We start from the raw sequence: 72,089 nt of genomic DNA, 5'->3' as shown, positions 1-72,089 counted from the left end.
GCCAGTGGATGTGGTGTACCTTGACTTCCAGAAAGCCTTCGATAAGGTTCCACACAAAAGATTATCATGCAAAATTAAGGCTCATGGGATTGGGGGCAAAGTATTAACGTGGATAGAGAACTGGCTGGCGGATAGAAAACAGAGAGTTGGAATAAATGGCTCGTTTTCGGAGTGGCAGGCAGTGACCAGCGGGGTGCCGCAAGGATCTGTCCTGGGACCCCAGCTGTTCACAATATATATAAATGATCTGGATCAGGGAATTGGATGCAATATTTCCAAATTCGCTGACGACACTAAACTAGGAGGAGGGGTGGGCTCTGATGAGGATGTCAGGAGGCTACAGTGCGATTTGGACAGGTTGGGGGAATGGGCGGATACGTGGCAGATGCACTATAATGTGGATAAATGCGAGGTTATCCACTTTGGGGGTAAAAACAGGAGGGTAGATTATTATCTAAATGGCAATAGATTGGGAGATGGGGAAGTGCAGAGGGACCTGGGTGTTCTTGTGCACCAGTCACTGAAGGAGAGCATGCAGGTGCAACAGGCGATTAAGAAGGCAAATGGTATGTTGGCCTTCATATCAAGGGGGTTCGAGTATAGGAATAGGGATACCTTACTACAGCTGTACAAGGTGCTGGTGAGACCGCATCTGGAGTATTGTGTACAGTTTTGGTCGCCCCATCTGCGGAAGGATGTTCTTGCCATGGAAAGAGTGCAGCGGCGATTCACCAGGCTGATACCTGGAATGGCGGGAATGACCTACGAGGAGAGATTGAATAGTTTGGGCTTGTACTCACTGGAGTTTAGAAGATTGAGAGGGGATCTCATCGAAACATATAAAATTATGGCAGGCCTGGACAGGCTGAATTCAGAGAGAATGTTTCCAATGGCAGGGGAGCACAGAACCAGGGGCCACAGTCTAAAAATAGCGGGCAAATCATTTAAAACAGAGATGAGGAAGAATTTCTTCACTCAAAGAGTGGTGAGCCTGTGGAATTCCCTGCCACAGAGGGCTGTGAAGGCTAATTCAATAAATATTTTCAAGAGAGAATTGGATATATTTCTGAAGGCTAAGGGGATTAAGGGTTACGGAGAAAAGGCGGGGACGGGGTACTGAACTGGTAAGATCAGCTAAGATCTCAGATGAAGATCAGCCATGATCTCATTGAATGGCGGAGCAGGCTCGAAGGGCCGAATGGCCTACTCCTGTTCCTATCTCTATGTTTCTATGTTTCTATGTTACCCACCAGTGCTGTACCCCAGTGTTATACAGTGACAGTCCTGTACCCACCAGAAGTGTACCCCAGTTTTAAACAGTGACAGACCTGTACCCACCAGTACTGTACCCCCGTGTTATACAGTCATAGAGTTATACAGCACAGAAAGAGGCCCTTCGGCCCATCGTGTCCGCGCCGGCCATCAAGCCCTGTCGATTCTAATCCCATTTTCCAGCACTTGGTCCATAGCCTTGTATGCTATGGCATTTCAAGTGCTCATCTAAATGCTTCTTGAAAGTTGTGAGGGTTCCTGCCTCTACCACCCTTTCAGGGAGTGAGTTCCAGATTCCAACCACCCTCTGGGTGAAAAAGTTTTTCCTCAAATCCCCTCTAAACCTCCTGCCCCTTACCTTGAATCTATGCCCCTTGTTATTGACCCCTCTACTAAGGGGAAAAGTTCCTTTCTATCCACCCTATCTATGCCCCTCATAATTTTGTATACCTCAATCAGGTCCCCCCTCAGCCTTCTCTGCTCCAATGAAAACAGCCCCAGCCTGTCCAGTCTTTCTCCATAGCTGAAGCGCTCCAGCCCAGGTAACATCCTGGTAAATCTCCTCTGCACCCTCTCCAAAGCAATCACATCCTTCCTATAGTGTGGCGACCAGAACTGCACACAGTACTCCAGCTGTGGCCTTACCAGCGTTTTGTACAGCTCCATCATAACCTCCCTGCTCTTATATTCTATGCCTCGGCTAATGAAGGCAAGTATCCCATATGCCTTTTTAACCACCTTATCCACCTGTTCTGCTGCCTTCAGGGATCTATGTACATGCTCACCAAGGTCCCTCTGATCCTCTGGCTTTCCTGGGGTCTTACCATTCATTGTGCATTCACTTGCCTTGTTAGTCCTCCCAAAATGCATCAACTCACACTTTTCAGGGTTAAATTCCATTTGCCACTGTTCCGCCCATCTGACCAACCCATCTATATTGTCCTGTAGCCTGAGGCTTCCCGCCTCGCTATTTACCACCCCACCAATTTTCATGTCACCTGCGAACTTACTGATCATACCTTTCACATTCACATCCAAATCATTAATGTAGACCACAAACAGCAAGGGACCCAGCACCGATCCCTGCGGTACCCCACTGGACACAGGCTTCCAGTCACAAAAACAACCTTCCACCATCACCCTCTGCCTTCTGCCACTAAGCCAGTTTTGGATCCAATGTGCCAAGGCACCCTGGATCCCATGGGCTCTTACCTTCTTGACCAGTCTCCTATGTGGGACTTTATCAAAAGCCTTACTGAAATCCATATAAACCACATCCACTGCACTACCCTCATCCACACACCTAGTCACCCCCTCGAAAAATTCAATCAAATTGGTCCCCCCTCAGCCTTCTCTGCTCGAAGGAAAACAACCCCAGCCTGTCCAGCCTCTTCATAGCTGAAGCGCTCCAGCACGGGTAACATCCTGGTGAATCTCCTCTGCACCCCCTCCAATGCAATCACATCCCTCCTTTACTGTGGTGACCAGAACTGCACACAGTATTCCAGCTGTGGCCTACCTAAAGTTTTGTACAGCTCCATCATAACCTCCCTGCTCTTATATTCTAAGCCTCGGCTAATGAAGGCAAGTATCCCATATGCCTTTTTAACCACCTTATCCACGTGTCCTGCTGCCTTCAGGGATCTATGTACATGCACACCAAGGTTGCTCTGTACAGTATCCCAGTGTTATACTGTGACAGGCCTGTACCCACCAGTACTGTACCTGAGTGTTATACAGTGACAGACCTGTATCCACCAGTACTGTAACCCAGTGTTATACAGTGACAGACCTGTACCCACCAGTACTGTACCTCAGTGTTATAGAGTGACAGACCTGTACCCACCAGTATTGTACCCCAGTGTTATACAGTGACAGTCCTGTATCCACCAGAAGTGTACCCCAGTTTTAAACAGTGACAGACCTGTACCCACCAGTGCTGTAGCCCTGTGCCAAACAGTGGCAAACCTGAACCACCAATACTGCACCCCAGTGTTATACAGTGACAGGCCTGTACCCACCAGTACTGTACCCCAGTGTTATACAGCGACAGACCTGTACCCACCAGTACTGTACCCCCGTGTTATACAGTCACAGAGTTATACAGCACAGAAAGAGGCCCTTCGGCCCATCGTGTCCGCGCCGGCCATCAAGCCCTGTCTATTCTAATCCCATTTTCCAGCATTTGGTCCGTAGCCTTGTATGCAATGGCATTTCAAGTGCTCATCCAAATGCTTCTTGAATGTTGTGAGGGTTCCTGCCTCTACCACCCTTTCAGGCAGTGAGTTCCAGATTCCAACCACCCTCTGGGTGAAAAAGTTTTTCCTCAAATCCCCTCTAAACCTCCTGCCCCTTACCTTGAATCTATGCCCCCTTGTTATTGACCCCTCTACTAAGGGGAAAAGTTCCTTTCTATCCACCCTATCTATGCCCCTCATAATTTTGTATACCTCAATCAGGTCCCCCCTCAGCCTTCTCTGCTCCAAGGAAAACAACCCCAGCCTGTCCAGTCTGTCTTCATAGCTGCAGCGCTCCATCCCAGGTAACATCCTGGTAAATCTCCTCTGCACCCTCTCCAAGGCAATCACATCCTTCCTATAGTGTGGCGACCAGAACTGCACACAGTACTCCAGCTGTGGCCTTACCAGCATTTTGTACAGCTCCATCATAACCTCCCTGCTCTTATATTCTATGCCTCGGCTAATGAAGGCAAGTATCCCATATGCCTTTTTAACCACCTTATCCACCTGTTCTGCTGCCTTCAGGGATCTATGTACATGCTCACCAAGGTCCCTCTGATCCTCTGTCTTTCCTAGGGTCTTACCATTCATTGTGCATTCCCTTGCCTTGCTAGTCCTCCCAAAATGCATCACCTCACACTTTTCAGGGTTAAATTCCATTTGCCACTCTTCCGCCCATCTGACCAACCCATCTATATTGTCCTGTAGCCTGAGGCTTCCCGCCTCGCTATTTACCACCCCAACAATTTTTGTGTCATCTGCGAACTTACTGATCATACCTTTTACATTCACATCCAAATCATTAATGTAGACCACAAACAGCAAGGGACCCAGCACCGATCCCTGCGGTACCCCACTGGACACAGGCTTCCAGTCACAAAAACAACCTTCCACCATCACCCTCTGCCTTCTGCCACTAAGCCAGTTTTGGATCCAATGTGCCAAGGCACCCTGGATCCCATGGGCTCTTACCTTCTTGACCAGTCTCCTATGTGGGACTTTAACAAAAGCCTTACTGAAATCCATATAAACCGCATCCACTGCACTACCCTCATCCACACACCTAGTCACCCCCTCGAAAAATTCAATCAAATTGGTCCCCCCTCAGCCTTCTCTGCTCGAAGGAAAACAATCCCAGCCTGTCCAGCCTCTTCATAGCTGAAGCGCTCCTGCATGGGTAACATCCTGGTGAATCTCCTCTGCACCCCCTCCAATGCAATCACATCCCTCCTTTAGTGTGGTGACCAGAACTGCACACAGTATTCCAGCTGTGGCCTACCTAAAGTTTTGTACAGCTCCATCATAACCTCCCTGCTCTTATATTCTAAGCCTCGGCTAATGAAGGCAAGTATCCCATATGCCTTTTTAACCAACTTATCCACCTGTCCTGCTGCCTTCAGGGATCTATGTACATGTACACCAAGGTTGCTCTGTACAGTATCCCAGTGTTATACTGTGACAGACCTGTACCCACCAGTACAGTACCCCAGTGTTATACAGTGACAGACCTGTACCCACCAGTACTGTACCCCAGTGTTATACAGTGACAGACCTGTACCCACCAGTACTGTACCCCAGTGTTATACAGTGACAGACCTGTACCCACCAGTACTGTACCCCAGTGTTATACAGTGACAGTCCTTTACCCACCAGGACTTAACCCAATGTTGCACAATGACAGACATGTAGCCACCAGTACTGTACCCCAGTGTTACACAGTGACAGACCTGTACCCACCAGTACTGTACCCCAGTGTTACACAGTGACAGACCTGTACCCACCAGTACTGTGCCCCAATGTTATACAGTGACAGACCTGTACCCACCAGTACTGTACCCCAGTGTTATACAGTGACAGACCTGTACCCACCAGTACTGTACCCCAGTGTTATACAGTGACAGACCTGTACCCACCAGTACTGTACCCCCGTGTTATACAGCGACAGTTCTGTACCCCCAGTACTGTACCACAGTGTTATACACTGACAGACCTGTATCCACAGAACTGTACACCAGCGTTATACAGCGACAGACCTGTACCCGCCAGTACTGTGCCCAGTGTTATACAGTGACAGACCTGTACCCCCAGTACTGTACCCCAGTGTTGTAGAGTGACAGACCTGTCCCCACCAGTACTGTACCCCAGCTGTTATACAGTGACAGACCTGTACCCACCAGTACTGTACCCCAGTGTTATACAGCGACAGACCTGTACCCACCAGTACTGTACCCCAGTATTACACTGACAGACCTGTACCCACCAGTATTGTACCCCAGTGTTATACAGCGGCAGACCTGTACCCACCTATATGGTACCCAGCGTTACACTGACAGACCTGTACCCACCAGTACTGTACCCTAGTCTTATACTGTGACAAACCTGTACCCACCAGTACTGTACCCCAGTGTTATACAGCGACAGTCCCGTACTCACCACTGCTTACCCAAGTGTTAAACAGTGACAGGCTCGTACCCACCAGTACTGTACCCCAGTGTTATACAGTCATAGAGTTATACAGCACAGAAAGAGGCCCTTCAGCCCATCGTGTCCGCGCCGGCCATCAAGCCCTGTCAATTCTAATCCCATTTTCCAGCACTTGGTCCATAGCCTTGTATGCTATGGCATTTCAAGTGCTCATCAAAATGCTTCTTGAATGCTGTGAGGGTTCATAGAAACATAGAGATAGGAACAGGAGTAGGCCATTCGGCCCTTTGAGCCTGCTCCGCCATTGAATGAGATCATGGCTGATCTTCGTCTGAGATCATAGCTGATCTTACCAGTTCAGTACCCCGTCCCCGCCTTTTCTCCGTAACCCTTAATCCCCTTAGCCTTCAGAAATATATCCAATTCTCTCTTGAAAATATTTATTGAATTAGCCTTCACAGCCCTCTGTGGCAGGGAATTCCACAGGCTCACCACTCTTTGAGTGAAGAAATTCTTCCTCATCTCTGTTTTAAATGATTTGCCCGCTATTTTTAGACTGTGGCCCCTGGTTCTGTGCTCCCCGGCCATTGGAAACATTCTCTCTGAATTCAGCCTGTCCAGGCCTGCCATAATTTTATATGTTTCGATGAGATCCCCTCTCAATCTTCTAAACTCCAGTGAGTACAAGCCCAAACTATTTAATCTCTCTTCGTAGGTCATTCCCGCCATTCCAGGTATCAGCCTGGTGAATCGCCGTTGCACTCTTTCCATGGCAAGAACATCCTTCCGCAGATGGGGCGACCAAAACTGTACACAATACTCCAGATGCGGTCTCACCAGCACCTTGTACAGCTGTAGTAAGGTATCCCTATTCCTATACTCGAACCCCCTTGATATGAAGGCCAACATACCATTTGCCTTCTTAATCGCCTGTTCCACCTGCATGCTCTCCTTCAGTGACTGGTGCACAAGAACACCCAGGTCCCTCTGCACTTCCCCATCTCCCAATCTATTGCCATTTAGATAATAATCTACCCTCCTGTTTTTACCCCCAAAGTGGATAACCTCGCATTTATCCACATTATAGTGCATCTGCCACGTATCCGCCCATTCCCCCAACCTGTCCAAATCGCACTGTAGCCTCCTGACATCCTCATCAGAGCCCACCCCTCCTCCTAGTTTAGTGTCGTCAGCGAATTTGGAAATATTGCATCCAATTCCCTGATCCAGATCATTTATATCCTGCCTCTACCACCCTTTCAGGCAGTGAGTTCCAGATTCCAACCACCCTCTGGGTAAAAAAGTTTTTCCTCAAATCCCCTCTAAACCTCCTGCCCCTTACCTTGAATCTATGCCCCCTTGTTATTGACCCCTCTACTAAGGGGAAAAGTTCCTTTCTATCTACCCTATCTATGCCCCTCATAATTTTGTATACCTCAATCAGGTCCCCCCTCAGCCTTCTCTGCTCCAAGGAAAACAGCCCCAGCCTGTCCAGTCTTTCTTCATAGCTGAAGCGCTCCAGCCCAGGTAACATCCTTGTGAATCTCCTCTGCACCCTCTCCAAGGCAATCACATCCTTCCTATAGTGTGGCGACCAGAACTGCACACAGTACTCCAGCTGTGGCCTTACCAGCGTTTTGTACAGCTCCATCATAACCTCCCTGCTCTTATATTCTATGCCTCGGCTAATGAAGGCAAGTATCCCATATGCCTTTTTAACCACCTTATCCACCTGTTCTGCTGCCTTCAGGGACCTATGTACATGCTCACGAAGGTCCCTCTGATCCTCTGTCTTTCCTGGGGTCTTACCATTCATTGTGCATTCCCTTGCCTTGTTAGTCCTCCCAAAATGCATCAACTCACACTTTTCAGGGTTAAATTCCATTTGCCACTCTTCCGCCCATCTGACCAACCCATCTATATTGTCCTGTAGCCTGAGGCTTCCCGCCTCGCTATTTACCACCCCACCAATTTTCATGTCACCTGCGAACTTACTGATCATACCTTTTACATTCACATCCAAATCATTAATGTGGACCACAAACAGCAAGGGACCCAGCACCGATCCCTGCGGTACCCCACTGGACACAGGCTTCCAGTCACAAAAACAACCTTCCACCATCACCCTCTGCCTTCTGCCACTAAGCCAGTTTTGGATCCAATGTGCCAAGGCACCCTGGATCCCATGGGCTCTTACCTTCTTGACCAGTCTCCTATGCGGGACTTTATCAAAAGCCTTACTGAAATCCATATAAACCACATCCACTGCACTACCCTCATCCACACACCTAGTCACCCCCTCGAAAAATTCAATCAAATTGGTCCCCCCTCAGCCTTCTCTGCTCGAAGGAAAACAATCCCAGCCTGTCCAGCCTCTTCATAGCTGAAGCGCTCCTGCATGGGTAACATCCTGGTGAATCTCCTCTGCACCCCCTCCAATGCAATCACATCCCTCCTTTAGTGTGGTGACCAGAACTGCACACAGTATTTCAGCTGTGGCCAACCTAAAGTTTTGTACAGCTCCATCATAACCTCCCTGCTCTTATATTCTAAGCCTCGGCTAATGAAGGCAAGTATCCCATATGCCTTTTTAACCAACTTATCCACCTGTCCTGCTGCCTTCAGGGATCTATGTACATGTACACCAAGGTTGCTCTGTACAGTATCCCAGTGTTATACTGTGACAGGCCTGTACCCACCAGTACTGTACCCCAGTGTTATACAGTGACAGACCTGTACCCACCAGTACTGTACCCCAGTGTTATACAGTGACAGACCTGTACCCACCAGTACTGTACCTGAGTGTTATACAGTGACAGACCTGTATCCACCAGTACTGTAACCCAGTGTTATACTGTGACAGACCTGTATCCACCAGTACCTTATCCCAGTGTTATACAGTGACAGACCTGTACCCACCAGTACTGTACCCCAGTGTTATACAGTGACAGACCTGTACCCACCAGTACTGTACCCCAGTGTTATACAGTGACAGACCTGTACCCACCAGTACTGTACCTGAGTGTTATACAGTGACAGACCTGTATCCACCAGTACTGTAACCCAGTGTTATACTGTGACAGACCTGTATCCACCAGTACCTTACCCCAGTGTTATACAGTGACAGACCTGTACCCACCAGTACTGTACCCCAGTGTTATACAGTGAGAGACCTGTACCCACCAGTACTGTACTCCAGTGTTATACAGCGACAGACCTGTATCCACCAGTACCTTAACCCAGTGTTATACAGTGACAGACCTGTACCCACCAGTACTGTACCCCAGTGTTATACAGTGACAGACCTCTTCCCACCAGTACTGTACCCCAGTGTTTACAGTGACAGACCTGTACCCACCAGTACCTTACCCCAGTGTTATACAGTGACAGACCTTTACCCACCAGTACTGTACCTCAGTGTTATACAGTGACAGACCTGTATCCACCAGTACTGTAACCCAGTGTTATACAGTGACAGACCTGTACCCACCAGTACTGTACCTCAGTGTTATAGAGTGACAGACCTGTATCCACCAGTACTGTAACCCAGTGTTATATAGTGACAGACCTGTACCCCCAGTACTGTACTCCAGTTTTATACAGTGACAGACCTGTGCCCAACAGTACTGTGCCCCAGTGTTATACAGTGACAGACCTGTACCCACCAGTGCTGTACCCCAGTGTTATACAGTGACAGACCTGTACCCACCAGTACTGTACCCCAGCGTTACACAGTGACAGACCTGTACCCACTGGTACTGTACCCCAGTGTTATACAGTGACAGACCTGTACCCACCAGTACTGTACCCCAGTTTTATATAGTGACAGACCTCTACCCACCAGTGCTGTACCCCAGTGTTACTGTGACAGACCTGTACCCACCAATACGATACCCCAGTGTTATACAGTGACAGACCTGTACCCACCAGAACTGTACCCCACTGTTATACAGTGACAGAGTTGTGCCCACCTGTACTGTACCCCAGTGTTACTGCGACAGACCTGTACCCACCTGTACTGTACCCCAGTGTTATACAGTGACAGTCCTGTACCCACCAGTACTGTACCCCAGTGTTATACAGTGACAGACCTGTACCCACCAGTGCTGTACCCCAGTGTTATACAGTGACAGTCCTGTACCCACCAGTACAGTACCAGAGTGTTATACAGCGACAGACCTGTACCCACCAGTGCTGTACCCCAGTGTTATACAGTGACAGACCTGTGCCCACCAATACTGTACCCCAGTGTTATAGAGCCATAGAGTTATACAGCACAGAAAGAGGCCCTTCGGCCCATCGTGTCCGTGCCGGCCATCAAGCCCTGTCTATTCTAATCCCATTTTCCAACACTTGGTCCGTAGCCTTGTATGCTATGGCGTTTCAAGTGCTCATCTAAATGCTTCTTGAATGTTGTGAGGGTTCCTGCCTCTACCACCCTTTCAGGCAGTGAGTTCCAGATTCCAACCACCCTCTGGGTGAAAAAGTTTTTCTTCAAATCCCCTCTCAACCTCCTGCCCCTTACCTTGAAACTCTGCCCCCTGGTTATTGACCCCTCTACTAAGGGGAAAAGTTCCTTTCTATCTACCCTATCTATGCCCCTCATAATTTTGTACACCTCAATCAGGTCCCCCCTCAGCATTCTCTGCTCCAAGGAAAACAACCCCAGCCTGTCCAGTCTCTCATCATAGCTTAAGCGCTCCAGCCCAGGTAACATCCTGGTGAATCTCCTCTGCACCCTCTCCAATCCAATCACATCCCTCCTATATTGTGGTGACCAGAACTGCACACAATATTCCAGCTGTGGCCTAACTAATGTTTTGTACAGCTCCATCATAACCTCCCTGCTCTTATATTCTAAGTCTCGGCTAATGAAGGCAAATGTCCCATATGCCTTTTTAACCACTTATCTACCTGTCCTGCTGCCTTCAAGGATCTATGTACATGCACACCAAGGTTCCTCTGTACAGTACCCCACTGTTATACAGTGACATTCCTGTTCCCCAGTGTTATACAGTGACAGACCTGTACCCAACAGTACTGTATCCGTGTTATACAGTGACAGACCTGTACCCACCAGCACTGTACCCCACTGTTATACAGTGACAGACCTATACCCAACAGTACTGTACCCCAGTGTTATACACTGTCAGACCTGTATCCACCAGCACTGTACCACAGTGTTATTCAGTGACAGACCTGTCCCCATCATTACTGTACCCCAGTGTTTTACAGTGACAGACCTGTACCCAACAGTACTGTATCCGTGTTATACAGTGACAGACCTGTACCCACCAGCACTGTACCCTAGTTTTATACTGTGACAGACCTGTCCCCACCAGTGCTGTACCCCAGTGTTATACAGTGACAGACCTGTACCCACCATTACTATACCCCAGTGTTCTACAGTGACGGACCTGTACCCACCAGTACTGTACCCCAGTGGTATACAGTGACAGTCCTGTATCCACCAGTACTGTACCCCAGTGTTCTACAGTGACAGACCTGTACCTACCAGTACTGTACCCCAGTGTTATACAGTGACAGACCTGTACCCACCAGTACTGTACCCCAGTGTTATACAGTGAAGCCTTTTATGGTGTAACATACCCCTGCCCTAGTGGGAGAGATCATTCTGAAACTCTCCTCTGCATAACCTCCCTTTTTTGAAAAAGAGATTTTTGACCACAATATGACCCCTGTCCCTTCAGTGATTCACCCTGACTCATGCTCCTCACTGCAACACCCAGCACAATGTCGCATAGGCGGAAAAAGCCAGTGGCTCTCGGGAGACCAACCCTGTTTGACAGGAGGTGTTTGTTAGAACTAGTGTCCCTCAGAGCAAGGAGGTGGATGGGGAGGGATGAGTGGAAAGGGGGTAAGAGATGGAGAGGGATGTGAGGGCGATGGGTCGGGATGGTAGGGGGATGGGTGGAGAGGCAGTGGGTTTGGAAGGATAGGAGGAGAGGGAATGGGATGTAAGGAGAGGGGGTAGAGGTTAGGGGAGTTGTAGGAGTGGGAGTAGGGAATGGGTGGGATGGGAGGAGAGAGAGTAGGGAATGGGCGGGATGGGAGGAGAGGGAGTAGGGAATGGGCAGGATGGTAGGAGAGGGTTAGGGGATTGGCGGAATGGGAGGAGAGGGAGTAGGGAATGGGCGGGATGGGAGGAGAGGGGATGGGAGTGGGATCTGAGAAGAGGGGATGGAAGGAAGGGCTAGGTGATAGGAGGGGGACGGGAGGAGAGGGAGCAGGGAATGGGCAGGATGGGAGGAGAGGGGGTGGGGGAATGGGAGGAGAGGGGATAGGGGTTGTGTGAGGAGATTGGATAGGGGTTGGGAGGAGAAGGGATAGGGGTTGGGAGGAGAGGGGATAGGGGTTGGGAGGAGAGGGATAGGGGTTGGGAGGAGATTGGATAGGGTGATGGGAGGAGAGGGGATGGGGTTGGGAGGAGAGGGATAGGGGTTAGGAGGAGTGGGGATGGGGTTGGGAGGAGAGGGATAGGGGTTGGGAGGAGATTGGATGGGGTGATGGGAGGAGAGGGGATGGGGTTGGGAGGAGAGGGGATGGGGTTGGGAGGAGAGGGGATGGGGTTGGGAGGAGAGGGATAGGGGTTAGGAGGAGAGGGGATGGGGTTGGGAGGAGAGGGATAGGGGTTGGGAGGAGATTGGATGGGGTGATGGGAGGAGAGGGGATGGGGTTGGGTGGAGAGGGGATAGGGTTGGGAGGAGAGGGGATAGGGGTTGGGAGGAGATTGGATGGGGTGATGGGAGGAGAGGGGATGGGGTTGGGAGGAGAGGGGGTAGGGGTTGGGTGTTTGGGCAAGCTATCGCTCCTTTAAAGAGAATGTAAAAGAGCAGTGTAACTGCAGTGAATCTATGCGGAGTGATTTCTAATGGAGAGAGGAGCTGGCAATGAGCTCGAAGCCGGCTGGGGCTGGGGCCGGAGCCGGAGGAAGCTCAGCACTCACCATCACAGAGCGTTCGTGCTGAACACTGACAGTCACACACCACACATTAACCTCAATCCTGAGAGAATTCGGAAATCTGGGAGAAATGTGGTTTAAGATGAGTGTGTCACTCGGGCCAAGAGATATAAATCCTGGTGAGGAAATCTTAGAGGCTCCACCCAGAGTCCGATAAAGTCAGCGATTATTGGAGAAGAAAGACTTGCATTTCTATAGCGTCTTTCACAACCACTGGACGTCGCAAAGCGTTTTACTGCCAATGAAGTACTTTTTGGAGTGTAGTCACTGTGGTAATGTGGGAAACACAGCAGCCAATTTGTGCACAGCAAGCTCCCACAAACAGTAATGACCAGATAATCTGTTTTTGTTATGTTGATTGAGGGATAAATATTGGCCAGGACACCAGGGATAACTCCACTGCTCTTGTTCGAACTAGTGCCATGGGATCTTTTACATCCACCTGAGAGAGCCAATGGGGCCTCAGTTTAACGTCTCATCCGAAAGACGGCACCTCCGACAGTGCGGCACTCCCTCAGTACTGCCACTCCGACAGTGCGGCGCTCCCTCAGTACTGCCCCTCCGACAGTGCGGTGCTCCCTCAGTACTGCCCCTCCGACAGTGTAGTGCTCCCTCAGTACTGCCCCTCCGACAGTGCGGCGCTCCCTCAGTACTGTCCCTCCAACAGTGTAGCGCTCCCTCAGTACTGCCCCTCCGACAGTGCGGTGCTCCCTCAGTACTGTCCCTCCGACAGTGCGGCGCTCCCTCAGTACTGCCCCTCTGACAGTGCGGCGCTCCCTCAGTACTGCCCCTCTGACAGTGCGGCGCTCCCTCAGTACTGCCCCTCTGACAGTGCGGCGCTCCCTCAGTACTGCCCCTCTGACAGTGCGGCGCTCCCTCAGTACTGCCCCTCTGACAGTGCGGCGCTCCCTCAGTACTGCCCCTCTGACAGTGCGGCGCTCCCTCAGTACTGCCCCTCTGACAGTGTGGCGCTCCCTCAGTACTGTCCCTCCGACAGTGCGGCGCTCCCTCAGTACTGCCCCTCTGACAGTGCGGCACTCCCTCAGTACTGCCCCTCTGACAGTGCGGCGCTCCCTCAGTACTGCCCCTCTGACAGTGCGGCGCTCCCTCAGTACTGCCCCTCTGACAGTGCAGCGCTCCCGCAGTACTGCACTAGAGTGTCAGCCTGGATTTTTGTGCTCAGGTCCCTGGAGCGGGACTTGAACCCACAACCTTCTGACTCAGAGGCGAGGGTGCTGCCCACTGAGCCACTGACTGGCACAAGAAACCTCACAGCACTCGCTCGCAGTCCCATCCACCAATGTTATATTGGCCTGTGGCGGAGCCACTAAGGGACTCCGATCAAATGTATATAATTCCCTTTAACAGTGTGTTAACTACAGCCTGAGTCTGTATCTTTGTATATACTGTTTGCATGTACAGAGCGCGGTCCCTTTAAAAGCGCGGGCAAACGCGATGACGCCACACCGTTCATCACATGATCCCCCATCGGCGGGAAAAACGTGATGACGTCATGACGCCAGCCACGAGACCGCCCAAGCAGTCCTCGTGGAGCCTCCGAACTGGCTAGACCTGTTTTCGTAGTTCTCGTGCATTGGTTTGTTAAACTCAGTTTGTTTTATATTAAACATCGTTTGTTGATCGCCTGAGTCGACCTCAGTCTCTTGCTAGGAACTAGACATTCCTACAGGCCTGTATTTTCCCGCGTGCGGAGGCTTGCGATCTGGAAAAATCTAGGCCCTTACCTGAGGGCTCCCGGGACGCACACACTTCCGTTCCGTGGCCTCTCGAACTCCAAGTGTGCAGGGCCCACGTATCCCAGAGGCGCAGGCAGTTCCCAGCATCCCTGGGATCACGTGGGCCATGGGGAGCCAATCAAAGAAAGGAATCTCCCTTCATACACTTGACAGATAGACCTGTCAAATATATGAATGGAGATCACCACAAAAACATAGTAAAACTTTAATAGAAGCTTAGAAGATAGGAGCAGGAGTAGGCCATTCGGCCCCTCGAGCCTGTTCAATGAGATCATGGCTGATCATCCACATTCAGTACCCTGTTCCTGCCTTCTCCCCATATCCCTTTAGCCTTAAGAAGTATATCTAACTCCTTCTTGAATATATTTAATGAATTGGCCTCAACTGCCTTTTGTGGTAGAGAATTCCACAGGTTCACCACTCTCTGGGTGAAGAGATTCCTCCTCATCTCAGTCCTAAATGGCTTACCCCTTATCCTTAGACTGTGGCCCCTGGTTCTGGACTCCCCCGCCATTGGGAACATCCTTCCTGCATCTAGTCTGTCTAGTCCTGTTAGAATTTTATAAGTTTCAATGAGATCCCCTCTCATTCTTCTAAACTCCAGCCCAATCGACATCATTCCTGCCATCCCAGGTATCAGTCTGGTGAATCTTCGCTGCACTCCCTCCATGGCAAGAACATCCTTCCTCAGATAAGGCGACCAAAACTGCACACAATACTCAACGTGTGGTCTCACCAAGGCCCTGTACAACTGCAGCAAGACATCCTTGTTCCTGTACTCGAATCCTCTCGCTATGAAGGCCAACATACCATTTGCCTTCTTAACCGCCTGCTGCACCTGCATGCTTACCTTCAGCGACTGGTGCACAAGGACACCCAAGTCTCGTTGCACTTTTCCCAATCTATTGCCGTTCAGATAATAATCTGTCTTCCTGTTTTTGCCACCAAAGTGGATAACATCACATTTATCCACATTATACTGCATCTGCCATGCATCTGCTCAATCACCCAACCTGTCCAAATCATACTGGAGTTTCTCTGCATCCTCCTCACAGCACACACGCCCACCCAGCTTTGTGTCGTCTGCAAACTTGGAGATATTACATCTAGTTCCCTCGTCTAGGTCATTAATATATATTGTGAACAGCTGGGGTCCTAGCACCGATCCCTGCAGTACCCCACTAGTCACTGCCTGCCACTCGGAAAAAGATCCGTTTATTCCAACTCTTTGCTTCCTGTCTGCCACCCAGTTCTCTATCTAAGTCAGTACCTTACCCCCAATCCCATGTGCTTTAACTTTGCACGCCAATCTCTTATGCGGGACCTTATCGAAAGACTTCTGAAAGTCCAAATACACCACATCCACTGGTTCACCCTTATCTATTCTACCAGTTACATCCTCAAAAAATTCCAGTAGATTAGTCAAGCATGATTTACCTGTTGTAAATCCATGTTGACTTTGTCCGATCCTGTCACTGTTTTCCAAGTGCTCTGCTATTACATCTTTTATAATGGACTCTTGCATTTTCCCCACTACCGATGTCAGGCTTACCGATCTGTAATTCCCCGTTTTCTCTCTACCACCTTTTTTAAATAGTGGGGTTACATTAGCTACCCTCCAATCCATGGGAACTATTCCAGAGTCTATAGAATTTTGGAAGATGACCAGCAATGCATCTACTATTTCTAGGGCCACTTCCTTAAGTACCCTAGGATGTAGATTATCAGGCCCTGGGGACTTATCGGCCTTCAATGCCGTCTATTTCCCTAACACCATTTCCCTACAAATACTGATTTCATTCAGTTCTTCCCTCTCATTAGACACTATGTTCCCCGACATCTCTGGGGGGTTATTTGTGTCCTCCTTTGTGAAGACAGAACCAAAGTATGTATTTAATTGGTCAGCCATTTCTTTGTCCCCCATTATAAATTCCCCTGATTCTGACTGCAAGGGACCTACGCTTGACTTCACCAATCTTTTTCTCTTCACATAGCTATAGAAGCTTTTACAGTCAGTTTTTATGTTCCCTGCAGGCTTACTCTCATATTCTATTTTCCCCTTCTTAATTAACCCCTTGGTCCTCCTTTGCTGAATCCTAACCTGCTCCCAATCCTCAGGTTTGCTGCTTTTTCTGGCCAATTTATATGTCCTCTCCTTGGATCTTATGCTATCCCTAATTTCCCTTGTTAGTCACGGTTGAGTCACCTTTTTTGTTTTATTTTTATGCCAAACAGGGATGAACAAATTCTGTAGTTCATCCATGCGATCTTTAAATGTTTGCCATTGCCTATCCACCGTCAACCCTTTAAGTAATGTTCCCCAATCCATCCTAGCCAACTCACGCCTCATACCATCGTAGTTTCCTTTATTTAAATTCAGGACCCTAGTCCCTGAGTCAACTACTTCGCTCTCTATCTTAATGAAGAATTCCATCATATTATGCTCGCTCCTCCCCAAGGGGCCTTGCACAACAACATTGCTAATTAATCCTTTCTCATTACATAGTACCCAGTCTAAGATGGCCTGATCTCTAGTTGGTTACTCGACATATTGGTCCAGGAAACCGTCCCATATACACTCTAGGAATTCCTCCTCCACAGTATTGTTACTAATTTGTTCAGCCGAATCTATGGCCCAGTAATTCCGGGCACAACGCGTTGAAAACCGGCATTTCCTGTCCTCTGACCCAAGGGGTTAAGAGGCAGAACGCGCGCGACTGCACAGGCAGCACGTGCGCAGTGAAATTCCTTTTTTTTTTCCAGAGTTGCGCGTGTGTAAAGGCCTCTGGTCTTTACGCGTGGAAAAACCAGACGTAAGTATTTAGTTTTTCAGGTAAGTGGGCTTTTAGTACAATTGAGAATTTTTTTTTCACAGGTTTGTTATTTTTAAAGAATTTACAGTAAGGTACGTTTAGTTTTAGCCCTGATTTTTTATATAATTTTTTTTTTCAAATTTTAAAATTATTGTTTAAAATAGTTTTTCAGAGTTCGTTATTGTTCATTTAAGTAGTGCAATGTTTTTTTAAATTTTCTTTCAGGTTTAAGTAGTGTTTTGGGGCCAGGAGTTTTCATGAGTTTGACAGTTCTTACTGTCAAACTCATGAATGAGTTTCCCCTCCCCTGATTGGCTGCAGTGCTCACCTGATCCCAGCCGGCACATCGCACTAACTATGCCGCTGGATCAGGTAAGCACAGCGCGCCGACATCTGAACCGGGCCAGTGACAGGAAATGCGAGCAGGCCCGGGCTTCAGATGTCGGCGCGCAGGGTGAGTGCACATCGGGGGCTTGCACGCGCGGCAAGCTCCCGATCCTAATTTCAGGGCCAATATGTAGATTAAAGTCACCCATGATAACTGCTGTGCCCTTATTGCATGCATCTCTAATTTCCCATTTAATGCCATCCCCAACCTCAGCATTACTGTTTGGGGGTCTGTATACAACTCCCACTAACGGTTTCTGCCCCTTGGTACTTCTCAGCTCTACCCATACAGATTCCACTTCATCAGAGCTAATATCCTTCCGTACTATTGTGTTAATCTCCTCTTTAACCAGCAATACTACCCCACCTCCTTTTCCTTTTTGCCTGTCCTTCCTGAATATTGAATACCCGTGGATGTTGAATTCCCAGCCTTGGTCACCCTGGAGCCATGTCTCCGTAATCCCAATTATATCATATCCGTTTACATCTATTTGCGCAATTACTCATGATAACTGCTGTGCCCTTATTGCACATTTTAAAAAAATATCACATTTTTAAAATGACTTAAAATTAAATATTTTAAATTAAAATTAAAATTTTTGAAAAAAATAATTCAAGTTTTTTACGGGGCTAAAAATAAACAACTTTTTTAAAAGTATTTTTAAATGATAAATCAGTGAAATTTTATTTTAAACTTTTTTTCAACTCTTATCCTTACAGCCTTACACCTGCTTTTACCTGGGGTAGGAATTGTAAGGGTTTCTGCGGCCGGAGGGTCTCCAGAAAGCGGAACTATCCGCCCGCAGAGGCCCTTCTCCCGGGCAGGCGTCCGATCTGTCAAGAGCATGCACTCTGCATGCCTGAAACCGGCATTTCCGATGTCCCTATGGGTGGGTACACAGCGTGTACCCACCCTTAGGGATCGGAATATCTGGGCCATTAAGTATTTTCAGTCTACACACACTTTGTGTCAACTCTTGCTATTTTAAGCTCCCTTGTCCACACTTAGAATGGAAACTGCCTATGTAAACTTGTAACACTGTAATTACACTCTTCCTCCAGTGGGGGTGATGCAGTCCCAGCCCTGTCAATGCACAGGAATACAAGGAAGGCAATTGGATTAGCACACGGAGATTTGGAAATGAACCTGGGAGTGACATCAGACTCATCACTTTCAAAGTCAGGGCAATATGGAGTAGCAATCGAAAAGGCAAATAGGCTGCTGGGACACCTGGTCAGAGGTGGGGGTGTAAGTGTGTGGGGGGGTTAAATTGAGGCAACAAAGAACAACAATGTATTTATGTAGCACCTTTAATATAGAAAATGTCTCAAGGGGCTTCACGGAGAAGAGAAAAAATTAGGAATAGATAAGGGATCAGGAGGGGTGACTGAAAGGAAAGAAAGATCTTGCATTTATATTGCGCTTTTCATGACCTCAGTCCATCCCAAACGCCGTAGAACCAATGACGTACTTTAGAAGTGGAGTCACTGTCGTAATGTAGGAAGCGCGGCAGCCAAATTGTGCACAGCAAGCTCCCACAACCAGCAATGTGATAAATGACCAGATAATCTGTTTTTTAGTGATGTTGATTGAGGAATAAATATTGACCAGGACAACGGGGCGAACTCCCCTGCTCTTCTTTGAAATAATGCCATGGGATCTTTTACGTCCACCAGGGAGAGCAGATGTCCGTTTAACGTCTCATCTGAAAGACGGCACCTCCGACAGTGCGGCACTCCCTCAGCACTGCACTGGAGTGTCAGCTGAGATTTTTGTGCTCCATTCTCTGGAGTGTGACCCGAAACCACAACCCTCTGACTCCGAGGCGAGGGTGCTGCCCACTGAGCCTCGGCTGACACGTTGGCTAGCTTATTTCTGGACTTCCATTGCTAGGCCTGTCGGCCTAGGGCCATGTGGGGCCCAAAGAAACCCTCAGGGAGGACAGCGAGTAATTGGTGATCAGCTCAGTGTGGTAAGGTGATTGGTGGCTCTATTCCCACCATCCTCCTGACCACTTGGCACGCTCCATGACCCAGGCAACAATGCTTCCATCCATTGGGCACACAGACCTACAGGTGCTCCCTCTCGGGAACCCATTCAGAGGGGTCCCGAGCCCCTGATCTAGGAGCACAGGGTCTCAGCCCCAGCCTCCGGGTAACACCGTCCGACCTCTCACCCCTTGGTCTCAGAGACCAGACTGTGCAGGACAAGCTGCTCAATGGCGCCGATAAAGCACAGGAGAAGCCCAGTTCTGGCAATCTGTGAGCGCTTGTGTCTGACTGGAATTTTTTTCCCTTTCTGTGCAGGGAAGATGATCCCGCTGACAGAGTTTAAACAATTCACAGACCAGCAGCCAGCATTCCGTGTGCTGAAGCCCTGGTGGGATGTGTTCACGGAGTATATCTGTGCAGCAATGATGATGATTGGCGTATTTGGCTGCACGTTACAGGTAAGGAACTTATACTGACCCATCGGTACAGCCATCCTCACACACAGGGTCACTATCAATATACACACAGCCATCCTCACACACAGGGCCACTATCAATATACACACAGCCATTCTCAGACACAGGGTCACGATCAATATACACACCGCTATCCTCACACACAGGGTCACTATCAATATACACACAGCCATCCTCACACACACAGGGTCACGATCAATATACACACCGCTATCCTCACACACAGGGTCATTATCAATATACACACAGCCATCCTCACACACAGGGACATGATCAATATACACACAGCGATCCTCACACACACAGGGTCACGATCAATATACACACCGCCATCCTCACACACACAAGGTCACGATCAATATACACACAGCCATCCTCACACACAGGGTCACAATCAATATACACACCACCATTCTCACACACAGGGTCAAGATCAATATACACACCACCATCCTCACACACAGGGTCACAATAAATATACACACAGCCATCCTCACACACAGGGTCACGATCAATATACATACAGCCATCCTCACACACACAGTGTCATGATCAATATACACACAGCCATCCTCACACACAGGGTCACGATCAATATACACACAGCCATCCTCACACACAGGGTCACAATCAATATACACACAGCCATCCTCACACACACAGGGTCACGATCAATATACACACAGCCATCCTCACACACACAGGGTCACGATCAATATACACACAGAGATCCTCACACACACACAGAGTCACGATCAATACACACACAGCCATCCACACACACACAGGGTCACGATCAATATACACACTGCTGTTAAGTCTGTGTGTTCCAGTTGTATTAAGATTAATTACTGACACAGACTACAAGAATAAAGTTCAACAGGTCTTTACTAGTTGGAGGTCAGGACTATACTAAATACAATATCACTACACAGTACTTATATACCGGTGGTCACCACCGGTATTACGTATACAGCAGCCAGAGAAAGTAGTACATCTCTTAAGGTGGAACAGGCTTAAGTTCTCTTAAGGTGGAACAGGTTACATACACCACAATCCTCCCTTTTTAGCTTAATAGTCATATCCCCATTTAACATAACATCATAACATATATACATATATAACTTCAGGTATAAACAGTTCAAAGGTTCAGTCTCTCAGGAGGCCTTCTGATTCGGTTTGGATAACGCCTTTCAGTGGTCTCTGATTCTTGTTGCTGAGGTGACTCTTCTTGTTGGTTTCCTATGTATTGGACGTCATCATCAGGTACATTCCCTGCCGAGGTAGATGCTTCAGGTTCATTAACGTCTTCCACAGTTGTCTCTGTCGCAACCATGGGTTCGACCCTTGCTCTTGATTCTACCAGTTGATCCGCATGACGCCTTATCACATTGTTACCAATATCTACTGTGTACATCAGAGGTCCTTGTCTGGCCCGAATTGTTCCGGACTGCCATTTTTCGTTTCCATAGCCCCTTGCCAACACTGGTTGAAACTTCGAGTGGACTTGTTATTAATATGCCGGAACTGTTTGTTTTCCACTTCCCTCCGCACATTTGGTTTTAACAAGTCCAACCTGGACCGCAACCTCCTGTTATAAAACATCATGGCAGGACTTTGGTTAGTCACTGCATGAGCGGCGTTTCGATATGCCATTAGGAAATTGTCCACCTTGTGTTGTAACGGAATCTGATCATCGTTCATGGCCTTTATTGCCTTTTTGAATGTTTGGACAAATCTCTCGGCCAACCCGTTTGTCGCCGGATGATATGGGGCAGAGGTATAATGTTTCACCCCATTCTTCTTTAAGAATTTTTGGAATTCTTCCGACACGAACTGTGGTCCGTTGTCCGAACATATCTGTTCTGGCAATCCGTTCCTTGCGAATATTGTTCTTAACACCGTAGTGGTATTCATCTTGATCACTTCTGGCCATTTGGAATGTGCGTCCACCGCAATTAGGAACATGGAGTCCATGAATGGACCAGCAAAGTCAATATGTACGTGTTGCCATGGGGCTGAAGGCCATTCCCATGGGTGTAGCGGTGCGATCGGAGGTGCATTTTGCACTTTTTGGCACCCAGCGCAGCTTTTTGTCAACTCCTCTATCTGTTGGTCAATGCCCGGCCACCATACATAAGCCCTAGCAAGACTTTTCATCTTAACTCCCCCCAGATGACCTTCATGCAGTTCCTTTAGAACTCTTTCCCGTAACTTGGGAGGAATAATCACTCTTGTCCCGTACATCAAAGTACCATGGCAGACGGACAGCTGGTCTCGCCTTGCCGAGAACTCGGGACAGTGTCGGGTCGTTCCTGGTTTCTCTTTCAATACTTGCATTGGTGACTGGTAAACACTCGATGATGGTCGAATGAAATAACTCAACAGGGTCAACTTTCGTCGTCTCTTCTGCTTCAGGTAGTGGCAGGCGCGACAGCCCATCAGCATTGCCATGCTGCTTTGTACCTTTGAATTCTATTTGATATTGATGTGCCCCTAGGAAAAGGGACCATCTCTGGAGTCTCTGTGCTGTCATCACTGAAACACCCTTCTTAGGGTTAAAAATGGATACCAACGGCTGATGGTCTGTCAGAAGTGTGAATTTTTGGCCCTGCAGGTAATGATTAAACTTCTTCACTCCCCATACAAGGCTGAGAGCCTCCCTATCGATCTGCGCATAGTTGCGCTCAGCGGAGGTCAATGATCTGGATGCAAACGCGACTGACCTTTCCGTGCCATTTGGCAACTTGTGTGAGAGTACTGCCCCAATACCATATGGAGAAGCATCACAAGCCAACCGAATAGGCAGTGTCGGGTTGAAGTGAGCCAACACTTCCTCTGAGGTGATCAATTCTTTGCTTTTGCGAAATGCCTTCTTACAGTTTTCGCTCCATTCCCATGGTACCCCCTTCTGTAAAAGAGCGTTCAGCGGGTGCAGTACCGTGGATAGATTCGGTAGAAACTTATGGTAATAGTTAATCAATCCCAGAAATGACCTCAACTGAGAGACATTATCCGGAGCGGGAGCCTTTACAACTGCCTCTATCTTGTCAGGAGACTTATGAAGCCCCTCCCGGTCAATGACATGACCACAGTACGAGATCCGCTTCTGAAAGAACTCACATTTCTGCCGATTAACTCTAAGTCCATACTCTTTCAGTCTGTTGAGCACCAGTTCCAAGTTTGCGAGGTGTTCTTCATCACCATCACCTGTAATCAGAATATCGTCCAGGTAACATTGTGTGCCTGGAATTCCCTGTAATACCTGCTCCATGGCCCTCTGCCAAATTGCCGGAGCCGATGCCACTCCAAAAACCAGCCTATTATACCGGTACAAACCTCTATGCGTGTTAATCGTGAGGTACTGGCGTGACTCTTCTCCAACCTCCATCTGCAAGTACGCCTGCGCCAGGTCTATCTTGGTGAAGTGTTTCCCGCCAGACAACGAAGCAAAAATATCCTCAATCCGCGGAAGCGGATACTGCACCGTGTGAAGCACCGGATTAACGGTGATCTTGAAATCTCCACAGATGCGAACCTTCCCTGGTTCTCCTGGCTTGTTGCTCGAAGGACGTTTCATAACGGGAACAATGGGCGTAGCCCACTCACTCCAATCTACCTTAGACAGTACACCTGAACGTTCTAGCGCTTCCAGTTCCGCTTCTGCAGTAGGTCGTATTGCATAGGGTACCGGTCTGGCTTTGAAAAATTTTGGTTGTGCATGTTCATCAATCTTGATGTTTGCCGTAATTCCTTTCAGCGTTCCCAGTCCTTGCTGGAACACCTCTTTAGCATCATCCAATATTTTGGACAATCATTTAGGTTTGACATCTGTTTCCCCGGAATCTACCGTTAGTGCTTTTAAGGAGTGCCAGTCCATATTCATTTTCCTAATCCACTCCCGTCCCAGTAGTGGTGGACCTCCTTCAGGTAGCACATATAAGTCCATTACTTGGCTTTCTTCGCCCTTGTGGACCACTTTTACCTCTATCTTTCCGATGGGGTACACTCTTTGCCCCGTGTATGTTTTCAATATAATCTCCGTATCCCGTAGGGGAATATGTTGGAATAACCTTTTGTAATCTTTCTTATTCATGACCGTCAATGCCGATCCAGTGTCCAATTCCATCTTTACTTGGACTCCTGCTATCTGAAGAGTGACCCAAATTGCCTGGTGATCTGCATCCTTACCAACGTTGTGTACTCTTAAGCTACCCAGTTCATTACTGCTAGCGTCTGAATCTGACTTCTGTTCGTTCGAACTGGTCTTTGTCACCTTGTGCACCTTTATGTATTTTCCTTGCGGTGACTTTTTGTTGCTGGTCTTCTTTCCTGACCGGCATACTTTAGCTATGTGGCCAAGCCTGCCACACGTTCTGCATTCTTGGTTTTTAAACCAACACTGGTTCTGATCGTGTGTTCTCTTTCCACAACGATAACATTTTACAGTACTCAAACCCAATTTATTTGTACTGTGTCCTGGTGACCGTAGCTGCATTACTGCCGTGCCTCTCGCTGCGGCTTCGTGTGCTGCTGCCATAGTGACCGCTTTCTCAAGCGTCAGCTCATTCTCCTCAAGCAGTCGCTTTTGTGTATCTTCTTTTAATAATCCACACACAAATTTATCTCTTAGCACGTCTGTTAGTCCCGTTCCAAACTGACAGTCCTTTGCTAGCTTATGCAATTCCATTAAATATTCAGCATTGCTTTCATCCTTCAGCTGCCTTCTGCTGTAAAATTTAAATCGTTCCGCTAGCATCAGCGGCGTGGGGTTTAGATGATTTTTCAGGACAGTAACAATCTCCTCGAACGTCTTATCCGCCGGTTCATCTGGTGATAAAAGGTGTTTCAATTGCCCGTATGTCTTCGCACCCATTAAGTTCAATAAAGTTAGTGCTTTCTCTGCATCTGGGATTTTATTTGCTTTACAATAATTTTGTATGCGTTCTACATACATGGCCCAATCTTCGATGTCGCCATCAAAGGTATCAATGTTCCCATGTTTAGGCATCGTTGCAATTTATTTTATCCCAAGATGGCGGCTTCCCGCTCTTGTCTTCGTCCTCCGCCTACAAAATGGCGGTTTTCCAGCGCTTGGCGGTCTTCACCCACTGGCTGCAATGGCGTTTGGCGTGCCGCTGCTGCTCCCCTTTCCCAGCGGTTAGTAACTCCCCCGACGCTGTCTCCGCTTCACCGCGGCTCCCTCGGGCATTCGCGCTTCCCCGATGTCGCGCCTCGCAGCCCTTGCAGCCCGGTTATTAGCACCGGCTGCGTTCGCCTTCACCGCGGCTCTCGCTCCTTCAGTCGCCCCAGACGCTGCGCCTTTTTGGCCCGAAAGCGGCCCGGCCCTTATCACCAGCCGCGATCGATGTCCCCGCGCTGCGCCTTTCGGCCCGAATGCGGCCCGGCCCTTATCTCCGGTCGCGATCGATCTCACCGCCCTTATTCCTCCGTCTTCCTCCCCCCGTCTGTACAGCCAACGCGGCCGACTTTCTGCTCGCGTCGCTGACCGGCTTACCCACCACCGAGGTAGAAAGAAGCTAGCTGACTGCCGCTGATGGAGGCTTCGAGTTCAGGATGTCTTCTGCACTCCGGGTTCTCGATGCCTGCCGCGCGACGTGTCTTCCAGCAGGGTGATGAGGGTGGATGCCTCTCTTCGACGCCCGTTCTGTGGACGAAGCCGCCGTGGATATAAACTGCCGCAGGGTAAGAATCGGACTCGTCGCCACTGTTAAGTCTGTGTGTTCCAGTTGTATTAAGATTAATTACTGACACAGACTACAAGAATAAAGTTCAACAGGTCTTTACTAGTTGGAGGTCAGGACTATACTAAATACAATATCACTACACAGTACTTATATACCGGTGGTCACCACCGGTATTATGTATACAGCAGCCAGAGAAAGTAGTACATCTCTTAAGGTGGAACAGGCTTAAGTTCTCTTAAGGTGGAACAGGTTACATACACCACAACCGCCATACACACACACACAGGGTCGCGATCAATATACACACAGCCATGCTCACACACAGGGTCACGATCAATAAACACAACGCCATCCTCACACACACGGTCATGATCAATATACACACACACAGGATCACGATGAATAAACACACAGCCATCCTCACACACAGGGTCACGATCAATATACACACAGCCATCCTCACACACACAGGGTCATGATCAATGTACACACAGCCATCCTCACACACACAGGGTCACGATCAATATACACACAGCCATCCTCACACACATGGTCACGATCAATATACACACAGCCATCCTCACACACAGGGTCACTATCAATATACACACAGCCATCCTCACACACAGGGTCACGATCAATATACACACAGCCATCTTCACACGCACGGGGTCACGATCAATATACACACAGCTATCCTCACACACAGGGTCACAATCAATATACACATAGCTATCCTCACACACAGGGTCACGATCAATATACACACAGCATCCTCACACACACAGTGTCACGATCAATATACACACAGCTATCCTCACACACAGGGTCACGATCAATATACACACAGCCATTCTCACACACATGGTCACGATCAATATACACACAGCCATCCTCACACACAGGGTCAGTATCAATATACACACAGACATCCTCACACACACAGGGTCACTATCAATATACACACAGACATCCTCACACACACAGGGTCACGATCAATATACACACAGCCATCCTCACACACAGGGTCACGATCAATATACACAGAGCCATTCTCACACACACAGGGTCACGATCAATATACACACAGCCATCCTCACACACACAGGGTCACGATCAATATACACAGAGCCATTCTCACACACACAGGGTCACGATCAATATACACACAGACATCCTCACACACACAGGGTCTCGATCAATATACACACCGCCATCCTCACACACACAGGGTCACGATCAATATACACACCGCCATCCTCACACACACAGGGTCACGATCAATATACACACAACCATGCTCACACACAGGATCACGATGAATAAACACACAGCCATCCTCACACACAGGGTCACGATCAATATACACACAGCCATCCTCACACACACGGTCACGATCAATATACACACAGCCATCCTCACACACACATGGTCATGATCAATATACACACAGCCATTCTCACACACACAGGGTCACGATCAATATACACACTGCCATCCTCACACACACATGGTCATGATCAATATACACACAGCCATTCTCACACACACAGGGTCACGATCAATATACACACTGCCATCCTCACACACACAGGGTCACGATCAATATACACACAGCCATCCTCACACACAGGGTCACGATCAATATACACACAGCCATTCTCAGACACAGGGTCACGATCAATATACACACAGCTATCCTCACACACAGGGTCACGATCAATATACACACAGCCATCTTCACACACACAGGGTCACGATCAATATACACACAGCTATCCTCACACACAGGGTCACAATCAATATACACATAGCTATCCTCACACACAGGGTCACGATCAATAAACACACAGCCATCCTCACACACACAGTGTCACGATCAATATACACACAGCTATCCTCACACACAGGGTCACGATCAATATACACACAGCCATTCTCACACACATGGTCACGATCAATATACACACAGCCATCCTCACACACAGGGTCACTATCAATATACACACAGCCATCCTCACACACACAGGGTCACGATCAATATACACACAGCCATCCTCACACACACAGGGCCACGATCAATATACAAACAGACATCCTCACACACACAGGGTCTCGATCAATATACACACCGCCATCCTCACACACACAGGGTCACAATCAATATACACACAGGCATCCTCACACACACAGGGTGACGATCAATATACACACAGCCATCCTCACACACACAGGGTCACGATCAATATACACACAGCCATCCTCACACACACAGGGTCACGATCAATATACACACCGCCATCCTCACACACACAGGGCCACGATCAATATACACACAGCCATCCTCACACACACAGGGTCACGATCAATATACACACAGCCATCCTCACACACACAGGGTCACGATCAATATACACACAGCCATCCTCACACACACAGGGTCATGATCAATATACACACAGCCATCCTCACACACACAGGGTCTCGATCAATATAAACACCGTCATCCTCACACACACAGGGTCACGATCAACATACACACCGCCATCATCACACACACAGGGTCACGATCAATACACAAACAGCCATCCTTACACACACAGGGTCATGGTCAATATACACATAGCCATCCTCACACACACAGTGCCACGATCAATATACACACCGCCATCCTCCCACACACAGGGTCATGATCAATATACACACCGCCATCCTCACACACACAGGGTCACGATCAATATACACACAGACATTTTCACACACAGGGTCATGATCAATATACACACAGCCATTCTCACACACAGGGTCAAGATCAATATACACACAGCCATCCTCTCACACACAGGGTCACGATCAATATACACACCGCCATCCTCACACACACAGTGTCACGATCAATATACACACCGCCATCCTCACACACACAGGGTCACGATCAATATGCACACCGCCATCCTCACACACACAGGGTCAAAATCAATATACACACAGCCATCCTCACACACACAGGGTCACGATCAGTATACACACAGCCAGCCTCACACACAAAAGGTCACGATCAATATACACACAGCCATCCTCACACACACAAGGTCATGATCAATATACACACAGCCATCCTCACACACAGGGTCACGATCAATATACACACAGCCATCCTCACACACACAGGGTCACGATGAATATACACATAGGCATCCTCACACACACAGGGTCACGATCAATATACACACAGCCATCCTCACACACAGGGTCACGACAAATATACACACCGCCATCCTCACACACAGGGTCACGATTAATATACACACAGCCATCCTCACACACACAGGGTCACAATCAATATACACACCGCCATCCTCACACACAGGGTCACGATCAATATACAGACAGCCATCCTCACACACACGGGGTCACAATCAATATACACACCGCCATCCTCATCCACACAGGGTGACGATCAATATACACACAGCCATCCTCACACACACAGGGTCACGATCAATATACAAACTGCCATCCTCACACACACAGGGTCACGATCAATATACAAACTGCCATCCTCACACACACAGGGACACGATCAATATACAAATTGCCATCCTCACACACACAGAGACACGATTAATATACACATCACCATCTTCACACACACAGGGTCACGATCAATATACACACAGCCATCCTCACACACAGGGTCACGATCAATATACACACCGCCATCCTCACACACACAGGGTCACGATCAATATACACACAGCCATCCTCACACACACTATGGGTCATGATCAATATACACACAGCCATCCTCACACACAGGGTCACGATCAATATACACACCGCCATCCTCACACACACAGGGTCACGATCAATATACACACAGCCATCCTCACACACACTATGGGTCATGATCAATATACACACAGCCATCCTCACACACAGGGTCACGATCAATATACACACCGCCATCCTCACACACACAGGGTCACGATCAATATACACACAGCCATCCTCACACACACTACGGGTCACGATCAATATACACACAGCCATCCTCACACACACAAAGAGTCACGATCAATATACACACAGCCATCCTCACATACAGGGTCACGATCAATATACACACAGCCATCCTCACACACACAGGGTCACGATCAATATACACACAGCCATTCTCACACACAGGGTCACGATCAATAGACACACAGCCATTCTCACACACAGGGTCACGATTAATATACACACAACCATCCTCACACACACAGGGTCACGATCAATATACACACAGTCATCCTCACACACAGGGTCACAATCAATATACTCACCGCCATCCTCACACACACAGTGTCACGATCAATATACACACCGCCATCCTCACACACAAGGTCACAATCTATATAAAGACAGCCATCCTCACACACACAGGGTCACGATCAATATACACACAGCCATCCTCACACACACAGGGTCACGATCAATATACACACAGCCATCCTCACACACACAGGGTCACGATCAATATACACACAGCCATCCTCACACACACAGGGTCACGATCAATATACACACAGCCATCCTCACACACACAGGGTCACGATCAATATACACACTGCCATCCTCACACACACAGGGTCACGATCAATATACACACAGCCATCCTCACACACACAGGGTCACGATCAATATACACACAGCCATCCTCACACACACAGGGTCACGATCAATATACACACCGCCATCCTCACACACACAGAGTCACGATCAATATACACACAGCCATCCTCACACACAGGGTCACATTCAATATACACACAGACATTCTCATACACACGGGGTCACGATCAATATACACACCGCCATCCTCACACACACAGGGTCAAGATCAATATACACAAAGTCATCCTCACACACAGGGTCACAATCAATATACACACCGCCATCCTCACACACACAGGGTCACGATCAATATACACACAGCCATCCTCACACACACAGTCACAATCAATATACACACAGCCATCTTCACACACACACACGGTCACGATCAATATACACACAGCTATCCTCACACACAGGGTCACGATCAATATACACACAGCCATTCTCACACACAGGGTCACGATCAATATACACACAGCCATCCTCACAAACACAGGGTCACGATCAATATACACACCGCCATCCTCACACACACAGTGTCACGATCAATATACACACCGCCATCCTCACACACACAGGGTCACGATCAATATGCACACCGCCATCCTCACACACACAGGGTCAAAATCAATATACACACCGCCATCCTCACACACACAGGGTCACGATCAATATGCACACCGCCATCCTCACACACACAGGGTCACGATCAGTATACACACAGCCAGCCTCACACACAAAAGGTCACGATCAATATACACACAGCCATCCTCACACACACAAGGTCATGATCAATATACACACAGCCATCCTCACACACACCGGGTCACGATCAATATACACACAGCCATCCTCACACACAGGGTCACGATCAATATACACACAGCCATCCTCACACACACAGGGTCACGATGAATATACACATAGGCATCCTCACACACACAGGGTCACGATCAATATACACACAGCCATTCTCACACACAGGGTCACGATCAATATACACACAGCCATTCTCACACACAGGGTCACGATTAATATACACACAGCCATCATCACACACAAAGGGTCACGATCATTATACACACCGCCATCCTCACACACAAGGTCACAATCTATATAAAGACAGCCATCCTCACACACACAGGGTCACGATCAATATACACACAGCCATCCTCACACACAGGGTCACGACAAATATACACACCGCCATCCTCACACACAGGGTCACGATTAATATACACACAGCCATCCTCACACACACAGGGTCACAATCAATATACACACCGCCATCCTCACACACACAGGGTCACGATGAATATACACACCGCCATCTTCACAGACACAGGGTCACAATCAATATACACACCGCCATCCTCATACACACAGGGTCACGATCAATATACAAACCGCCATCCTCACACACAGGGTCTCGATCAATATACACACCAACATCCTCACACACACAGGGTCACAATCAATATACACACAGACATCTTCACACACACAGGGTCACGATCAATATACACACCGCCATCCTCCCACACACAGGGTCACGATCAATATACACACAGCCATTCTCACACACACGGTCACAATCAATGTACACACAGACATCCTCACACACACAGGGTCACGATCAATATACACACAGCCATCCTCACACACACAGGGTCACGATCAATATACACACAGTCATCCTCACACACACAGGGTCACGATCAATATACACTCATCCATCCTCACACACACAGGCTCACGATCAATATACACACAGCCATCCTCACACACACAGGGTCACGATGAATATACGCACAGCCATCCTCACACACACAGGGTCACGATCAATATACAAACCGCCATCCTCACACACAGGGTCTCGGTCAATATACACACCACCATCCTCACACACACAGGGTCACGATCAATATACACACAGCCATCCTCACACACAGGGTCACGATCAATATACACACAGCCATCCTCACACACAGGGTCACAATCAATATACACACAGCCTTCCTCACACACACAGGGTCACAATCAATATACACACAGCCATGCTCACACACACAGGGTCACAATCAATATACACACCGCCATCCTCACACACACAGGGTCACTATCAATATACACACAGCCATCCTCACACACACAGGGTCACGATCAATATACACACAGTCATCCTCACACACAGGGTCACAATCAATATACACACCGCCATCCTCACACACACAGGGTCACGATCAATATACACACAGTCATCCTCACACACAGGGTCACAACAATATACACACCGCCATCCTCACACACACAGGGTCACAATCAATATACACACAGCTATCCTCACACACACAGGGTCACGATCAATATACACACTGCCATCCTCACACACACAGGGTCACGATCAATATACACACAGTCATCCTCACACACAGGGTCACAATCAATATACACACAGACATCCTCACACACACAGGGTCACGATCAATATACACACATCTATCCTCACACACACAGGGTCACGATCAATATACACACCGCCATACTCACACACAGGGTCAGGATCAATATACACACAGACATCCTCACACACATAGGATCACGATCAATATACACACAGCCATCCTCACACACACAGGGTCACGATCAATATACACACAGACATCCTCACACACACAGGGTCATGATCAATATACACACAGCTATCCTCTCACACACAGGGTCACGATCAATATACACACAGCCATCCTCTCACACACAGGGTCACAATCAATATACACACCGCCATCCTCACACACACAGGGTCACGATCAATATACACACAGCTATCCTCACACACACAAGGTGACGATCAATATACACACTGCCATCCTCACACACACAGGGTCACAATCAATATACACACCGCCATCCTCACACACACAGGGTCACGATCAATATACACACAGCTATCCTCACACACACAAGGTGACGATCAATAAACACTGAGGTGCAGCCAGGTCTTCACGGTGACTGTATTAATGCTAATCAGCCTGCTTCCCATTTGCTTCCCTTTAGGTGACACAAGACAAGATTATCTGTCTCCCTCGCCCTGTATCTGTAAGCATCAATTGTTCTGTGTTCATGCTGCAATCAGAGGCCATAACTACCTCCAGGCACGAAATGAATGGATTAAGGACCAACCTTGACCTGCAACAGTACAGCTTTATCAACCAGATCTGTTATGAGAAAGCCCTTCACTGGTACGCCAAGTACTTCCCATACCTGGTGCTCATCCACACCCTCATCTTCATCATCTGTGGCAGCTTTTGGTTCAAGTTCCCAGGAACCAGCTCCAAAATTGAGCACTTTGTTTCCATCTTAGGCAAGTGCTTCGACTCCCCATGGACAACTCGGGCGCTAAGCGAGGTTTCCAGTGAGAACCAGGGGAAGGAGCAGCAAAGTCAGTCACCACACCTTCTGCCAAACTCCAGCTCCAACTCCAAGTCTGAATCCAAGTCTGAATCCAAGTTGTCCACTGAGGACACCAGTTTGGTTGAATCTCCGAGTATCCAGCCCAGTCCAGATAAGGTGGTCGCGGACAAGGGCAGCCTGAGCGCGCTGGATAAGAAGGAGGGCGAGCAGGCCAAGGCTTTGTTCGAAAAAGTGAAGAAGTTCCGTCTGCATGTGGAGGAAGGGGACATCCTTTACATAATGTACGTTCGACAAACTATTGTCCGGGTTGTGAAGTTCGTCGTGATAATTCTTTACAATGCTTCATTTGTTCTAAACATTCATGTTGTTGTCCCCTGCAAGGTCGACATTGAGGACGTGACTGGTTACAACAATTTCTGTTGCAATCACACAAAGGCCCATCTTTTCTTCAAACTAGCCGTCTGCTACATCTGCTTTGTGTCAGTGTATGGCTGCACCTGCCTCTATACCCTCTACTGGCTCTTCTACCGACCTCTCAAGGAATATTCCTTCCAGTATGTACGGCAAGAGTCAGGGATCAGTGATATTCCTGATGTGAAGAATGATTTCGCCTTCATGCTTCACTTGATAGATCAGTACGATTCTTTGTACTCCAAGAGGTTCGCTGTCTTTCTGTCTGAAGTCAGTGAGAGCAAGTTGATGCAGATGAACTTGAACCATGAATGGACAGTGGATAAGCTGCGGCAGAGACTGCAGAAGAACAGTCAAAACCGTCTCGAGCTCCATCTCTTCATGGTGCCGGGCCTTCCCACTTCCACCTTTGAGGTGGTGGAAATTGAGTCCCTGAAACTTGAATTAATCAGTGATCTTGAGTTGCCAGCAAAAATTGCGCAGCTAGTGAACCTTCAGGAGCTGGCGTTGTTGAACTGTCCAGTCAAACTCCAAGTAGCTGCATTGGGGTTTTTGAGGGAGCATCTCAAAGTCCTCCAGGTCCGATTCAATAACATCCATGAGATTCCTGTCTGGACACACAACATGAGAAATGTCGAAGAACTCTATCTGACAGGATCTCTGACTCAAGACAGCTCAAAATGCCTCTCTCTTGATTCTCTCTGTGAGCTTCGTTGTCTCAAGGTCCTCTCTCTGAAGAGCAACTTGACCAAGATCCCTTCAAACCTAGTGGATGTTTCCAGCCACCTTCACAAGCTGACCATCCACAACAATGGCACCAAACTCATGACGTTGAACAGCCTCAAGAAGCTGCAGCAGCTCCAGGAACTGGAGCTCATTAACTGTGAGCTTGAGCGCATCCCTCACGCTGTGTTCAGCCTCTTGAATTTAGAGAAGCTCAATCTAAAGGAGAACAATCTCCAATCCATTGAAGAAGTCCTCAGCCTCCAACACTGCCATAAACTAACGTGTCTGAAGCTGTGGTACAATCGCATCATCTACATCCCCGAGCACATCAAAAAGCTCAGCTCGTTGGAATGCCTTTATCTCAACAATAACAAGATCGAGCTCATTCCCCCACAACTCTTCCTGTGCAACAAGCTCCGTCACCTGGACTTGTCTCACAACCGCATCAGTTCAATCCCCCCTGAAATCGGGGTCCTTCAAAGCCTCCAATATTTCTCCATTTCCAACAACACTGTCGAGTCTCTGCCCAATGAACTGTTCTTCTGTAAAAAACTGAAGACATTGACGGTTAGCCACAATGGTCTAACTGCCCTCTCGCCCAGAATCGGGAGCCTGCCCCTGCTGGCAAGGCTGGAACTGAGGTGCAATCACCTGGAGCTGTTGCCCCCTGAGCTGGGGGAGTGCAGCAGCTTGACCCGCAGAGCCCTCACTGTGGAGGAATCTCTGTTTCAAACGCTCCCCTTGGATGTCAGAGAGCGGATGAGAGATGACTGAATCCAGGGAGACTCCACAGAAGACTGGGATTTAACAATATATGAAGGTAAATCTGAGCTGAGGTGAGCTGGAGGAGCTGCAGTTACCTGGGAGATAGCCATCACGATGGGTTTGTACCAGTTCAGTGGGAATTCATTTAAGACATCCTTGCACAAAGATACCTGGACATTGAGGGAGGTGCTGCCGGATTTTGGACAATTGGTTTGCCGATTTATCTACTGTGGTGCCTTTCCCCCCAGCCTCAGACTCCTGGTACTGAACATTGGTTCTGTTCATTGGACTGTCCAATGAGGAGGCTTCATCCACTCACACAGCCCACCATTGGTTAAGGGTTTGCAGGATGTGTGATTTATGAATGGGAAGCAGAGTGGGCGGAGCCGCTGCGAATGATGCAAATTTTCATTCATTTGGGAACCAAGGGCGGAGCCTCGTTATCCAGATTCCAGTGTGAATGTGATATTATTATGCAGCATTTGTAACACGTTTAAAGCTTTTATTTGTAATTTTATACATTATTTAATATAATAAAATGTTAGTCCAGACATTCTGTGCGCTGGTCCAGACATTCTATGCGCTAGACTAGACATTCTGTGCACTGGTCCAGACATTCTATAGCCTGGTCCAGACATCCTGTGCGCTAGACTAGACATTCCGTGCGCTGGTCCAGACATTCTGTGCGCTGGTCCAGACATTCTGTGCGCTGGTCCAGACATTCTATGCGCTAGACTAGACATTCTGTGCACTGGTCCAGACATTCTATAGCCTGGTCCAGACATCCTGTGCGCTAGACTAGACATTCTGTGCGCTGGTCCAGACATTCTGTGCGCTGGTCCAGACATTCTGTGCGCTGGTCCAGACATTCTATGCGCTAGACTAGACATTCTGTGCACTGGTCCAGACATTCTATGCGCTAGACTAGACATTCTGTGCACTGGTCCAGACATTCTATGCGCTAGACTAGACATTCTGTGCACTGGTCCAGACATTCTATAGCCTGGTCCAGACATCCTGTGCGCTGGTCCAGACATTCTGTGCGCTGGTCCAGACATTCTGTGCGCTGGTCCAGACATTCTGTGCGCTGGTCCAGACATTCTATAGCCTGCTACAGACAATGGCCCGTAATTTCCGATAGGAGGCTTCCTGCGTGCAGATGCCCCCCATCGGGAAAAAATCTACGCCCTTACCTGAGGGATCCCGAGGTCCGGCCATTTCCAATGCTGGGCCTCTCCACAGTCGGAATGCGCAGGGCCCAGGTATCCCAGGGGCGCAGGCGGTTCGCAAGCGTCCCTGGGATCACGTGGGCCAGGCCAGCCAATGGGAGGAGGGATAGATAGACCCGTCAAATATATGAATGGGGATCACTGAAAAAAGACATCAAAACATTAAATAATCTTTTTTTTGAAATCACGTTTTTAAAATGAGTTAAAATTACATTCAATTAAATATTTTAAACAAAAATTTAATTTTTTGAAAAAAATAATTAAAGTTTTTTACAGGGCTAAAAATAAACTTACCTTTCTTAAAAGTGTTTTTACATTAGAAATGAGTGAAAAAAAATATTGTTTTACTTTTTTAAACACTTATGCTGGTAAAAGCAGGCCTTTCTAAGGGTTTTCTGCGGGCGGAGGTTCTGCAGAAACATAAAAACATAGAAGATAGAAGCAGGAGTAGGCCATTCAGCCCCTCGAGCCTGCTCCGCCATTCAATGTGATCATGGCTGATCATCCAAATTCAGTACCCTATCCCTGCTTTCTCCCCATACCCCTGGATCCCTTTAGCCTTAAGAAATATATCCAACTCCTTCTTGAATATATTTAATGAACTGGCCTCCACCGCCTTCTGTGGTAGAGAATTCCACAGGTTCACCACTCTCTGGGTGAAGAAATTCCTCCTCATTTCTGTCCTAAATGGCCTACCCCTTATCCTTAGACTGTGACCCCTGGTCTGGACTCCCCGACCATCGGGAACATCCTCCCTGCATCTAGTCTGTCCAGTCCTGTTAGAATTTTATAAGTTTCAATGAGATCCCCTCTCATTCTTCTAAACTCCAGTGAGTATAAGCCCAATCGACCCAATCTCTCCTCATACGTCATTCCTGCCATCCCAGGTATCAGCCTGGTGAATCTTCGCTGAACTCCCTCCATGGCAAGAACATCCTTCCTCAGATAAGGCGACCAAAACTGCACACAATACTCAAGATGTGGTCTCACCAAGGCCCTCTACAACTGCAGCAAGACACCCTTGTTCTTGTACTCAAACCCTCTCGCTACGAAGGCCAACATACCATTTGCCTTCTTAACCGCCTGCTGCACCTGCATGCTTACCTTCAGCGACTGATGCACAAGGACACCCAGGTCTCGTTGCACTTCCCCATCTCCCAATCTATTGCCATTCAGATAATTGCCTTCCTGTTTTTGCCACCAAGGTGGATAACCTCACATTTATCCACGTCATATTGCATCTGCCATGCTTTTGCCCAATCACCCAACCTGTCCAAATCATCCTGGAGTTTCTCGGCATCCTCCTCACAGCACACACGCCCACCCAGCTTTGTGTCGTCTGCAGATTTGGAGATATTACATCTAGTTCCCTTGTCTAGATCATTAATATATATTGTGAATAGCTGGGGTCCAAGGACCGATCCCTGCAGTACCCCACTAGTCACTGCCTGCCACTCGGAAAAAGACCCATTTATTCCAACTCTTTGCTTTCTGCCTGCCAACCAGTTCTCTATCTAAGTCAATACCTTGCCCCCAATCCCATGTGCCTTAACTTTGCACGCTAATCTCTTATGCGGGACCTTATCGAAAGCCTTCTGAAAGTCCAAATACACCACATCCACTGGTTCTCCCTTATCTATTTTACCAGTTACATCCTCAAAAAATTCCAGTAGATTATTCAAGCACGATTTACCTTTTGTAAATCCATGTTGACTTTGTCCGATCCTATTACTGTTTTCCAAGTGATCTGCTATTACATCTTTTATAATGGACTCTAGCATTTTCCCCACTACCGATGTCAGCCTTACCGGTCTGTAATTCCCCATTTTCTCTCTACCACCTTTTAACATTAGCTACCCTCCAATCCATGGGTACAGTGGAACTCTTCCCCCCGCAGAGGCCCTTCTCCAGGGCAGGCGTCCGATCCGTCGAGAGCATTCTTGACAGATCGGAAATGCCGGTTTTCAGTGCATGCGCTTCACATGCCTGAAACCGGCACTTGCGATGTCCCTACGGGTGTGTACACAGCACGTACCCACCGGTGGGGGATGGAAAATACAGGCCATTCTGTGCGCTAGACTAGACATTCTGTGCCATGGTCCAGACATTCTGTGCGCTAGACTAGACATTCTGTGCCATGGTCCAGGCATTCTGTGCGCTAGACTAGACATTCTGTGCCATGGTCCAGACATTCTGTGCGCTAGACTAGACATTCTGTGCCATGGTCCAGACATTCTATAGCCTGGTCCAGACATTCTGTTGGCAGGTCCAGACATTCTGTGCGCTAGACTAGACATTCTGTGCCATGGTCCAGACATTCTGTGCGCTAGACTAGACATTCTGTGCCATGGTCCAGACATTCTGTGCACTAGACTAGACATTCTGTGCCATGGTCCAGACATTCTATAGCCTGGTCCAGACATTCTGTTGGCTGGTCCAGACATTCTATAGCCTGGTCCAGACATTCTGGTGGCTGGTCCAGACATTCTATAGCCTGGTCCAGACATTCTGTTGGCACGGTGGCATAGTGGTTAGCACTGTTGCCTCACAGCGCCAGGGACCCGGGTTCGAATCTGGCCTCGGGCGACTGTCTGTGTGGAGTTTGCACATTCTCCCCGTGTTTGCGTGGGTTTCCTCCGGGTGCTCCGGTTTCCTCCCACAGTCCAAAGATGTGCGGGTTAGGTTGATTGGCTATGATAAATTGACCCTTAGTGTTAGGGGGATTAAATACATGGGGTTACGGGGATAGGGTGGGATATGTGTTGGTGTAGGGGTTACGGGGATCGGGTGGGATATGTGTCGGTGCAGGCTCGATGGGCTGAAATGTCCTCTATCTGCACTGTGGGGTTTCTGTGATTCTGTGATTCTGTTGGCTGGTCCAGACATTCTATAGCCTGGTCCAGACATTCTATTGGCTGGTCCAGAATTTCTGTGCATTGGTCCAGGCATTCTGTGCGCTGGTCTAGACATTCAATAGCCTGGTCAAAACGTTCTCTGCGCTGGTCCAGACATTCTATAGCCTAGTCCAGACATTCTATAGCCTAGTCCAGACATTCTATAGCCTGTTGCAGACATTCTGTGTGCTGGTGCAGACATTTTATAGCCTGGTCCCGATGTTCTGTGCGCTGGTGCAGACATTTTATAGCCTGGTCCCGATGTTGTGTGCGCTGGTGCAGATGTTCTGTGCGCTGGTGCAGATGTTCTGTGCAGTAGCCAAGTGCCCTGCCTGGATCACCTTTTAATCTGAATGGAATGGCTTCAGAGAGAACCCAGCGGCCAGTCAGGGAGCATCGCTCAAGTCTCGGATGTACCAACGATGCCAGCTCATCACCAACCCTCTTTTGCTGTGTCCATGGAAACAGATCCAGTAATGTACCATTATCCCTGTATCTGTGGATTTATGTCAAATGTTGTCCCTTTGTTCATGGAGCCTCCCAACTCCGACTCACCTGTGAGAACCTTCCAACATTGAAACCTTTGAATAAGTGAACTTATTTTTGTTAAATTGTGTCCAATTTAATTTATTGCATCTATTTTTAAAAAATCAAAAGGATGAGAGAGTTGAGGTATTTGCCTGACCTGTTGACGGTCCTCCTCCTCTCCCTCTTGTCTATTCCTTTCACAATCTTCTTCCTCCAGCTCCTCCTCTTTCTATTCCTCCTCTTCCTCTTTTTTTCTCTTTCTCATTGTTCATTCTTTCTCCTCTTTCCCTCCCTGAATGATGCTAGTATTTAATTTCGTTAGGAAGCACTCACTATTGCTGACAGTGTCACCGGGATTCTAGCCAACACCAGCTCTGCTCAGGGCTCCCGATTACACACACGCACTTTTGGATAATTTTAATATCCCAACAACTAAAACTGAATGAAAGTGTTGGCAGCAGAGCAGAGAACGGACTCTGGGCCGGGAACAGGCACAAACTCAGAGCTAACTCAACGTTTCAACTCTAGAACTCAGCACGAATCAGCAATTTGACTCACAGAGGCGACAGAGCAGGTAGAGCACAAGTATAGGGAGTGATACGTTACATGGGGCAGTGTAGAGGAAGCTTTACTCTGTATCTAACCCGTGCTGTACCTGCCCTGGGAGTGTTTGATAGGACAATGTAGAGGGAGCTTTACTCTGTATCTAACCCGTGCTGTACCTGCCCTGGGAGTGTTTGATGGGACAGTGTAGAGGGAGCTTTACTCTGTATCTAACCCGTGCTGTACCTGCCCTGGGAGTGTTTGATGGGACAGTGTAGAGGGAGCTTTACTCTGTATCTAACCCGTGCTGTACCTGCCCTGGGAGTGTTTGATGGGACAGTGTAGAGGGAGCTTTACTCTGTATCTAACCCGTGCTGTACCTGCCCTGGGAGTGTTTGTTGGGACAGTGTAGAGGAAGCTTTACTCTGTATCTAACCCATGCTGTACCTGCCCTGGGAGTGTTTGTTGGGACAGTGTAGAGGAAGCTTTACTCTGTATCTAACCCGTGCTGTACCTGCCCTGGGAGTGTTTGATGGGACAGTGTAGAGGGAGCTTTACTCTGTATCTAACCCGTGCTGTACCTGCCCTGGGAGTGTTTGACGGGAGAGTGTAGAGGAAGCTTTACTCTGTATCTAACCCGTGCTTTACCTGCCCTGGGAGTGTTTGATGGGACAGTGTAGAGGGAGCTTTACTCTGTATCTAACCCATGCTGTACCTGCCCTGGGAGTGTTTGATGGGACAGTGTAGAGGGAGCTTTACTCTGTATCTAACCTGTGCTGTACCTGCCCTGGGAGTGTTTGATGGGACAGTGTAGAGGGAGATTTACTCTGTATCTAACCCATTATGTACCTGCCCTGGGAGTGTTTGATGGGACAGTGTAGAGGGAGCTTTACTCTGTATCTAACCCGTGCTGTACCTGCCCTGGGAGTGTTTGATGGGCCAGTGTAGAGGGAGCTTTACTCTGTATCTAACCCGTGCTGTGCCTGCCCTGGGAGTGTTTGATGGGACAGTGTAGAGGGAGCTTTACTCGGTGTCTAACCCATGCTGTACCTGCCCTGGGAGTGTTTGATGGGACTGTGTAAAGGGAGCTTTACTCTGTATCTAACCCGTGCTGTACCTGCCCTGGGAGTGTTTGATGGGACACTGTAGAGGGAGCTTTACTCTGTATCTAACCTGTGCTGCACCTGCCCTGGGAATGTTTGATTGGACAGTGTAGAGGGAGCTTTACTCTGTATCTAACCCGTGCTGTACCTGCCCTGGGAATGTTTGATGGGACAGTGTAGAGGGAGCTTTACTCTGTATTTAACCCGTGCTGTACCTGCCCTGGGAGTGTTTGATGGGACAGTGTAGAGGCAGCTTTACTCTCTATCTAATCCGTGCTGTACCTGCCCTGGGAGTGTTTGATGGGACAGTGTAGAGGGAGCTTTACTCTGTATCTAACCCATGCTGTACCTGCCCTGGAAGTGTTTGATGGGACAGTGTAGAGGCAGCTTTACTCTGTATCTAACCCGTGCTGTACCTGCCCTGGGAGTGTTTGACGGGACAGTGTAGAGGGAGCTTTACTCTGTATCTAACCCGTGCTGTACCTGCCCTGGGAGTGTTTGATGGGACAGTGTAGAGGGAGCTTCACTCTGTATCTAACCCGTGCTGTAGCTGCCCTGGGAGTGTGTGATGGGACAGTGTAGAGGGAGCTTTACTCTGTATCTAACCTGTGCTGTACCTGCCCTGGGAGTGTTTGATGGGACAGTGTAGAGGGAGTTTTACTCTGTATCTAACCCGTGCTGTACCTGTCCTGGGAGTGTTTGATGGGACAGTGTAGAGGGAGCTTTACTCTGTACCTAACCCGTGCTGTACCTGCCCTGGGAGTGTTTGATGGGAGAGTGTAGAGGAAGCTTTACTCTGTATCTAACCCGTGCTTCTTTACCTGCCCTGGGAGTGTTTGATGGGACAGTGTAGAGGGAGCTTTACTCTGTATCTAACCCATGCTGTACCTGCCCTGGGAGTGTTTGATGGGACAGTGTAGAGGGAGCTTTACTCTGTATCTAACCTGTGCTGTACCTGCCCTGGGAGTGTTTGATGGGACAGTGTAGAGGGAGATTTACTCTGTATCTAACCCGTGCTGTGCCTGCCCTGGGAGTGTTTGATGGGACAGTGTAGAGGGAGCTTTACTCGGTGTCTAACCCATGCTGTACCTGCCCTGGGAGTGTTTGATGGGACTGTGTAAAGGGAGCTTTACTCTGTATCTAACCCGTGCTGTACCTGCCCTGGGAGTGTTTGATGGGACACTGTAGAGGGAGCTTTACTCTGTATCTAACCTGTGCTGCACCTGCCCTGGGAATGTTTGATTGGACAGTGTAGAGGGAGCTTTACTCTGTATCTAACCCGTGCTGTACCTGCCCTGGGAGTGTTTGATGGGGACAGTGTAGAGGGAGCTTTACTCTGTATCTAACCCGTGCTGTACCTGCCCTGGGAGTGTTTGATGGGACAGTGTAGAGGGAGCTTCACTCTGTATCTAACCCGTGCTGTACCTGCCCTGGGAGTGTGTGATGGGACACTGTAGAGGGAGCTTTACTCTGTATCTAACCTGTGCTGTACCTGCCCTGGGAGTGTTTGATGGGACAGTGTAGAGGGAGTTTTACTCTGTATCTAACCCGTGCTGTACCTGTCCTGGGAGTGTTTGATGGGACAGTGTAGAGGGAGCTTTACTCTGTACCTAACCCGTGCTGTACCTGCCCTGGGAGTGTTTGATGGGAGAGTGTAGAGGAAGCTTTACTCTGTATCTAACCCGTGCTTTACCTGCCCTGGGAGTGTTTGATGGGACAGTGTAGAGGGAGCTTTGCTCTGTATCTAACCCATGCTGTACCTGCCCTGGGAGTGTTTGATGGGACAGTGTAGAGGGAGCTTTACTCTGTATCTAACCTGTGCTGTACCTGCCCTGGGAGTGTTTGATGGGACAGTGTAGAGGGAGCTTTACTCTGTATCTAACCCGTGCTGTACCTGCCCTGGGAATGTTTGATGGGACAGTGTAGAGGGAGCTTTACTCTGTATTTAACCCGTGCTGTACCTGCCCTGGGAGTGTTTGATGGGACAGTGTAGAGGCAGCTTTACTCTGTATCTAATCCGTGCTGTACCTGCCCTGGGAGTGTTTGATGGGACAGTGTAGAGGGAGCTTTACTCTGTATCTAACCCATGCTGTACCTGCCCTGGGAGTGTTTGATGGGACAGTGTAGAGGGAGCTTTACTCTGTATCTAACCCATGCTGTACCTGCCCTGGGAGTGTTTGATGGGACAGTGTAGAGGGAGCTTTACTCTGTATCTAACCTGTGCTGTACCTGCCCTGGGAGTGTTTGATGGGACAGTGTAGAGGGAGCTTTACTCTGTATCTAACCCGTGCTGTACCTGCCCTGGGAGTGTTTGATGGGACAGTGTAGAGGCAGCTTTACTCTGTATCTAAGCTGCACTGTACTGATCTGAGCCAGGGTGTTAAGAGTGGGCCTCACTGCCCCAGCATGTGTCCAGTTGTCGGTAAGGCAGGATCAGACTGGACAGTGAGGTCATTATATATAAACAAGGCACTCGCTGCGCCGCCACACTTAGAATTCACCTCTGGGGAGAGAGGGCAGCTGTGGAACCAGGTCCCTGAGACCCTGGGTTGGGACAGGCTGCTCTCTTCTTCTTCTTGGGCAGGCCCTCAGAACCGAGGATGACTTGCTTCCACACTAAAAATGAGTTCTCAGGTGACTGATGAGTCCAATGCGGGGCCTACAGACTCTGTCACAGGTGGGGCAGACGGTGGTTGAAGGGGCGGGTGGGTGGGGTGCTTGGGTTGACGTGCGCTCCTTCCGCTGCCTGCGCTTGGTTTCCACTTGTTCCCGGCTATTACGTCCGTGAATGATTGAGACACGGACAGCAGGAGTTGAACAAAACACGTCTTTACTGATGGAAGTCAATAGTGAAACTGAAAACAACAGAGGCTCACTAGCGCCTTTTATACAGAGGTGGTCACTGCCGGTACTGCAGTCTGAGACCAGTTATTCTCTTAAAGGTACATACACAACAATTCCTCCCCTTTTAGATGAACAGTACATAACATTCATTTAACAACTAAATGATAACTAATTACAATCACAATTACAGTTGCTAGATACATTGGTTAAGTTTAAGCAATTATAAGTTCAGTCTTTGAGGAGGCTTCCTGATTCTGTCTGGATAACGCCTCTTTGGGGTATCAGGTTCTTCTGGCAATGTTGAGTCGGGATCAATGTCGTCGTTTGGTTCATCTGCTTCCAATATTACCGGTTCTGCGGTAGCTGCACTTGGAACGTCGATTTCATTACCAGGTGTATCAGATCGTGGTGTGGAGTTGACGTTTTCCAGTGACTCTAGAATCTGGTCAGCATGGCGTCTTACAATGCTCTCCCCAACATCCACGGTATACATGAGAGGTCCTTGTCGTGTACAAATCGTTCCTGGCTGCCATTTCTCAGTGCGGTAGTCCCGGGCCAAAACTGGTTGACCTATCTTAAAACTCCTGGTCGGCCTTTCATTCATATTCTGAAATTGCCTGTTCTCCACATCTCTTCGGACGTTTGGCTTAACCAAATCCAAGCGGCATCGTAGTCTTCGATTGAAGAACATCATGGCTGGAGTTTGGTTGGCAACCGCATGTGTCGCATTCCGGTAGGCAAACAATTTCAGATCATAACCTCGGCCCCTATTTCATTTTCACTTATATTTTTCCACTCCTTTCCTTTCCCCCCCCCCTCCTTTCCTTTTGTTTCTCTCTCACACCTGGCAGCTATCTTTTGCCCTGCCAGTACACTTTACACCTAATCACAGCCTATTACCATCTCGTCTAGCTTCTAATCTCTTTTACTTCTTTTGGTTCTTTTATTCTTTTGTCCGATCGCAGCCCTGCCTTCGATCTAGTTCCTTTTCTCTCCAGTTTTGAAGAAGGGTCAAACCCGAAACGTCAACTCAAATTTCTCTCCACGGATGTTGCCTGACTTGCTGAGTTTTTCCAGCATTTTCTGTTATTAAGAAGTTGTCCACCTTGTGTTGTAGGGGTATATCTTCATTACACATTGCCTTGATAGCCTTCTTGAATGTTTGGACAAACCTCTCGGACAATCCATTAGTGGCTGGATGATATGGGGCAGATGTGTAATGCTTAACACCATTGTTCTTTAAGAACCTCCGGAACTCTTCAGACACAAACTGTGGTCCATTGTCAGAGCAAATCTGTTCAGGCAGCCCATTCCTGGCGAATATGGTTCGTAAAACTGTGATAGTTTTTTCCGTGGTGGTTGAGGACATTTTTATTACCTCTGGCCACTTTGAATGTGCATCCACCGCAATTAAAAACATCGAGTCCATGAAGGGACCAGCAAAATCAATGTGCACCCTTTGCCATGGAGATGAGGGCCACTCCCATGGATGCAAAGGAGCTTGTGGTGGGGCGTTTTGGACCTTCTGGCATCCTGCACAGCTCTTGGTCATCTCTTCGATTTCTCTATCGATTCCCGGCCGCCACACAAACGCTCTGGCTAAGTTCTTCATTTTTACCCCACCCAGATGACCCTCATGAAGCTCATTGAGCACTTTATCCGTCAACTTAGGTGGAATTACTACTCTGGATCCACACATCAAGGTTCCTCTGCACACTGACAGCTATTTTCTTCTCGGCGAGAATGCTGGCAGCAGTGGTTCGCCATGTGCTGGCCACCCCTTCACCGTTAAATCATAGACCCGTGATAGTGTCGGGTCATTCCGTGTTTCCTTTTCTATGTTTGCATTCATCACAGGGAGCCATTCGACTATGGTCGAGTGGAATAACTCCATTGGATCCACTGCAAGGTCTTCTTCTTCCACCGTCGGCAATTATCGGTACGCCCTTCTGAGGGTTGAAAATGGAGACAAGAGGTTGATGATCGGTTAGTAGATTAAATTTTTGACCGTGCAGGTAGTGATTGAACTTCTTCACCCCCCACACTAGGCTGAGGGCCTCTGTCAATCTGGGCGTAGTTACGCTCGGCAGAAGCTAACGAGCGTGACGCAAAAGCTATCGGCCTCTCCAAACCATCAAGGAATTTATGTGACAGTACCGCCCCAATGCCGTAGGGAGACGCATCACACGCCAGTCTGATCGGCAGTGCTGGGTTGTAGTGAGCCAATACTTCCCTTGAAGTGATTAAGTCCTTACTCTTCTGAAAGGCCCGCTTACAATCATCGCTCCATTTCCATGCTACCCCCGTTCGTAGCAGGGCGTTCAGTGGGTGCAGAATTGTCGACAAATTCGGCAAAAACTTATGGTAGTAATTCACTAATCCGAGGAATGACCTCAGTTGCGACACATTTTCAGGCGCTGGGGCCTTAACAACCGCTTCAATTTTGTCTGGGGACTTATGTAACCCCTCTTCATCAATCACGTGGCCACAATACGATATCTGTTTCTTAAAAAATTCGCACTTGGAGCGGTTGGCTCGCAGCCCATGTTCCCGTAGTCCAGTGAGCACCTGTTCTAGGTTGTTAAGGTGTTCACTGTCATCTTCACCTGTCACAAGGATGTCGTCCAAGTAACACTGAGCCCCCGGAATCCCTTGCAGGACTTGTTCCATTGCTCTTTGCCATATCGCCGGAGCCGATGCTACTCCGAATACCAATCAATGATACTGGTAAAGACCTTTGTGAGTGTTTATCGTGAGATACTTCCTAGAGGACTCTTCAACCTCCATCTGCAAATATGCTTGTGCTAGGTCAATTTTTGTAAAACACTTCCCTCCAGACAGTGAGGCGAAGATGTCTTCTATCCTTGGAAGAGGATATTGTACTGTGTGAAGGACTGGGTTCACCGTCACCTTGAAATCCCCACAGATGCGAATCTTCCTTGCCTCCCCGGACTTATTGCTTAACGTTTTCTTCATGACAGGAACGATGGGTGTCGCCCACTCGCTCCAGTCGACCTTAGACAACACGCCTGCCTTCTCCAGATTCTCCAGCTCTGCCTCGACGGCTGGGCGAATTGCATATGGTACCGGTCTTGCTTTGAAAAACTTGGGAACTGCATTCTCTTCTATTTTTATCGAGGCGGTTACGCCTTTAAGCGTGCCCAGTTCTTGTTGAAATACCTCTTTGGCGTTAGCTAAGATTGTTGACAATCGTCCAGAGTGACGTCTTCATCTTTTTTACCGTCCACCGTCATTGCATGAATGGAATGCCAATCTAAGTTTATCTTCCTGATCCATTCCCGTCCCAATAACGCTGGTCCACCATTTGGCAGTATGTAGAGATACAATTTCCGTATTTTCTTGCCGTTGTATTCGACAGGCACCCTTATTTTTCCTCTGGGGTATACTTTTTGCCCCGTATACATCGTCAAGACGATGGATGTCTCTCTCAAGGGTATGTGTGAAAATAGCCGCTCGTAGTCTCGTCGATTCATGACGGTTAGCGCTGATCCTGTATCCAATTCCATTTTAACTTGGAACCCTGCTATCGTGAGGGTGACCCAAATGGTTCGGTGATCCTCTTTTGCGATTACATTGTGAAGTTTGAGACAGCTTAGTCTCCTGTTCCCGGATTCACTATCGCTCATCTGGTCTTCGGAACTACTGTCCGTCATCTTTTGTACTTTCTTCTACGGTTCCTTAGTAGCCTTTTTGTTGTCGCTGGTCTTCTTCCCAGACCTGCAAACTCGTGCAATGTGTCCCATCTTCCCGCATTGCCTGCATATTTTGTCTTTGGACCAGCAGTCCTTCTGGTCATGGTTAGTTCTGCCGCAGCGATAACATTTTGCAAATCCCCGTGTCATTTCATGGGTGCCGTATTCCTGTGGCTTTTGTTGTATTTCCGCAGCTCCCCTGGCTGCTGCTTCGTACGATACTGCCACGCTGAAAGCCTTATCTAGCGTCAGCTCTTTCTCTGAGAGTAACTTCTTCTGTGTTCCTTCACTCAGGAGTCCACAGACAAATTTGTCCCGTAGGGTATCTGCCAGTCCTGCTCTGAACCGGCAGTGCTTTGATAGCTTGCGTAGTTCCGTAAGGTACTCAGCATTGCTCTCATCTTTATGCTGAGTTCTGCTGTGGAATTTAAATCTTTCTGCTATCAACAGCGGTGCAGGGTTTAGGTGTTCCTGTAGGACAGCAACAATTTTGTTAAAACTCTTCGCCTTTTGTTTGGCTGGAGTAATCAGGTCCCGCAATAGGCCGTAGGTTCTAGATCCCATTAAGTTTAGCAATATCGATGCCTTTTTCTCCTCCGCTATTTCGTTTGCCTCGAAATATACCTCGACTCTTTCCACATACGTGGTCCAGTCCTCTATTGTATTATCAAAAGCAGTGATACAGCCAGTCTTCGGCATCTTGCAAATCTAAAATGGCGCCTCCCGCGTTTTGCCTTCTTCCCCGATTTAACAAAATGGCGCCTCCCGCGCTTTGCCTTCTTCCCCGCTGATTAAGATGGCGCCTCCCGCGCTTTGCCTTCTTCCCCGCTGTTGTTAGCGCTGCTTTCCGCGGTTCCCGTTGCAACCTGCAGCTCCTCGCGGTTTCTTGCACGTTTAATATTTCTTTTTTTTTAATTATCTTCCCGTCGTGGAACAACCCGGTGGGACTCTTGCCTCCCTCTTCGTGGGCCTATACGCAGCCCGGCTTCGTAGCACCGGCCGCGTCCTGTGTGCTCCACCCTCTCTCTCTCTTCCCGACAATGCTGCTCGGCCCCGTTGCAAACCACCCGCTCGAGTTCATGACCGCCGCAGCCCAGGAAGGATCAGTGCACTACCTGCCACCAGCCCGATTAGCTGAAGCACCGTCGACAGGAACCAGGCCCCGCTTCCGACAGCTTCTCCAGCAATCTTCAACTCCGCAACACAGGGGCGGATGCCCACGGTCGACGCCCATTTCTACTGCCTCTTACTTTCTTTTCTTTCCGGCCTCGACCTCTGCTCACTTCGCTGTAGGAATGGATCCTAGGAGGTGGTGCAGACTGTAGGTAGGTTCGTATCTGCTCGTCGCCGGTATTACGTCCGTGAATGATTGAGACACGGACAGCAGGAGTTGAACAAAACACGTCTTTACTGATGGAAGTCAATAGTGAAACTGAAAACAACAGTGGCTCACTAGTGCCTTTTATACAGGGGTGGTCACTGCCGGTACTGCAGTCTGAGACCAGTTATTCTCTTAAAGGTACATACACAACACCGGCGAAGAGACTCGAGATGTTCGGCGCCTTCCCGGATGCTTCTCCTCTACTTTGTGCGGTCTTGGGCCAGGGATTCCCAGGTGTCAGTGGGGATGTTACACTTTTTCAAGCAGGCTTTGAGGGTGTCCTTGAAGTGTTTCCTCTGCCCACCTGGGGCTCTCTTGCTGTGTCGGAGCTCCGAGTAGAGCGCTTGTTTAGGGAGTCTCGTATCGGGCATGCGGACAATGACAGGCTGCTCTGGCCTATAGATGGCAGCAAGCACCAGGAAATGAGCAGCAACTGGTGGCGAGAAGTGTCTCTGGCTCCACCTTGTGGACAGTGACTGCAGAGCCCAGGCTCCCTGAGGAACCAGGGTTCCCAATGCTCCCGGACTGACCGTGTGTTTCCCGGAATCAGAGGCCCCCACTCCCACTCTGTGACATCACTGAAAGGGAAGCGACAATCGGGGGGTCTCACAAATCGGGGGGTTTCACCAATCGGGGGTCTCACCAGTCGGGGAGTAATGCTCCCTCTGCACTGTCCCATCAAACACTCCCAGGGTCGGTACAGCATGGGTTAGATGCAGAGTAAAGCTCCCTCTACACTGTCCCATCAAACACTCCCAGGGCAGGTACAGCACGGGTTAGATACAGAGTAAAGCTCCCTCTTGGCGACTTCAACGCCAGAGTTGGAAAGGACACAGACCTCTGGGGAGGTGTGATCGGCAGAGAGGGGGTAGGGAAAGCCAACTCCAACGGTACCCTCCTCCTGTCGAAATGCTTAGAACATGGCCTCGTCATAACCAACACCTTGTTCCGTCAGAGACACAAGTACAAGGCTGCATGGCAGCATCTGTGTTCACTATGGAGAAAGACGATGTAGACATAGAAATCGGGCAAGGGGACTGTGACATACTTGAACATATTAGCATCGAGAGGGAGGAGGTACTAGCGGTTTTAGCAGGCCAAAAAGTGGATAAATCCCCAGGCCCGGACGAGATGTATCCCAGGCTGTTGTGTGAGGCAAAGGAGGAGATTGCAGGGGCTCTGACACAAATTTTCAGAACCTCTCTGGCCACAGGGGATGTACCAGAGGACTGGAGAACAGCTAACGTAGTACCATTATTCAAGAAGGGTAGCAGGGATAAACCAGGGAATTACAGGCCAGTGAGCCTAACATCTGTGGTAGGGAAATTATTGGAAAAAATTCTGAGGGACAAAATTAGTCACCACTTGGAGAGGCAAGGATTAATCGGGGATAGTCAGCATGGCTTTGTCAAGGGTAAATCATGTCTGACCAATCTGATTGAATTTTTCGAGGGGGTGACTAGGTGTGTGGATGAGGGAAATGCTGTGGATGTGGTTTACATGGACTTCAGTAAAGCTTTTGACAAAGTCCCGCATAGGAGACTGGTCAAGAAGGTAAGAGCCCATGGGATCCAGGGTGCCTTGGCGCGTTGGATCCTAAACTAGCTGAGTGGCAGGAGGCAGAGGGTGATGGTCGAAGGTTGCTTTTGTGACTGGAAGCCTGTGTCCAGTGGGGTACCTCAGGGATCGGTGCTGGGTCCCTTGCTGTTTGTGATCTACATAAATGATTTGGATGAGAATGTAAAAGGTATGATCAGTAAGTTCGCAGATGACACGAAAATTGGTGGGGTGGTAAATTGCGAGGAGGAAAGCCTCAGGCTACAGGACGATATAAACGGGTTGGTCAGATGGGCGGAAAAGTGGCAAATGGAATTTAACCCTGAAAAGTGTGAGGTGATGCATTTTGGACGGACAAATAAGGCAAGGGAATACACAATGAGTGGTAGGACCCTAGGAAGTACAGAGGGTCAGAGGGACCTTGGTGTACATGTACATAGATCCCTGAAGGCAGCGGAACAGGTAGATAAGGTGGTTAAAAAGGTATATGGGATACTTGCCTTCATTAGCCGAGGCATAGAATATAAGAGCAGGGAGGTTATGATGGAGCTGTACAAAACGCTGGTGAGGCCACAGCTGGAGTACTGTGTGCAGTTCTGGTCGCCTCACTATAGAAAGGATGTGATTGCTTTGGAGAGGGTGCAGAGAAGATTCACCAGGATGTTACCTGGGATGGAGCGCCTCAGCTATGAAGAAAGGCTAAACAGGCTGGGGTTGTTTTCCTTGGAGCAAAGAAGGCTGAGGGGGGACCTGATTGAGGTCATAGAGTCATAGAGTCATAGAGTAATACAGCACGGATAGAGGCCCTTCGGCCCATCGTGTCCGCGCCGGCCATCAAGCCCTGTCTAATCTAATCCCATATTCCAGCATTTGGCCCGTAGCCTTGTATGCTATGGCATTTCAAGTGCACATCCAAATGCTTCTTAAATGTTGTGAGGGTTTCTGCCTCCACAACCCTTTCAGGCAGTGAGTTCCAGACTCCAACCACCCTCTGGGTGAAAAAGTTCTTTCTCAAATCCCCTCTAAACCTCCCGCCCTTTACCTTGAATCTATGCCCCCTAGTTATCGACCCCTCTACTAAGGGAAAAAGCTCCTCAGCATCCATCCTATCTATGCCCCTCATAATTTTGTACACCTCAATCATGTCCCCCCTCAGCCTCCTCAGCTCCAAGGAAAACAAACCCAACCTGCCCAGTCTCTCTTCATAGCTGAAGCGCTCCAGCCCTGGTAACATCCTGGTGAACCTCCTCTGCACCCTCTCTAACGCGATCACATCCTTCCTGTAGTGTGGCGACCAGAACTGCACACAATATTCCAGCTGTGGCCTAACCAGTGTTTTATACAGCTCCATCATAACCTCCTTGCTCTTATATTCAATGCCTCGGCTAATGAAGGCAAGTATCCCATATGCCTTTTTTACCACCTTATCCACCTGTTCTGCCGCCTTCAGGGATCTGTGTACTTGCACACCCAGATCCCTCTGACCCTCCATCTTGCCTAGGGTCTTTCCATTCATTGTGTATTCCTTTGCCTTGTTAGTCCCCCCAAAGTGCATCACCTCGCACTTTTCCGGGTTAAATTCCATTTGCCACTGTTCCGCCCATCTGACCAACCCATCTATATCGTCCTGCAGACTGAGGCTACCCTCCTCGCTATTTACCACCCTACCAATTTTTGTATCATCCGCGAACTTACTGATCATACCCTTTACATTCATATCCAAGTCATTAATGTAGACCACAAACAGCAAGGGACCCAGCACCGATCCCTGTGGTACCCCACTGGCCACAGGCTTCCAGTCACAAAAACAACCTTCGACCATCACCCTCTGCCTTCTGCCACTAAGCCAGTTTTGTATCCAATGTGCCAAGGCACCCTGGATTCCATGGGCTCTTACCTTCTTGACCAGTCTCCTGTGCGGGACTTTATCGAAGGCCTTACTGAAATCCATGTATACCACATCCACTGCGTTACCCTCATCCACACACCTAGTCACCCCCTCAAAAAATTCAATCAAATTAGTCAGACATGATCTTCCCTTGACAAAGCCATGTTGACTATCCCTGATTAATCCTTGCCTCTCCAAGTGGAGACACATTTTGTCCCTCAGGATTTTTTCCAATAATTTTCCTACCACTGATGTTAGGCTCACTGGCCTGTAGTTCCCCGGTTTTTCCCTACTACCCTTCTTGAATAATGGTACTACATTAGCGGTTCTCCAGTCCTCTGGCACATCCCCTGTGGCCAGAGAGGTCCTGAATATATGTGTTAGAGCCCCCGCAATCTCCTCCTTTGCCTCACACAGCAGCCTGGGATACATTTCATCCGGGCCTGGGGATTTATCCATTTTTAGGCCAGCTAAAACCGCCAATACCTCCTCCCTCTCGATGTTAATATGTTCGAGCATATCACAGTCCCCCCGCCCTATTTCTATGTCTACATCGTCCTTCTCCATAGTGAAAACAGACGCAAAAAATTCATTCAGAACCCCTCCTACATCTTCCGGCTCCACACACAGATTGCCACTTTTGTCCCTAATGGGCCCTATTTTTTCCCTAGTTATCCTCTTACCCTTAATATACTTATAAAACATCTTCGGATTTTCCTTTATTTTGCTTGCCAGTGTTATTTCATGGCCCCTCCTTGATCTCCTAATTTATTTTTTAAGTATCCCCCTGCACTTTTTGTACTCCTCTAGGGCTTCCTCCGTCTTTAGCCTTTTGTATCTACCAAAAGCCCTCCTTTTTTTCCTAATCCATTCCCGTATATCCCCTGACATCCAAGGTTCCCTGTGGTTTTTGGAACCACCCTTGACCTTTACGGGAACATGTTGCCATTGTATGTTCTCAATCTCCCTTCTGAAAGCCTCCCATTGCTCCGATGCGGATTTTCCTACAAGTAGCTGATCCCAGTCCATTTTGGCCAGATCCTGCCTTATCCTATTAAAATCGGCCTTCCCCCAATTTAGAACCTTTATTTCCGGCCCATCCCTGTCCTTTTCCATGGCCACCTTAAATCTTACCATATTATGGTCACTATCACCAAAGTGCTCACCTACTAGCACTTTTTCCACTTGGCCGGCCACATTCCCTAGAATTAGGTCCAGTACCGCCCCCTCTCTTGTAGGACTTTCTACATGCTGGCTCAAAAAGCTCTCCTGGATGCACTTTAAGAATTCTACACCCTCTGAGCCTTTCACACTCTGACTATCCCAGTTAATATTGGGGAAGTTGAAATCCCCCATTATTATTACCCTATTATTTGCACATTTCTCTGAGATTTGCCTACATATCTGTTCCTCTATCTCCCCCTGACTGTTTGGAGGCCTATAGTACACTCCCAGCAAAGTGCTTGCCCCCTTTTTGTTTTTAAGCTCCACCCATATGGCCTCATTAGAGGACCCTGCTAATATATCATCCCTCCTTACTGCAGTAATTGACTCCTTAATTAATATTGCGACACCCCCTCCTCTTATACCTCCCCCTCTGTCTCGCCTGAAGATTCTGTACCCCGGAATATTGAGCTGCCAGTCTTGCCCTTCCCTCAACCATGTCTCCGTGATAGCAACAATATCATACTCCCATGTGTTTATCAACACCTTCAGTTCATCCACCTTATTCGCAAGACTCCTTGCATTAAAATAGATGCCATCCAGCCTTGCCCTTATATATTTGCCCTGTCTACCAAGCTGACTTGTTTTTTTCTCTATAATTGGCAGCACATCCCCCCCTATTTCAGCTCCCCTCTGTATCCCATCCCCCTGCCAAGTTAGTTTAAACCCCCCCCAACAGTGCTAGCAAACCTCCCCGCAAGGATATTTGTCCCGCTCTGGTTCAGGTGCAACCCGTCCGACTTGTACAAGTCCCACCTTTCCCAGAAGCAGGCCCAGTGATCCAGGAAAGTAAAACCCTCCCCCCTACACCAACTCTTTAGCCACGCATTCATCTGCTCTATCCTCCCATTCCTATACTTACTAGCACGTGGCACTGGGAGTAATCCAGAGATTACAACCTTTGAGGTCCTGCTCTTTAATCTGTTACCTAGCTCCCTAAATTCTTGATGCAGGACCTCATCCCTCTTTTTACCTATGTCGTTGGTACCAATGTGGACCACGACCATTGCCTGTTCACCCTCCCCCTCCAGAATGCCCTGCAGCCGCTCAGTGACATCCTTGACCCTGGCACCAGGGAGGCAACAAACCATCCTGGATTCACGTCTACGGCCACAGAAACGCCTATCTGTTCCCCTTACTATAGAATCCCCTACCACTATTGCTCTCCCACTCTTTTTCCCCCCTTCCTGGGCAGCAGGAGCACCCCCAGTGCCAGGAAGTTGGCTGCTGCTGCCTTCCCCTGGTGAGTCATCCCCCTCAACAGTATCCAAAGCGGTATACTTGTTTGAAAGGGGGATGCCCGCAGGGGTTCCCTGCACTACCTGCCTGCCTTTGTTGCTCCGCCTGATGGTCACCCCCTGTGCCAAAATGATGAGGGGCATCGATAGGGTAGATAAAGAGGAACTTTTCCCCTTAGCAGGGGGGTCAATAACAAGGGGGCATAGATTCAGGGTAAGGGGCAGGAGATTTAGAGGGGATTTGAGGAGGAACTTTTTCACCCAGAGGGTGGTTGGAATCTGGAACTCAATGCCTGAAAGGGTGGTGGAGGCAGGAACCCTCACAACATTCAAGAAGCATTTGGATGAGCACTTGAAATGCCATTGCATACAAGGCTATGGACCAAATGCTGGAAAATGGGATTAGACTGGACAGGGATTGATGGACGGCGCAGACACGATGGGCCGAAGGGCCTCTTTCTGTGCTGTAAAACTCTATGACTCTATGACTCTATGACCCTCGTTCCAAGCACTGGCATCTGCTGGACTACGTCATCGTCCGAATGAGGGACCGCAAGGACGTCCGCATCACGCGCGCCATGACAGGAGCTGATGACTGCTTGACAGACCACCGCCTAATCTGCTCTGTCACCTCCATCAATGTAGCCCCAAAACAGCGGTGGCAACAGAAACAATGCCGCAGGAAAATTAACGCTGGAGCACTCGAAGACCCCACTAAGAAAGCCCTATTCAGCCTGCGCCTCACAAACAACCTGATGACTCCCAGTGATGCAGAGACACAGAGTGTCCACAGCGTCTGGTCTGCACTCAAGGCCTCTGTTGTGTATGTACCTTTAAGAGAAGAACTGATTCTATACTGCAGTACCGGCAGTGACCACCCCTGTATATAAAGCCATAGCAGGCTTCTGTACTTCAGTCTTAAGTTACCCTCTGTTCAGTAAATACCTGTTATTATTGTTCTCCTGCAGTCCGTGTATTATTGATACTCGGACATTACATTGGTGATGAACAGGTTCGAACTTACCTGCAGTACTGCATCACCTCACGGGGATCTTTCCCTGAGAAGAAGCTTCTTGGAGGTCGAAGTCAGAGCAACGGGCGTCGACCGCGGGCAACCGCCCAAGGACCCATCGGAGTTCGGAGAGTTGCAGGAGAGGCTGTGAAGAGCTGGGCTTGGCTCCCCAGTCAAGGTGTTCCAGCAAATCGTGCTGGTAGCAGGTAGTGCGCTGACCCTTCCGAACTGCGGCGGGCTCGAGCTCAATCGAGCAGCTCTGCAAAGGGGCCGTGCAGCGTCGTCGGGAGGAAAAGAGAGAGAGAGAGGGTGGAGCGCACAGGGCGCGGTCGGTGCTCAAGAACCGGGCAGCGTAGCGAAAATAAAACAAGGGGAAGGAAAAGTGAGACGCGCCGAAGCCGCGGGTCGCCGCCATTACCCTGCAGAATGCTAGGAGCAGTGTGGCAGCAAGGGAAAGAAGGAAAAGCGCGGGGGGCGCCATTTTAATCCATTGGGGAAGAAGAAAAAGCGCGGGAGGCGCCATTTTAAATCACCCAAGATGCCGAAAAGTGGCAGTATCACTGCTTTCGACAACGAGGTCGAAGACTGGACCACGTATGTGGAAAGAATTGAAGTGTACTGCAAGGCAAATGAGGTGGCCGATGGAAAGAAGGCATCGGTATTATTAAATTTGATGGGCGCGAGAACGTATGGCCTATTGCGGAATTTAATTACCCCAGCTAAACCAATGGAGAAAAGTTTTGAAGAGATTGTTAATATCTTACAGGAACACCTAAACCCTACACCGCTGCTGATAGCAGAAAGGTTCAAGTTCCATAAAAGAAACCAGCACAAAGATGAGAGCAATGCTGACTATCTTACGGAACTACGCAAGTTATCGAAGCACTGCCAGTTCAGAGCAGGACTGGCAGACACCTTACGGGATAAGTTTGTCTGCAGGCTCCAGGGTGAAGGAACCCAGAAACGACTACTTTTGGAAAAGGACCTGACGCTAGAACAGGCTTTCAGCGAAGCAGCAGCACGGGGAGCTGCGGAAATACAACAGAAACCACAAGAATACAGCACTAACGAAATGGCGTATGGAACAGAAAAGTGCTATCGTTGCGGCAGAACAACCCATGATCAGAAGGACTGCTGGTTTAAGGACAAAGTATGCAGGCAATGTGGGAAAATTGGACACATAGCAAGAATCTGCAGGTCGGGAAAGAAAACCAACACTACAAGAACTACTAAGGAAAAGTACAAGAAAGTAAAGAAATTGACAGACAGTAGTTCGGAAGATCAGGAGAGTGATAATGACTCCGGGAGCAGGAGACTAAGTTGTCTAAAGTTATACAACGTGATCGCAAAGGAGGATCACCGAACCATTTGGGTCACCCTCATGATAGCAGGGTCCCCAGTAAAGATGGAATTGGACACAGGATCAGCCCTAACTGTCATGAATCGACGAGACTATGAGCGGCTATTCTCACACATACCCTTGAAGGACATGTCCATTGTATTGAAGACATACATGGGGCAAAAAGTCTACCCCAGAGGGAAAATAAGGGTGCCAGTTAAATACAACGGCAAGGAAACACAGAAATTGTATCTTTATATACTACAAGATGGAGGACCACCATTATTGGGATGTGAATGTATCCGAAAAATACAATTGGATTGGCATTCCATTCAGGCGCTAACTGTGACTGACAAAAAGGATGATGACGTCACACCTGGACGACTGTCAAAAATTCTAACTGACGCGAAAGAGGTGTTTCAACAAGGACTTGGGACTCTAAAAGGAGTAACGGCAATGATAAAAATCGAAGATAACGCAAACCCAAAATTTTTTAAGGCCAGACCGGTACCTTACGCGATCCGCCCAGCCGTTGAAGCAGAGCTGGAGAGTTTGGAGCGTTCGGGTGTGCTGTCCAAGGTGGACTGGAGCGAGTGGGCCACACCCATCGTTCCTGTAATGAAGAAATCATTGAGCAGCACGCCTGGGGAGCCGAAGAAGGTTCGCATCTGTGGGGACTTCAAGGTAACTGTGAACCCAGTCCTGCACACAGTACAATATCCACTTCCACGGATAGAAGATATTTTTGCCTCACTATCTGGAGGGAAACGCTTTACAAAGATTGATCTGGCCCAAGTGTATCTACAAATGGAGGTGGAAGAAGCATCTAGGAAATACCTCACGATAAACACTCACAAAGGCCTTTACCAGTACAATCGACTGGTATTCGGGGTAGCATCAGCCCCGGCTATTTGGCAGAGGGCGATGGAACAAGTCCTGCAAGGGATCCCGGGGACCCAGTGTTATTTGGATGACATCCTGGTTACGGGCGAAAATGACAGTGAACACCTTGCCAACCTGGAGCAGGTGCTCACTAGATTACAGGAATATGGGCTACGAGCCAACCGCCCCAAATGCGAGTTCTTCAGGAGACAAATCTCGCATTGTGGCCACATGATTGATGAGGGAGGGTTGCATAAGTCACCGGACAAGATTGAGGCTGTAGTCAAGGCTCCAGCACTGGAAAATGTGTCGCAACTGAGGTCGTTCCTCGGGTTGGTGAACTACTACCATAAGTTCTTGCCGAATTTATCTACAATTCTGCACCCACTGAATGCCCTGCTGCAAACTGGAGTAACATGGAAATGGAGTGATGAGTGTAAGCGTGCCTTTCAGAAATGTAAATGCCTAATCACTTCAAAAGAAGTATTGGCCCACTACAATCCAACACTACCGATTCGGTTAGCATGTGATGCGTCTCCCTACGGCATCGGAGCGGTGCTGTCACACAAATTCCTTGACGGTTCAGAGAGGCCAATAGCCTTTGCGTCGCGCTCGTTAACCTCAGCCGAGCGTAACTACGCCCAGATTGACAGGGAGGCCCTCAGCCTGGTGTGGGGGGTGAAGAAGTTCAATCACTATCTGCACGGGCAGAAATTCACCCTACTGACTGATCATCAGCCTCTGGTCTCCATTTTTAACCCAAAGAAGGGCGTTCCGGTGATGACGGCGCAACGGCTGCAAAGATGGTCACTTTTTCTAGGGGCACATCAGTACGACATAGAGTGCAAGGGTACGAAGCAGCATGGAAACGCTGATGGGCTGTCGCACCTACCGTTGCCTACGGTAGAGGAAGCACCTGCAGTGGACCCTGTTGAGATATTCCATGCGACCATAGTCGAATGTCTACCTGTTACAAACTCAAGTATAGAGAAGGAAACCCGAAATGACCCGACACTCTTTCGGGTCCATGATTTGATGGTGAAGGGATGGCCAGCACATGGCGACTCACTGTTGCCAGCATTCTCGCCAAGGAGAGAACAGCTGTCAGTGTGCCGGGGGACTTTGATGTGTGGATCCCGAGTGGTAATTCCACCCAAGTTGAGAGATAGAGTGCTCAATGAGCTTCATGAGGGTCATCTGGGAGGGGTGAAAATGAAGAGCCTAGCCAGGGCGTTTGTGTGGTGGCCGGGAATCGATAAAGAAATCGAGAATATGACCAAGAGATGCACAGGATGCCAGAAGGTCCAAAACGCTCCACCACAGGCCCCGCTACATCCATGGGAGTGGCCCTCATCTCCATGGCAACGGGTACACATTGATTTTGCTGGTCCATTTATGGACTCAATGTTCCTCATCGCCGTGGACGCCCATTCGAAATGGCCAGAGGTCATCAAAATGTCCTCCACCACCACGGAGAAAACTATTGCAGTCCTACGGACCATCTTCGCCAGGAATGGCTTGCCAGAACAAATTTGCTCCGACAATGGGCCACAGTTTGTGTCCAAGGATTTCCGGAGGTTTCTGAGGAATAATGGGGTGAAACATTACACATCTGCCCCATATCATCCAGCCACAAATGGATTGGCTGGGAGGTTTGTTCAGACCTTTAAAAAGGCAATAAAGGCGATGTATAACGACGACATACCACTACAACACAAGGTGGATAATTTCTTGTTTGCTTACCAGAATGCGACACATGCAGTCACCAACCAAGCTCCAGCCATAATGTTCTTCAACCGAAGGCTAAGATGTCGCCTGGATTTGCTCAAACCAAACATAAGACGAGATGTTGAGGATAAGCAATTCCAGCACATCAATGAGAAGCCAACCAGGAGCTTCAAGATAGGGCAACCAGTCTTGGCCCGCGACTACCGAACAGAAAAATGGCAGCCAGGAACAATATGCACACAGCAGGGACCACTGATGTACACAGTGGATGTTGGCGAGAGCATCGTGAGACGCCATGCTGACCAGATTCTAGAGTCACAGGAACAAGCCAAACCCATATCACGAGCATGTGCACCTGGTAATAAACCCGAAGTACAGATTGCGTCTACCTCAGAAGCAGTGGTATTGGAAGCTGACGAACCAACCAATGACAATGAGCCAGAATCAACTCCGCCGCAAGAACAGGATACTCGAGAAAGGCGCTATCCAGTCAGGATCAGGAAGCCTCCTCAAAGACTGAACTTATAAATAATTATTTCAGTTGATGTATATAGTACAGAGAAAATTGTAATTTTAATTAGTTATTATTTAGTTGTTAAATGAATGTTATGTACTGTTTATCTAAAAGGGGAGGAATTGTTGTGTATGTACCTTTAAGAGAAGAACTGATTCTATACTGCAGTACCGGCAGTGACCACCCCTGTATATAAAGCCATAGCAGGCCTCTGTACTTCAGTCTTAAGTTACCCTCTGTTCAGTAAATACCAGTTATTATTGTTCTCCTGCTGTCTGTGTATTATTGATACTCGGACATTACAGCCTCCATAATCAGCACCTGTGAAGAGACGCTCGGTCACTCGACCAGGAAACACCAAGACTGGTTCGATGAGAATGACCAGGAGATCCAGGAGCTAATAAGCCGCAAGCGCAAGGCACTTCTGATCTGGAAACAGCAACAGGACTCAAGAGCAAGAAAGCAGCTCTACAGAAGCCTGAAGGCCAAGGTCCAACAAAAAACTCGCGACCTAAAGAACAGATGGTGGGTGGAGAAAGCGCAGGAGATCCAGCAGCTAGCTGACAACCATGACGTGCATGGATTCTTTAGTGCAGTCAAGACCATCTACGGCCCAAGCACCCAAGGCCCTTCCCCACTGCGGGCCAAGAACGGAGAGGTACTCATCAAGGACAGGGAAGCAGTCAGTGCCCACTGGAAGGAGCACTTCGAAGATCTCCTTAACCACGACTCTGTCTTCGACACGAGTGTCCTCAACTCCATCCCACAGCATGCTACCCGCCACCATCTCAGCACAACCCCAGCCCGGCATGAGGTTGAAAAGGCCATCCAACAACTGAAGAACAACAAGGCCTCAGGAGCAGATGGAATCCCTGCCGAGGCACTAAAGCATAGCGGAGAAGCACTACTGGTGCAAATTCATGAACTCATTTCTCTTATCTGGAAGGAGGAGAGCATGCCAGGGGATCTCAGAAATGCCGTAATTGTGACCATCTTCAAGAAAGGTGACAAGTCCGATTGCGGTAATTACAGAGGAGTTTCCCTGCTGTCTGCCACAGGGAAAGTCATCGCAAGAATCCTCCTCAATCGCCTTCTCCCAGTGGCCGAAGAGCTCCTCCCAGAGTCGCAATGCGGATTCCGCCCACTAAGGGGCACAATGGACATGATCTTCACCGCACGTCAATTACAAGAGAAATGCAGGGAACAGCACCAACCACTGTACATGGCCTTCTTTGATCTCACAAAGGCCTTCGACACTGTCAACCGTGAGGGATTATGGAGTGTCCTCCTCAAATTTGGCTGCCCTCAAAAGTTTTTCACCATCCTCCACCTGCTTCACGACGACATGCAAGCCGTGATCCTGACCAACGGCTCCACCACAGACCCAATTCACGTACGAACCGGGGTCAAGCAAGGCTGTGTCATCGCACCAACACTCTTCTCAATCTTCCTTGCTGCAATGCTCTGTATTTGGACTTCCAAAAGGCATTTGACAAGGTGCCACACAAAAGATTACTGCACAAGATAAAAAATCACGGGATTGGAGGTAATATACTGGCATGGGTGGAAGATTGGCTATCTAACAGAAAACAGAGAGTTGGGATAAATGGTTCATTCTCGGGTTGGCATCAGTAACTAGTGGTGTTCCACAGGGGTCAGTGCTGGGACCCCAACTCTTTACAATCTATATTAACGATTTGGAGGAGGGGACCGAGTGCAACATATCCAAGTTTGCCGACGATACAAAGATGGGAGGGAAAGCAGTGAGTGAGGAGGACATAAAAAACCTGCAAAAGGACATAGACAGGCTAAGTGAGTGGGCAGAAATTTGGCAGATGGAATATAATGTTGGAAAGTGTGAGGTTATGCACTTTGGCAGAAAAAATCAAAGAGCAAGTTATTATCTAAATGGAGAGAAACTGCAAAGTGCTACAGTACAAAGGGATCTGGGGGTCCTGGTGCATGAAACACAAAGTTAGTATGCAGGTACAGCAGGTGATCAGGAAGGCCAATGGAATCTTGGCTTTTATTGTAAGGGGGATGGAGTATAAAAGCAGGGAAGTCTTGCTTCAGTTATACAGGGTACTGGTGAGGCCACACCTGGAATACTGCGTGCAGTTTTGGTTTCCATATTTAAGAAAATATATACTTGCTCTCGAGGCAGTTCAGAGAAGGTTCACTCGGTTGATTCCGGAGATGAGGGGGTTGACGTATGAGGAAAGGTTGAGTAGGTTGGGCCTCTACTCATTGGAATTCAGAAGAATGAGAGGCGATCTTATCGAAACATTTAAGATTGTGAGGGGGCTTGATCGGGTGGATGCGGGGAGGATGTTTCCACTCATGGGTGAGACTAGAACTAGGGGGCATAATCTTAGAATAAGGGGCTGCCCTTTCTAAACTGAGATGAGGAGAAACTTCTTCACTCAGAAGGTAGTAAATCTATGGAATTTGCTACCCCAGAGAGCTGTGGAAGCTGCGACATTAAATAAATTTAAAACGGAGATAGACAGTTTCCTAGCTGATAAGGGAATTAGGGGTTACGGGGAGCGGGCAGGGAAGTGAACGTGAGTCAAGGTTCGGATCAGCCATGATCCTATTGAATGGCGGAGCAGGCCCGAGGGGCCGTATGGCCTACTCCTGCTCCTACTTCTTATGTTCTTATTATATTCTTATCTCACCCTCAGTAAGCTCCCCACTGGAGTGGAGCTAATTTACAGAACAAACGGGAAACTGTTCAACCTTCGTCGCCTTCAGTCCCGATCCAAGGTCGTCCCATCCTCTGTCGTCGAATTACAGTATGCAGGCGATGCTTGCGTCTGCGCTCACTCGGAGGTCGAACTCCAAACCATCGTAAACACCTTCACCGAAGCATACGAGAGCATGGGCCTTACACTAAACATCCGTAAGACAAAGGTCCTCTACCAACCTGCCCCCGCCACACAGTGCTGCCCCCCGATTATCAAAATCCACGACAAGGCCTTGGACAATGTGGACCACTTTCCATACCTCGGGAGCCTACTGTCAACAAGGGCAGACATCGACGACAAAGTCCAACACCGCCTTCAGTGTGCCAGCGCAGCCTTCGGTCGCCTGAGGAAGAGAGTGTTTGAAGACCCGGACCTCAAACCCGGCACTAAGCTCATGGTCTACAGGGCAGCAGTGATACCTGCCCTGCTGTATGCCTCAGAGACATGGACCATGTACAGCAGGCACCTCAAAGCACTGGAGAGGTACCACCAACGCTGCCTCCACAAGATCCTGCAAATCCATTGGCAGGATAGGCGCACCAACATCAGTGTTCTTGCCCAGGCCAACATCCCCAGCATCGAAGCTCTGACCACGCTCAATCAACTCCGATGGACGGGTCACATTGTCCGCATGCCCGATACGAGACTCCCAAAACAAGCGCTCTACTCGGACCTCCGGCACGGCAAGTGTAGGGGGTTTTGTTCCAGGGGCTTATTGTAGGTCAGCCAGTTATGTTTTCCTGAGCTGCCCTGCCCGCTGTGCGGTTGTGAATCGCTTTCCCCTTCCTGATTCTGAGCTCAGGACTTATCGAGTGGTAACAAGGACAAACGAACAGACCAGTGGATTGGTGCAAGGAAAACCAATGTTTATTAATTAGAAAAGCTAACACTACCAGAAAAACAGTATTATACAGAAGATAAAAGAAATCGCTATGGATGCAATACAGTTTTACACATAACGGGAGAAGAAACGGACACAACGAGGGAAAAATTCTAAAATCACAATTTTGTAATACCCCTTTAACTCCCACCCTTACACCTAGCTAGGTTGTCTTGTGATGGCCAGAAAGATAATGCTCACCGGTGAAACAGATGAAAAGGCCTGGCCCTTGTGCCCCGCTGCTGCCGTTGAAATGTGCGATGCTTTCTAGATGGTTTTCCTTCTTGGTTGCTAGCAGACAAACAGGACACTGGGCCGAGGCGGAGAGAGAGGGGGGTGCTGGGCCGCCCCAGTTATATCCTCTCGGCAATGGGTCATTATCGCGCCTCATCAGTCCGTTCCATTGTCCAATTTGGGCTCGAAAACGTAAGACAAGAGGACCTTGATTTTGGCCCATTTACGTTGATGGCACCGATCAGTACCACAACTGCCTTTCCATTGTTTTCTGAATGTCCTTAATTGTTCTGAATGTTCCTCAATTGTTCTGAATGTTCCTCAAGCAACTGGGACTATCTCCGCCCGAACTTAGATTGTGTAGGCAAACAATTGATAACCTGCCTCAGGGTGTGAATACAACTGAGCTTGCCTCGCTGCATTGTTCAAATTAAACATGCAGGCCTAGAAATTCAGTTGCTTGCGCCAGCCATTAGCGCCTTAAGAGAAGTGAATTTCGGGCGCTATGCGTGTAGCGTCCGGGCGCAGCGCGATCTGCGCCTCGCCCCAAATTAAGTAGACATTTAGCGCCGGCGCAAAGTTTACCGTGCGCTCACCTGCGCGCGCAGAAAATGACGTCATATCCTCGTGCAACGCCCTTTGCGCGCCCCGATCCAGAACTTCAGTGGGACCGCCCCATTGTGCGGCCGGCGGCCCGCACGCTTGTTTAGTGGAAAGCAACAGAGCCGACGCGGGACCTGGGGAGCGTAAATTAAAGGGCACTTACCCTGCACTATAAAGGGCAGCCATTTTGCAGCAAACACTCTTGTGCAACGGAATTCTGGAGAGAGACCAAGGAAGACAGCTTTCTGGTTTGGGCCCACACTAGCTCAGGTATTTTTGGCTTCAGGCCAGAGCGTTGCAAGTGGCCTCTTGGATATTTGACTGTTTGGCAGCATATTATGGGGGCTGCATGGGGTGCCAACGCTGAGTTTCAGCGTCATGTCCGTAGGGCTCGCAGACACGGTGTGAGAGGGGCAGCCCTGGCTAGACGCAGAGGGGGCAACAGGCGTCGGCAACATAGGCCTTACCCAGTCAGGGCATACCGCCAGCAGCGCTCCTACCTCAACATGAGTGGCGCGCGATGTGTAAAAAGGCTGAGATTCCGAAAGGAGGTGGTTGGAGAGATCTGCCATCTGCTTCGCAGAGATCTGCGTCCAAAGCTCAGGAGCAGGACGTCTCTGTCGGTGGAGGCGAAGGTGACGGCGGCCTTGAACTTCTATGCCACCGGCTCCTTCCAATCCGCTGCTGGGGACATTGCTAACATATCCCAGTTCGCCATGCATTGCTGCATCCACCAGGTGACCGATGCCCTTTTCAGAAGGAGACGCCAATTCATCTCCTTCCCCATGGCCCTGGAGAGGCAGCATCAGCGTGCACTGGGATTTGCAAGATTCGCGGCCTTCCCCTTGGTGCAGGGCGCCATTGACTGTACGCATGTGGCTTTGCGGGCACCTGTGGAGCATGCCGAGGATTACCGCAACCGGAAGGGCTACCATTCCCTCAATGTGCAGCTGGTGTGTGACCACAAGCAGCGCATCCTAGCTGTCAATGCCTGCTTTCCAGGCAGCAGCCACGATGCCTTTATCCTGCGGCAGACAACTGTGCGTGACATGTTCGAGGCACAGCCTCCCCCAAGAGGATGGCTTCTCGGGGACTGATGCGCCATCAATTACTCAAAAGACTGAAGTTGAGCGAGTAACAATCAGGCTTTTATTAACTAAAGAATGAAGGTCTTGTCTCGAGTGGTCGACCCGTCCAGAATACTAAGGGACTGGGAGGTAGTCACTTATATACCTGGAATAGTGGGAGGAGTCAGCCGAGGCATGTCCAGACCTGTACCTAGTGGAATACACATACAGACACAGACAGGTATGACAGTGGTTTACCACATTCACCCCTTGTTTAAAAATGAGTCCGGCGGGGTGAAGTGTATTTAAAAGTTCGTGTATCGGAGTCTCTCCGGAGGTCTTGTCTGCCGCTGTGATCGACGTGGCGACGGCAGGGGTGGTGGAGCTTCCGGCGTCGCGTCCCGTGTAGGCTGGGGCCCTGGAGTGTAGTCCTCATGGGTGACGGTCCAAGGCAAGCCGGCTGCTGGGGTTGGATATCGGGTCGTGGGGGGGGGTGGTAATGGGTAGTGGGTTACAGCGGTCCCCGAGGGTGCGAGGTCTCGTATGGAGACTGTGTCCTCCCGCCCGTCCGGGTACGCAATGTAAGCGTACTGGGGGTTGGCGTGGAGGAGGTCAACCCTCTCGACCAGGGGGTCCGTTTTATTGGCCCTCACGTGTCTTCTCAGTAGTACCGGCCCTGGGGACGTCAGCCATGGCGGTAACGATGTCCCCGATGTGGACTTCCTTGGGAAGACAAACATTTTCTCGTGAGGGGTGGCATTGGTGGCAGTGCAGAGAAGTGACCGAATCGAGTGGAGCGCATCGGGGAGCACCTCCTGCCAGCGGGAGGTCGGAAGGCCCCTAGACTTTAAGGCTAGTAGGGCAGCCTTCCAAACAGTTGCATTCTCTCTTTCCACCTGTCCGTTCCCCCGGGGGTTGTAACTGGTGGTCCTGCTTGTGGCTATACCCCTAGCGAGCAGGTACTGGCGGAGTTCGTCGCTCATAAACGATGAGCCCCGGTCGCTATGGATATAGCTGGGGAAACCGAACAGGGTGAAGAGGCTGTTCAGACATTTAATGACCGTGGCACTGGTCATGTCCGGGCAGGGGATAGCGAACGGGAACCGGGAGTACTCGTCAATGATGTTGAGGAAGTACACATTGCGGTCGGAGGAGGGGAGAGGCCCTTTGAAATCGACGCTCAGGCGTTCGAAAGGGCGAGTGGCTTTTATCAGGTGGGCTCTGTCTGGTCTATAAAAGTGCGGTTTGCACTCAGCGCAGACTTGGCAGTTCTTGGTCATGGTCCTGACCTCCTCAATGGAGTAAGGCAGGTTGCGGGCCTTGATGAAGTGGAAGAACCTGGTGACCCCCGGGTGGCAGAGGTCATTGTGGAGGGCCCTCAGCCTATCGATCTGCGCGCTGGCGCAGGTGCCATGCGATAGGGCATCTGGGGGTTCATTGAGCTTCCCAGGCCGGTACAAGATCTCGTAATTGTAGGTGGAAAGTTCGATTCTCCACCTCAAGATCTTGTCATTTTTGATTTTGCCCCTCTGCTTGTTGTTGAACATAAAAGCAACTGAACGCTGGTCAGTGAGCAGGGTAAATCGTTTTCCGGCCAGGTAGTGCCTCCAATGACGCACAGCCTCCACGATAGCCTGGGCCTCCTTCTCGACCGCGGAGTGTCTGGTCTCCGGGCCCTGGAGGGTTCGTGAGAAGAATGCCACAGGTCTCCCCGCCTGATTAAGGGTGGCGGCCAGAGCGAAGTCGGACGCATCGCTTTCCACCTGGAAGGGGATGGATTCGTCCACTGCGTGCATGGTGGCTTTGGCAATGTCTTCCTTGATACGGTGGAAGGCTAAGCGGGCCTCTGCCGTCACGGGAAAAGAGGTGGACTTGATCAGCGGACGGGCTTTGTCTGCATAGTAGGGGACCCACTGAGCGTAGTAGGAAAAAAACCCTAGGCACCTCTTCAGAGCTTTTAGGCAGTGGGGCAGTGGGAGTTCCATAAGGGGACGCATCCGGTCCGGGTCGGGACCGATGACCCCGTGTTCTACAACACAGCCAAGGATGGCGAGGCGGTCTGTGCGGAATATGCACTTCTCCTTGTTATATGTCAGGTTCAGGAGTTGGGCGGTGCGGAGGAATTTCTCGAGGTTTGCGTCATGGTCCTGCAAGTCATGGCCGCAGATGGTCACATTATCTAGGTAAGGGAAAGTGGCCTGCAGCTCGTTTTGATCGACCATCCGGTCCATCTCCCTTTGGAAGACGGAGACCCCGTTGGTAACGCCGAAGGGAACCCTAAGGAAGTGATAGAGGCGGCCGTTTGCCTCAAAAGCAGTATACTGGCGGTCTTCAGGGCTGATGGGGAGCTGGTGGTACGCTGATTTCAGGTCAATGGTCGAAAAGACGCGGTACTGCGCGATCTGGTTGACCATGTCAGCTATGCGGGGGAGTGGGTAGGCGTCCAGCAGGGTGTAGCGGTTTATTGTTTGGCTGTAGTCGATGACCAGGCGTTGTTTCTCGCCGGTCTTAACGACCACAACCTGGGCTCGCCAGGGGCTGGAGCTGCCCTCAATAATCCCCTCCTTCAGGAGCCGTTCCACTTCGGTTTTGATGAAAACCCTGTCCCCGGCACTGTATCGCCTGCTCTTTGTGGCGATGGGCTTACAGTCGGGGGTGAGGTTAGCAAACAGTGGGGGGGGTGGGACTCTGAGTGTGGAGAGGTTGCATCTAGTGCGCGGCGGGCAATTTGGAGGCTGCTGGCTGCGGACTGTGAGTGGGGGGAGGGGGCCACCGTACGCCATCGTAACGCTTTTGAGGTGGCACTGGAAATCCAACCCCAGTAGAACGGCAGCGCAGAGGTCGGGCAGGACCAGGAGTTTAAAATTATTGAACACAGTCCCGTCTACTACTAGTGTCACCACGCAGTAGCCGCCAATGTCCGCTGACTGGGACTCGGAGGCCATAGAAATCCGCTGGTGCGCAGGCAGGACTGGGAGAGAGCAACGCCGCACCGTGTCGGGGTGGATGAAGCTCTCTGTGCTCCCGGAGTCAAAAAGGCAGTTTATTGCATGGCCGTTTACCTTAACGTCCATTTTGGACCGAGCTAGCTGGTGCGGTCTCGTTTGGTCCAGCGTCACAGAGGCCAGCGTAGGGGTCGGTGTGTCGCTGCGAGTATCAGATGGGGGGGGGTTGGCGGTCTGCTGCGTCCCGGCTGGTGTCCAAGATGGCGGCGCCCATGATTCCCATGTGGCTGGAGTCGTCCAAGATGGCTGCTGCTGCGGTGGTTCGCACATGGCTGGGGAGGCCCAAGATGGCGGCTCGCACGGCCCACACGCGGCGCTGCTGGCGTTCGGGGTGGCTTTGGCCTTGCAGACGCTGGCGTAGTGTCCCTTTTTCCCGCAGCCCGAGCAGGTTGCATTCTTCGCCGGGCAGCGCGCTCTGGGGTGTTTGGCCTGGCCACAGAAGTAGCATTTCTGGCCTTGGGATACTGCTGTCTGGCTTTGGGACACTGCTGCGGTAGTTGGGCCGTTGTTGGGCTGTGGCTGGGGTGGCACGGTGCTATGGGGCTGTCCTACCGTGTCCCAGGTTGTCGTTCCCCGCGGCGTCCACGGTGCAGAGGAGTAGGCATCCATGCCCCGGAAGGCTGCGTCCAGCGTTAGTGCGATGTCGGAGGCTTTGTCGAGGGTGAGGTCACTCTGCTCCAGCAGTCGCTGTCTGGTGTAGTTGGACCTGTGGCCCGCTACGAAGGCATCCCGGATCAGTTCCTCCGTGTACTTAGTGGGCGTTACCGCCTTACACCCACAGGCCCGGCCAAGCACGGACAGTGCTTGGAGGTATTCCTCAGTCGATTCCCCAGGTTGTTGCTTGCGACTCCCCAGAAGGTGCCTAGCGTATACTTCGTTCACAGGGCGCGTGTACTGGGTCTTGAGGAGCTGGAGGGCGGCTGTGTACGAGGTCGCATCCCGGATGACTGAGTACACTCGGTGGTTCACCTTGGAGAACAGGACAGACAGTTTGTCCGCATCCGTTTCGACCGCAGTGGAGGCAGTCAGGAATGTCTCGAAGCACGTGAGCCAGTGAGCAAACTTGGTGGAAGCGTCCGCTTCCCGACTGTCCAGGTCCAGGCATGCTGGTGTGAGGATCTTCTCCATTATAAAAAATTTAGTTAATAAAATTGATGCGCCATCAATTACTCAAAAGACTGAAGTTGAGCGAGTAACAATCAGGCTTTTATTAACTAAAGAATGAAGGTCTTGTCTCGAGTGGTCGACCCGTCCAGAATACTAAGGGACTGGGAGGTAGTCACTTATATACCTGGAATAGTGGGAGGAGTCAGCCGAGGCATGTCCAGACCTGTACCTAGTGGAATACACATACAGACACAGACAGGTATGACAGTGGTTTACCACAGGGACAAAGGCTATCCTTTGTGTACCTGGCTCATGACCCCGCTCCGCGCGCCCAGGACCCCTGCTGAAGAGGCATACAACGAGAGTCATCAAGCGAGCAGGAACATAATCGAGCAAACAATTGGCGTCCTCAAGCAGCGGTTCCGCTGCCTGGATCGTGCCGGCAGATCTCTGCAGTATTCCCCGGACCGAGTGTCCCAATTCGTCGTTGTTTGCTGCATGCTGCACAACCTGGCTCTCCGCAGGACTCAGGCACTGCCACCTCACGTTGGACCACCACCTCAGGAGGAGGAGCAGGAGGAGCATGAGGAGGAGGAGCAGGAGGAGGAGGAGTACCATCCCAGGAGGGAGCGAGAAGGTCCAAGGGCTGTCCGTCGGCGGCTTATTGAACGTCACTTCTAAGCCCCCTGTCAGGGAATGCCTTGTGGCCATGAAGGAACATGAACGCAGCCGCTCCGCAAGCCCTCAGCCGGCGAAGGCAACAAACACTTACACCAACAAACATGGACACTCTCTGAATA

The 72,089-nt window shown here is 49.3% G+C and overlaps 1 protein-coding gene across 1 annotated transcript; it reads left to right on the top strand.

Annotated features, from left to right (window-relative positions):
* The first annotated feature begins 20,183 nt into the window (after positions 1-20,183).
* On the top strand, positions 20,184-36,576 carry LOC147097541 (volume-regulated anion channel subunit LRRC8C-like). Its single transcript, XM_085971473.1, has 2 exons — positions 20,184-20,325; positions 33,771-36,576. Exons 1-2 carry the CDS (start codon positions 20,188-20,190, stop codon positions 36,036-36,038), a joined length of 2,406 nt encoding a protein of 801 aa, XP_085827599.1. The 5' UTR covers positions 20,184-20,187; the 3' UTR covers positions 36,039-36,576.
* The last annotated feature ends 35,513 nt before the right edge of the window (positions 36,577-72,089 follow it).

This window comes from Somniosus microcephalus, chromosome 31 (assembly GCF_052327205.1).
Source record: "Somniosus microcephalus isolate GS21.2 chromosome 31, FLI_Smic_1.0, whole genome shotgun sequence".
NCBI lineage: Eukaryota > Metazoa > Chordata > Chondrichthyes > Squaliformes > Somniosidae > Somniosus > Somniosus microcephalus.
This window is presented reverse-complemented; position numbering and strand designations above follow the sequence as displayed.

Coding starts and splice junctions, on each gene's coding strand:
- LOC147097541 (XM_085971473.1), top strand. CDS start 20,188: ATGATCCCGCTGACAGAGTTTAAACAATTCACAGACCAGCAGCCAGCA. Junction 20,326..33,770: donor TATTTGGCTGCACGTTACAG/GTAAGGAACTTA, acceptor GCTTCCCTTTAG/GTGACACAAGACAAGATTAT.